The sequence below is a fragment of the Lygodium microphyllum genome, chromosome 22, assembly GCF_053477565.2.
Source record: "Lygodium microphyllum isolate KBCC chromosome 22, Lygodium_microphyllum_v1.1.10, whole genome shotgun sequence".
NCBI lineage: Eukaryota > Viridiplantae > Streptophyta > Polypodiopsida > Schizaeales > Lygodiaceae > Lygodium > Lygodium microphyllum.
The window spans coordinates 110,372,254-110,444,342 of record NC_141156.1 but is presented as its reverse complement, the minus strand read 5'-3'; the positions used below and the strand labels follow the sequence as shown (position 1 = coordinate 110,444,342).

Below are 72,089 nucleotides of genomic sequence, written 5' to 3'. Positions count from 1 at the left end.
TTTCCATGGGGGATACAAATACTTAAACTATATGCATCTTGAAGTCTTCCCAATCAATGAATTGATGATTCTCTCAAGTGATATACTACCACCATGTGTGGGAAAAACCTTACAAATGGAGAGAAGCAAAGATAAACTTTTAATCATCAATGCATGGAACTATGACTCCAATTTGCAAGTCTAATCTTCCAAGTTTGAGAGGAATGGTGATTTCCCATTATACTTGATTGGACTTGCAAATTGGAGTCATAGTTCCATGCATTGATGATTAAAAGATTATCAACGAGGTCATTTGGAACCTTGCTAAGAATGATCTTATCAACGAGGTCATTTGGAACCTTGCTACTCATGAAAAATTTGTTTCCCATGCATGCCATGTTGCTCATACATACCATATTGTCCATACATACCATGGTACACATTTACCCCATGTCACCCATTATAACCATGCTACCCACCATGAATGCCATCTTGTCTATTAATGCAATGCTAGCCATTAATGCCATGCTGAAAATTAATACAATGATGTCCATGAGTAGTGGGCTAAGCTAGATAAGTGCCATTAGGGCATCTAGGGAGGGTGGGGAAGCTTCTATCACAATGGTGGGTAGGGGTCTCACTGGAGGGATGGCTGCATGGATGATGGGGGAGTTCAAAAGATGCTCATCATTAATGTGGGAGGACTCATCAACCTCATAAGTGCTCGAGCGCTCGCAATTGAATTACTATGACAGTCCTAAAATCCCTACACCTAGTGCATTGCTTGTCTAGACCCATACTTGCATTGTTTGCATACCTCAAGGCTCTAAGAAGTACATACCATGCCATAATCATCATAAAATGCATACTCAATATAATGTAGAACCATATGAGGCCTACATCAATGAGTCAACTTTTGTGTGCAATCTTAGCAGTGTTTCCAAATGGCATACATCTCCATTTACTACATTCCCAAGACCCTAACATGCATGTCTTGCCAATACATTTGCCTTGTGCCAAGTGTTTTTCCTTCAAGATTTGGGCTCTTTGCTAAGTGGAGGCTAAGTGTAGCTGCACTTGCATACAAGTATCAAGCTCCAGATCATAGGGAGGGGAGAAAAGTTTCCCCAAGCCTGAGTAGGGCATCCCTTTAGGGTCTTAAGTGGTAAGGGAGGGTCACCTCTCTTTTGTCTTACCACCTTGCATGGCATCAACATTTTCCTCAACCCAAGTATACATGGCAAACATTTTTATGATGAAGCAACCAATACGAAATGCATTTGATGGGAATGAAATTTTGGCTTTTCATGAGATGCATGGAATCGACAAGTGAGTGGATGGAAGAGGGATTCTCACCATAAGTAAGACAATCCATGATTAGGAGATCATAATGATCTCATAATGACCTAGGGTAATCAAAGAGTACATGGTTGCATGGATTTTACAATGTAATCAGTCCCCTTTGATGCATCAATGTAATAAAATAATCCATACAATCCATAAGTAAGACAATCCATGATTAGGACGTTATAATGAGCTCATAATGGCCTAGGGTAATCAAAGAGTACATGGTTGCATGGATTTTACAATGTAATTAGTCCTCTTTGATGCATCAATCCAATAAAACAAGGGGTGGTTTGATCAATGCATCAATGCACTTGAAGGTCAGTGGGGCTTTGTTGAACAAGGGTCTTCAACTCTCTTGAGTGCCTATCCACCAAGATTAGTGCTCTTGACAAGAATCTTCAAGAATCATCCCCTTATTGCTTCTTGATGCTTGAATATTCATTTATGCATGCAATCTTGGCTCCTTCTTGGAGTGGAGCTATTGTGGAAGAGTGTTGGGGCCCGAAAATTGATGAATCTTGAAGTTAAAGAGAGCTTCAAGATATTGCGCTATGTTTTCCTACTATGATTTTGGATTTTGAGGTAGGATTTCTCCCAATGTTTGAAGAAGAGAGGCCAAGACCATGAGAAAGAGGCAAAGGATGACTAGTAGAAGCCTTGTGCAACACCATAGCTAATGGTTGAAGCAGGGAATAGGCCAAAAGGGACCACCCTAATCATCAAAATTTCCATCGCAAATTTAAAGCTAGTTCATGGAGCTCATTGATGCACAAAACCACTCAATTGGCTACTCTAGTTGAAGCTGAAGATGCAAGGAATCCATTGCTAAAGGCCTTTGATGTCATGGGAGGAGGAAGAGAGATCTTGGAGGTTCTTGGCCATGACATCCATGGCAGCTCTCAAGAAGCTTGAAGGGGGGAGAAGAAGAAGACTCACTTATGTAAAAGTGCCTCAAATGAAACCTTCACTAAGTCTTGAGAGTCCTTCTTGCTAATTTACCTCTCAAAATTTGACTATAACCTGAAAATGAGCTACCATGTTTACCCCTTTACCTCTTGATTTGTCCAAGTCTCTTGCCATAGCTTGTTTGGTCTTCAAGAAAGATGTCATCCCTACCTATAGTACTCTTGTATACTTGAGCTAACTAGGAATTTATTTATTTTTAAGGAAAGTAGATTTGAAAAATGATCAAAGCACAGGGATCTAATACCAACTATAATGAAGGAGACCTAGGTGAGAGGTGATAGAAGGAAGAAGGCTTCAAAGAAGAGAGAGAAATACTAGCAAAAGAGAGAAAAGACGTCAAGATAAAGAAAGAGAGAAGGGAAGCCATGGAAGCTAGAAGAAAGGTGGAGAATCAGTTCTTGATAATTTGTGAATACCCTAAACTGGGTCTCTTACACCTTTTATACCCTAGATAGTGTGATTGGGGTCAATTACATCTTTTGTACCTCGGTTAATGTGACTAGGTAAAATTTAGCCATGGGATCTCACTATTTATATTTAGAGGGTCCAAAATCAATTATTTACTTTAGAAAATTATAGAAACATCACAAAGTTCATTTATAACTCGTATACAGGGCTATCGGTACAATAATAACTAGTCTATCAAAAGAAATAGATTTGAGCGAAAATTTTGCATTTCAAAATGGCCACTTAGCAAATTTTGAATGTAGTTCAATCCAAATCTATCCTATTTGAATTATAACCACTAGTTATGGCCATGAACACCCGTTACCTCTCTCACAAATTGCATACTGGATGCACTACATATAGTGTATAATTACCTAAAATTGTCATTGTCTTAACTATGGATCAATTAACAATTTTCTTATCCAAGCATTTGTATACAAATCAAGCTGAGAAGGATAATTGAAATTTTCAAATGGGAAGAAGAAGCATATTAATTAAAATCATAAAGGGATATAGATTGTTGTTAGGAAGTTATGAAGAAAAGAAATAGTTAGGATCATTCAATAACCTAGGTTAATCCTTTTTCTTTTTATTAGAATATATGAACCTTGAAAGATGTTGGTATACACATGAAAATGAAAATGGTCATGAAACTAATAACCTTTTAGCTCAATTGGTTGTTGTTACAGTAAAGGTCAATGGCAAATAAAGGCACCACTGTATAAGTACATAGTGTACAATCATATATAAGTGGATAACAAAAAATAAGAGTATCATTTATTTTGTACTCATAGTCTCTTGTATTGTTTTATCTCTCTCAACCTTCTTACACTACATAGCTTCTATCTCGAATCCTACCATTCCTCCCCTCTAATTGGTATCAAAGAGGCATTTAGTGTTCGTGGGAGCTCATGCTTACAATGAAGAGTGTGAGGAGTGAAGCTTTGTCAAGATTGGAGGATTCGAGCTTCTTCTTTGACATTGGTGCTTGTAGTCTACATCTTAATAGAGGTACTATTGTCATGCCAAACACTACATCTAAGGCAAACAAGTGCTTTAGCTTGAGATGCCATTGAGACTTGATTCAAAGCTCCCATAGCATGATTTGATTGCATCTGTGTAGCCATTAGTTGTTGGAATTGATGTAAAACACCTTAGCTTTAATTGCTTAAATATAGATTTTGGATGCTAAGAGATATTGAACTGTATTAGCTTTCCAAGAGAAGAGGAAGCAACATTCTCTTCTATTTTCCGCCTCTCAAATGAAAGTGCAATAGAGGAAAAATTGAGAATATCTTTCAAGCCTTCACTTTGGGAGCCATTCTATTAATTTTGAGTGAATAGAGAGCATCATGTAGAAGTCATTGGATAGTTAGCAATTTGATAGCACTTCAATATTTTAGCCTTAACTTTTGCATCAAACATTGGATTGAAGTGTTCTACAACTCAAAATGAAGAGTATGATAGGAGCTATAGATCTTTGTAATCACAACTTTGATTTTGTGTAGTTTTTAGTTCTTTATTTTACAAAGAATAAACTTTTTCTTGTTTGGAGAATAGTTTTAAGCACAAGCTTGAAATATGCAGATGAATTGCCTAACCTTTTAAGGTAACTAAGGCCTTGTTTTGAAGTTTATTTAGCAAGGAATAAGTAGATAAGTTGTTGTTCTACATTCAATATCACTTTTGGTATATTGATGCTCTTTTAGTCATTATTTGACTTTGCAAAGGAATTCATATTACAATCAATTAGTCTCTTTTAAGCTTGGAATTGAGCATACCTTGGATATTTGGTATATAGGACATATTAATCTTATTATGGCTTCTTTTTTAACTCTAGAAAATACATTTTTCAATATTCAAAATCTTGATAGCAAAAAAAAAATTATTGAAAATATCAAATCTAAAATGTATTGGTCGAAAAAAAGCAAGTAATGCCTATTAAATTCAATGGAATTAAGCTTGAGGGCATGGATGTAGATGTATGGGAGGAATTGTATGAGTTGGCATACTTCACTATCATATTGATACTCTTAGAATTCTATGTATTTTAATGTGAAAAACACAAAATGTGCATATGGTGTATGGAAAAAGCTTGGTGACCTTTATGAAAAAGAAAGGTCAACCTCACCAATCTATTGGTTGGAAAAACTCATTGGTCTCCATATGAGGAGAAGACTAATCATCTCGATGATTTCAACACTAATTTTAGCTAATTGATATCTTAAAAGATTATCTTTCATGATTTAATTAATGACATGTTCTTATTAGTCACCTTTCTTGTGAGTTGAAACACTTTTAGGATAGCCATTAGTAACTATGCACCTATAGGTAGTCTTACAAGTCCTAATATTGAGAGCATACTAGAGGAGGTGAATAGAAAAGACAATGCAGTGTCAAAGAACTCTAGTGCACTTATACTGAGAGAAAGGTCAAATGCCAAGTGCAAGAGAGGTAAGTCGATGAGCAAGTCAAGTAGCAAAAAGGATGTAGAATGCTTCTTTTGTAAGTAGGAAGGGACACATCAAACAAGACTGCTACAAGTGAAAGAATGAGAAAAAAGGGCAAAAAGAAAAATGAGGATGATTCAAAAGGGAAGAGAAAAGTAAGACAAAGATAGAGGAGATATATGCATGCAACAGTGATGATGGTGATGTTTTGAGTGTATCCTCTTTGGGTGATAACTTCTTGGTTCACATGGAAAATGGAATGTCTTGGCGCTAGCTTTTGGATTCTATAGCATCATTTCATGTTACTTTGCATAGAGAGTAGTTACCGTCTATGATGCTAGAAACAGAGGATGTGTTTATCTTGGAAATAACTATACATGCAACATTGTTGGTATTATGGATATATGCTTGTCACTAACAAATGGATATTTTATTGTCTTGTAGAATATATAGCATATTTAGACTTGATTAAAAGTCTAATAAGTATACAAAACTTGATGATTGTGCTTATAGGGTGATCTTTGGTGAACATGTCTGGGAAGATTTGTAAGAAATCTCATAGCCAAAGAGTCCAAATCATCGGGCACTTTATACAAGGTGCATGTTACTAGTGTTAAAGACCATGATGGAGCTATTACTAAAAAACCATCTATTTCTTTATGGCATCACCATTTGGATTATATGTCAATCACTAGAATGAAATCTCTATGCCATTTTCATTATCTTCCATCCCTAAATTTTTCTAATCTTGACTTTTGTGAGAATTATCTCTTTGGAAAGAAAACTAAAATATCACATAAGAGAGATAATGGGAGCAGAAGATTAGAATGTCTTGGTTTGGTCCATAGTGATTTATGTGGGCTAGTGCCCACAGTTTCATTGTGAGAAGCATCATATTTTGTAATGCTAGGAAGGTTTGGCCTTACCCTCTTGGTAAGAAGAGTGATATACTAGATGAATTTCAAAATTTATTAGCATTTACAGAGAATGACTCAAGTAGGAAACTTAAGTTCTTGAGGATTGATAATGACAGAGAGTACACCTCAAATGTGTTTATGAAAATTTGTGCAAATTGTGGTCTCAAGAGAGCTCATAAGATTATTTCTTAAAATGGTGTGGCAAAGAAGATGAACATGATCATTCAAAAAAGGATTTGTAGTATGCTCTCTAATGATGATCTCATTAATGGATTTTGCACTAAAGCTATAATGACAAAAATGCATGTACCAATAGGTCTCCTAGTGAGCCATTGAATGGCAAGATACCAAAGGAGTTGTGGTCTGGCAAGTGATCTAGTTATTATCACTTGCACCTCTTTGGTTGTGAGGCATTTATGCATATACCTAGGGACAAGTTGAGTAAGCTTGATATTTTAGCCTACTTATGCTATGGTGAGAGTGCCACAAGATGGTGGACAGTCTGATGTCTTAGAGGATAGAGAGGTGGGATAGCCATGTATATATACTCCAACTCTAGAACATACCATGTTCATGGATTGTGGTGAGCCTTCTTGTTATACAAATGCTATGACTAGGAATGACAATCATAAGTTGCAAAGGGCTACACAATCAAAGATGGATCTCTTTGGAAAGGAATACTTCCTAACAATCCATTCCTTTGCCTAAGGGCAAACATTCACTGCCATGTAAGTGGATCTACAAGCTAAAGGTATCTCCATCTGATGCATTGCCTAAGTACATGAGGGCAAGATTGGTGGCCAAAGTATTTAAGAAAGAGAATGGAATTGACTTTGGTGAGATATTCTCATCAAATTGTCAAGATGACCACCCTTTATACGATTCTTGCTTTAGTTGCCAAAGAGGATATAGAGTTGGTGTAGATGGATGCAAAGATTGTTTTCTTGCATATGAGCTTACATGAGGATATCTACAAGCAAGAGCCTATGTGGTTTATTGTGAAAAGCAAGGAATAGTTGGTGTGTAAACTAAATAAGAATTTATATGGATTGAACAAACTCCTAGGGAATGGTATCATAAGTTTCATACCTTTATATAGTCTCAAGGATATACTAGAAGTAAGGCTAATTATTGCATATAACATACTAGGGCTAGTTCGAGCTCTCCAATGTGGTAAAAACAAATCCCCCTTGATGAAGTGTTTCGTACCTAGCCTTGGGGGAGGTCTAGCACAATTTCTTATATCCTACTATAAATTTGGCACATTAGGGTTCTAATTACTATAATCAAATCCCTAGTAATTGCAGCAAGAAAACTTGCATGTATCATTGCAATCACAAGCAATTCTTTTCAAACAATATTTCTACACAAATAGGAATGCAATCAAAGTAGGACTTAACCTAGCAACAATTATTTCCAACTTTGTTTGTCTCTCTCTTAGATTTTCTTAGATTCCTCTAAGCCCTTAAATAGTTATTTCCATTGGACCCCTCCTTGAGCATTATTAGTTTATCTAGCCCCTTGTTGAAGGTTGGTTGATTTGTCTTAGTCGAGCCTTAGTTGTTTTCCTAGATAGTATGGCTAAAGCCTATCTTAGCTTGTGAAAGCTAAGTTGATAACCTTAGAGTCCTCTCAAGTGAGCTTGTTTAGAAGCTATGTAGGCTAATAAGGCAAGTATTTCTCCTAAGAAAATTTAAGCTTCTAATTTTTTTCGAAAAGAGGATCACTTAGGCTTTTACATTTTGCTTCTTTAGCTAAGCTTCGCATTGTAGTCTTTTATGAGCTTTATTCTAATTATCCTTGGTTTCTAATTGCTAGGAATGAAATTTAATAATTTCATCTTAGTTAGCGAATAAGTACATATTTTAATAATTTCATCTTAGTTAATGGCTAAGTACCTAATTTAATACTTTTAACTTAACTAATAATGAGTGTGATTTACTCTATTTAAAAAAATTACCCTCCATTTAATTATTTTAAATTAATAACCAACTTAATAAACTTTATTTAACTATCTTAATCCTTTTTTCCTATGACTACATGGTTCATATGCTTAAAATATTTTTGATGCAGTTACGTGGTCTCTATTTATTGCTAAATAATTTGTCATAGATTTAACCCTTTTGAATTTAATATTAATCTATTCAATGCACTTTGTTAATATGCAACTATCCTTGAGTTTTTCTTCTTCTTCTTCTTTTAATGAATGTATATATTCGATGCATTGTCATACCATATAGTTATCTTTCCTTTCAAAATTAATATTTTCTACTCCATTCCAACATTCCATTCTTATCAAAATTTTAACTTCCTTATTTTCTAATTATAAAATTTCCATTTAAAATTTGGAAGAACTTTCGTTATGCCTATGAAAGGAACATGGGATTGTGTTGCGAGAGATGGTGCATTGTCCATGATCGTGGCTCCATTTGCAACTCCCGTGCTCCCCACTCTAGAGTATTATCCCTTCAGATCCATTACAAATAGGGAGTCCTCATGCACTAGCCTTTCAAGCTTCCTCAATCTTGAAACGTATGATTGGGAGCCATAATTCAAGGTGGAGATCTTGTAGAGATGTAGGAGACATTCGTAGATGCTATAATTGAGGCAAGCGTAGTTCTATCAAAGGTAGCGGTTCTTGAATTCATAATCTTGACCTCTCTTTACTTTGCAATTCTCCTCTTGTCTCTCTTTACTACTCCACTCTCTTTTTCTTCTCTCATTTGCTTCCTTCTTTCCCTATCTCTTCTTATATCTTCTTCTTCTCTCTTCCTACTTCTCCCACTCTCCCTCTATCCTTCTCTATATTTTTTAATCCTTATTTTTTTTTTCTTCTCCTCCTTATACTTCTTCTCTCATTTCTTCTATCCTCACTCTTCCTCCTCCTACTCTTCTCTTTCTTCTTCTATCCTCCTTCCTGTTCAGTGAGAGATAAGATGAGGGTGGACTTGCATAACTCATCAAGCTCATCCCATTCGTCATCAGTCATAATTTCAGGCTGCTCGCCATGCATCCTCAGTGGCTTTATCTACAATTTCTACACCAATACCTTCCAAACTTGGCTCTTCCAATAGGTATAATTCGTACCATCAAGCTTAGTGATATTGAAGATAGCACTGTCAGTGGAAGAAGAACCCATGATGCAGTCCAAAACAGTGCAGACAATTCAAAACTGCTTGCTATTTTTTGTTGTAAACAGCCAAAAGTACCACCAAAACCAAGGCAAAATGATCATGAACTGATAGCTAATGATGCTACCCACCAAGTACCATCAAAAGTACATAAAATCAGGATGATTCAGCATGAAAATTCCACATCAGTCCATACATAACTACTTGTAATAAATTACAGCTAGGTACAATGAGAGCAAACTATAGGCAATATCAATGCACCAAGTCAACCATTGAGTTGTCAAAGCATAACCAGCATCATTCAGGCATAAATAAGCATATGATAATCATATGGACGTCGAGCAAACATCCAAGCATGTCAAACAAATCCATCAGCAAGCCGGCACACCCTCTATGTAATAGGGCAAAGTGTACACAACACTTGCAAGACCTGACACAAAGAGGTGTATGCTCAGGGAGTGGAAAGCCCAAATCAACCTGAGCACATGTATGCAGACCACGGCATATCAACCATGCAACATCCAAGTGAAGAAGATCCGAGACTCGGAAGACTCAAAGCTCAATAGCATAAACCACATGCTGAATGTCTGTCAAACATCCAACGATGCTCCCACTGGCATAAAAGTCGTATGGATCAAGCCAAGAAGCTCAAGAAAGGCTATGAGAGCACCAATGATGAACGACCAGACATCGTAAGCATATAGGCTCTGTAGCCTCCAAATAGAGCATCCATAGACATCAGTTGTATTCCAAATACAACTTTGGCAAGCCAAGAAATATCCCAAGTAAGTTCTTGGAAGCCAGATGCAAGCCAAGACAAGGCACTAGTAACAATCAGCTCGAAACAATGTAACTAGCATGTAGTAGTGGCATAGGCCAAGCATGTCAAGACCGGTTAGACATAGATAACATACATGCCATATGTGCATCCAAGACAGATCATCAAATGCATTCCAAAGCTGAGCTCAAGCTCAAATGAAGATCCAGAACCAAAGACAAGCTCAATATCATACCCCAAAGGTCAATACTTCATTGCATATCCCAAAGACATAGCCTGAAACCAATAGGCACAACCAAACTGGAGGTAAAATAACATGTCAACCAAGGTAGTATAAATCCCACCCAACAATGAAGTGTCCACATCCAAATCAAGGCTCAATATCTCTCAAATAGCATATCCGAGCATAAACCATGATGACCAAGCATCAATACATCCAACAGGACACTTGAATGTCAACAAAGAGCATTATGCATAAGCTGTCCCTGATAAAACCTTGCTACCCAAACAATGTACAGCAATAAATCTGTGCATAAATCAAGATATGGAAGATCAAACCAAGTCCCAAAGCATCTCAAAACATTGGGCAAACATCCCCAAAGTATCTGGGCATCAAATACCAACCCTCAGGAGCATCACATAAGCTAAGAGCATGACATTTTCTTGCTGTAAATCAACTCAGATCTGTTGTAGAAAATGTTGTGATCAGAATTTGGCAGATCTAACATCGTCGTCTCGTCTAGAGCATGCCAAAACACCAACTTAGACTCTTACCCTGCCTAAGTCGGGTTCTAGATGCCCGAGATATGAGAAAAAATGGGATTTTTGAGCCAGATTTTGAAACAGGCGCAAAAAAACCATGAGCTGACTATGGGGCCTGCTGGTTATGCTGAGGATAAGGGGGCAAATGGGGGCATACAAGTTGTCCAATGAAGCCAAGGAACACCTACAAAAAGCCTATGAGGGCTGGGAAGAGGCAAGAGATGAAATCTTACCTCGGGGGGAAGAAGCCATGGCTAGCATTGAAGCTCCAAGCTCTAGGTCTTCAATCTAGGCTAAAGTAAAGCTGGGCCAAGCTCCATGATCAAGCTCTAATCCAAAGCTCTAATACCAGTTGAAAGGTGAGAAGGATCGAAGCTTGCTTGGAAGTAAGCTATGGCGGAGAGCAAGAGCAAGAAGAGAGAGACACACAAATGGGAACTCCAACAGTCACAATGTGTGACCGGGCCTTCCTTTATTCAAATTGTCACTAAAAGAATAAAGAATAAAGTGACGGTGACGAGCGCCTACCACCTACAGTGTGCAGTGGTAGGTACTGTCAGTGTAGTAATACACGGGCGACTAGGCAGAGGCGCCTTTACCCCCAACAATTGAGAGCAAGCTAATTGGCACACTTGGTTCAAAGAGTGAGAGATGAGGGGAATTGGGCTCAAACCCTCTGCCCATAAGGAAAAATCTCATTTATGACTCCCGTAAAATGATGCTTAGTCAAGATTTAAGACAACAATCCTAAGAAGTCTTTGATCAGCCTTCTTCCTATTTTCCATCAGTTTGGAAAGCACCCAACTGATCGAGTCCACAAAATTATTGACCAAGTGTTATGGTGGGACCAACTTGGAACATGAATTTGGGCCCAATGACAAGCTTTCCACACTCCCCCTCGAGGGCGAGCAAGGAGCCTTTTTGAGGGTAACTTGAACCTTTTTGGTGCTTACGCAAGGGCAAGGGAAGAAAACTCCAAACCATCTCACTAATCCCCTCACCCCAGAAAAAATATAATTCCCCCCTCACTTTTCACTCAATTCACTCACCTTTCCCACTCTATCTTTCAACGAGAGGCCCCAAGCCACTTAAAAGGGGCAAATGCTCACCCACTTTCCACTCATGCACCTAGTGTATTTTAATTTTCTAACTAGAGTATACTACACAAACATTGAGTGATAATTAAATTTGGCTTCATCAATTAAACCTTACACAAGGTTTGTTACACACTTTATTAGGTGTACATACGTGAAAATAGATAAGGAAATTCTTTTTCAAATTGTAGTTTGATAATATTTAGGATGGGTACAATCCCATTCTGGCCATAAGAGCCATAAGTATCAAAAGATACACCTTGATACCTTTTCCATAAACCTAGGCTCCCAACATCCACCTTATTAAACTTGTTCAGATTTCTACCCTATCTTATGATCCATTAGTTGGCATTATCAAAATCAACCAAAGCCCCCTAGTTCTCACTCTATCATAAGGGGGAACCTTATGTATGTGACCTCCTACACCTAGATAGATGCTCATAGGTACGTAAAAATTGGCTCAAGTGTAAGAGTCCCAATGAGGCCCTTGGAGAGGTGCAATGCTAATTAATTCCATTTGGTATCTAGTGCATATACTAGATTTAGAAAATTTCATGGTATAATCACAACCAAATATTTTCAAGCATGCATTTCCTTCCTAATAGTATTAGCAACCATTCTTTTCCAAGAATTTTGAGCGAGTGTACTACATCTTCTATTTATTTTACATCACAAGAGAATCACTGATATTTTCTCACTTTAAAAATTTGTATTTGGTCTAGCTTCAATTTTAACAAATTCCTATGGTTTTCTCTCTTTTTTTGTCTCATATCCCATGTAGTCACTAAATTGTTTAAATCCTAATTATGGTCATTAAGGAGCCCTATACAAATGGTTTCTAGTTATTTTATTTTATTAATATACATTTTTTCATATCTTGATCTTCGAGCTTGGTAATTCTGTTAGCATCTTTCTAAATAAGTTTATTGATCGTCGCATAGTTTCACTATTTCCTTTTTGCAAAAGGGCTACCAATATTTTTCCTAGCTAATACTAATAATTTCCAATAGCATAAAGTATTAGCAATGTTATCGACAATTTAGAAAATGCATCTCAATGTTTTCCTAAGTTTCTCTTACACAAATTTGGCTAGCATTTTCCCCAAGTATCAATATCATTTTACTAGAAACTTTTTGCAAATACGAAGTCTTTTACTCATTTTCATTATCACTTCACTAGCATTTTATAAAAATGTTGATGATTTTTTCCTTTCCCTTTGAGTCATGGTTTTTCCAATAAGCCCATTATGACTAGTTTCGATTCAATCTTTCTTCTAAACTAATAAATAATAATTTATATGAATTTTACTTTCTACATTATTTTTACTTGTGTTTAGATCATTGATTTCATTATATATTTTACGACTATTTTTATTTTTTATTATTAGATTTTATTTTGCAATCAATCTATTAAATAAATATTTTTAACTATGCATTTTTAAAGAGTCTTGCTCTTTTTAAATAATTTATCTACCTAAAAAATTATTTTAATTTTTAACCTATAGATCAATCATTTTTCCCATAATCTCCTTCTAGCTTTGTGACCTATATTAATTATTTTACTATTATTCTAATGACCTAGCACCATCTCATAATCTTAACTTTTTTTAAATAATATTTTTAACTAACTTGCTTATTATTTTATGCATTAAAACCATTTTATTTTCACAATTAAGTTCTTGCCTAAAAACTTGTACACTAAATATTTAAGATATTTATATACTACACTAATGCATTGGATGATGATGATGATCATGAGAGTCATGTGCAAAAAGAAAAGCAAGAATCACAAAGCCTTAGTGGACCAGAAACATCATTTACCACTAGATCTACAATTATCTCTAAGGATAGTTCCACATCTGCAAGTGTCTCTATTAGTGTTGTAGCAACAAGTAAAGACAAAGAGAAGAAGAAAGTGTTAGATGGTAATGGTGCATCTGCTAGTCATTTGGGGTTTGATGGAGATTCCAATATTTCAAAGAGTTTGGATGATGAGCTTGGTATTTCTTCAACCAAGACACCAGGTATACAAAGAGAACATGGTAATGTAAAGGTTCCAATGATTGATTGAATGGTATAGAGGTCTAGCAAGGTTAGATATCCTATTGAAGATTTGGTTAAAGGTTATGTAGCTCACCATTATGCTTACATGGTAAACATAGTTGAGAATGTTGGGCCCACTTTTTTTTAGGATGTTATTGGTCATGCTCATTGAGATGCAACAATGGATGAGAAGATGGTTTCATTAGAGGCCAACAAGACTTGGGATCTAGTACCATTGCCTAAGGACAAGAAAGTTATCAGTTGTAAGTCTATCTAAAAAATTAATCATAGTGCAAATGGTTATGTAAGTAGGTATAAGGCTAGGTTGGTTGTAAAAGGCTATGCTCAAACATATGGTATACATAGATTATGAAGAAACTTTCATTCCAATCACCAGGATGGAAATTGTTAGATGTGTGATTGCTTTGATAGAAGCCAAAGGTTGGGGTTTGTAGCAAATGGATGTAAAGAATGCCTTCTTGCATGGTGAATTGCAAGAAAAAATGTATATGGAGCAACCAGTAGGTTATGAGGATTTAAAGCATCCCCCATCAAATCACATAGCATCATAATTTCCATCCTTTATCTAGAATAAGATCTTCCAATGGCTCATACGTTGAGCTCACAGTAGTCTTCAACTCTGTTCCGGACTAGGCAAGGGGTGTCCATAGCTCCACCTGGCCCCAAGCAACCCAAGCGACCTAGGAGTGAGACACAACTTTCATGGTTGGCCTTTTCACCACTCGACCTTCGGCCCATGAATCGAGCAGTGCCCTCTTGGGTTGAAATGCAACGTGACCTTGGAGATGATTCACCTGCATAAAATATCCTTCCTTAATTAATCTAATTAAGAATCAAGCACAATCAAGGCAATCAGCCTATTATCATCTTCTAAGAAAACATTCCTTTATTTTCCCATGGCAACTTGTCATCACTTAACCCTGCCATGCATTTACCATCAAACACAAGCACTTGGAATAATCATCCAAATTACATCCCAACGATCAGTTTAATGCAAAAGCATTAAGGACATTAATTGATCAATCAACAAAGACAATAGTATCCTTTTCCAGACATTGCAGGAATAGTCATGATAACCTTTCCATCACATATTTACTCTCCCCCTTGGGATCAAAGAGGGATACTAAGCAAAATTTCCTTAATACTTCGGCTAAGACACATCCCAAGGTCTCATACAACTATGCAAGAATGTAAATTCTATTGAGCACTTACATTGATCAATAACCTAACCTTTTTCCCAATAAGTTTAGAAGTATTGGTATGTACTTGATCCCAGGGTTTCCTAATCCCTTGAGTTCTTTACTTGCCTTTGAGGCTTTGAGATGTTGTTTGTATCTAGCCCAACTCCGAATAGGATTAATAAACATAGTAGTTATCAGACGGGGATCTCAAGGCATCTTAACTTTTAATATGTATGATCATTGATTGTACAAGCTAAGCTCAACATCAAGATTCCCAATCTATGAAACATGAGCTATCAATTCGTATTGTTAGGAAGAGCTAGGGAAAAGCCTAGAGTTTTGAAAATGATTCTCCTTAGACTGGGTTGCTTACTATGCCATCTGTCAAGTGTGCAAGCCACAACATACCTTTAGTGGGGTGAAAAACATTACTACTAATTTGCAAGAAGGGAAAATCAACAATACCTTGGAACTTTATATGTTTTTTGTGCTATGCATGAATTTTATCACATAATATCTAGTCGCGGTTTTACTTCTCTGGATGCAAGTACTTTGCAAACTGCTTCTTTTGAATATTTGGGATGAACTTTATCCTTTCAGTTAAAACCATTCTTGTGCAGCATAGTACGGGTCTAATGCATCTCATGCAAAAATCAAAGCAAGCATCCATCAATTTGGAAATGTATTACTTACAACCGGTACCACAGTTGGATTGGCAGTGACATCCTCGCCCAATATTTCATTGTAGATTATGGGATTTTCCCCCACACTCGATATCCTTTGGTTTGGGGCCATTCCCAAACTTCCTCATTCCTAGGCACAACCTTTGCAATGTTTTCAGCAGTCTCTTACCCGAGAGGGGAAAACAATCGGCTTGCAGGGTAGGGAATAAACTAAGGAAAAGAAAAGTGCATGTGGCCACCCTCTAAGGAGGGGAAGGGAAGGAGAACCTTCTAGGGGGTTCTCTCTCTCTCTCTCTCCCTCTCTGTCACACACACTCTCTCTCTCCCTCTTCTTCTTCTTCTTCCCACCTCTCTTTCTTCCTCTTCTCCTTCTTCTTCTTCTTACCTCTCTTTCTTATTCTCCTTCTTCTCTCTCTCTCTCTTAATCTGGCAACAGGGGAAAGGAAGAAGTGGTTATCCCCTTTGCTTAAGGGGAGGGTTTAATAGGGGTGGAAGGTGGTTATTATTGGGGGGAATGAGTTTTGGGAGAGGGGGGGATTTGGGAGGGGGGAAGAGAAGTGGCACTCGTGTGCCCTCCTCCCCACCATTGATCTCATCACCACCTCATGGTGATCGTCGTCCTCATCTGCAGCTCTGTTGTCATCACCATCGACCTCCTTATCCATGTCATCACGTTCTTCCTCCCTTTCGTCAACTCATACCTCATCTCCCTCTCCCTCTGCCAGATGTCAACGTCGAGGGGGGGAAGAGAAGTGGCACTCGTGTGCCCTCCCCCCATCAATCTCATCATCACCGCCTCATGGTGATCGTCATCTTCCTATTCGCCGTCCTCGTCTGTAGCTCTGCCGCCAGCTGTCAACATTGATAGGGGGTGAAAAAAAAATTGCTTAACTTTAATAAAAGGGGGGGTTTCATATGGCCCACGGAATGTTACAAGTGCAGAGAAGCTTCAAAAGTTTCAAAGCTTTCTTAGAGTTGCAAAGATACAGTTGATCTTGAGGGGGAGTGTTGAGATGGCAAACTCAACACATGTGAACATTGATGATGGACTACTTGGTTAGATGGATCTGCACATCTGCACAGCACGTCGATGGTCATTATGACTTTTACATGGTCACTAACTCATCACTTAAAATATTTGTTTTGTTATAGCTAGCACAATTATAGCACCAATCGATTAGTAAGTCCATTATGCACTATTTAGTAGGCCACTTTCTTTTATATTGTATCTTATCTATACTTTGCGTACATTGAAAGTGTGTGGAAGAAAAAAAAACAAGAGGAAAATGTTTTGGCCTCCATCTCTCTTTGTGTATTGTTGAGTGAGCTTCTCCTTGTGTATATTGTGTGTGTTTGATGCAAAAGCTTGAGTAAGTCCCCCCACCATGCAATCTGTGATAGCCCAAAGAATTATTAAAGAAAAGTAGGCAAGATTTGGTAACCAAGATTTGTCAAATGTTATCCAAGCTCAGGAACGGATGACATAGAGGGTGGAATCCACTCTCCCTTAAAGATGTTTAAAATATATGCCCAAATTTGTTTATGTGAGACACACTGTTATGTATATTGGCCAGAACAAAAGAAAAAATGTCTCTAAAGGTCTTGGACCTCCAACACATAAGATTGGTTACAGTTTTCTAGCTATGTTTATTCAACAAGAAAGGAGCTTTCTATATAATCATCAAATAGTCATCTACATTGTGCAATGATACTTCATACATTATATTGTAAGGAGGTGTATAGATTGGAATGATAAGTCCACAAATGCAAGTGTAGAACAAGTGCAAATAGTTAACAAGATCTAAGCATGAAGTAGGAAAGCTTCACAACCACCAAGAAAGAAGCCTATTGTATTACTACTCAAAGAACATGAGCAAATACTAGGGATGGCAACATAAGGAGCAATATTGGCATCGCAAGGCTAAAATGTGGAGGAACTATTGGCATATAATGCTACACTACAACAAGAAAATGTTAAGTTCCAACAACTTAACAATACAAATAGCACAAATGTGAACTAGCACATCTACTTCTAATCCATCCAATTCAAGCCTAAGAAATGCCAATGGTAGATCATTAGATAGATTCACTCTATTAGATTTTGAAAACTTGTAAGTACGTGGCATTATTTTGACAAAATGATCATTTATGTGAGAATGCAACATTGTCACAAAAATATGTATCAAGGAATGAGCAACATTAATTATTATATAGTTGTGTTTTTAAAAAGGTATATTGATTATAAATTTTTGAATGTGTTCATCATATACAATATGCTATGCATATAATGTTAGAAAGTATGGTGCTAGAAGTAGTGCTAAAGGCACATGCTATGTATTACAAAGTATTGTATCCCATAAGCAAAGAGAGGGAAGTGTGTCCTAAGTTGAAAGCTATGAAAGAATATACTTGGTCTAGCTATCAATCAACTTTCTTTCATATCATCATGATTTTCTACTTGTTCTTCTTCTTTCCCCCATAGTCCATTCTCATCTTCTTATTCAAGCCATGTTTTACAACATGGTATCAAAGCCTCATCCTTGAGACTTGTGAGGTACACAAGCATCCATAGTGCACATGATGAGGCGAAGGAGATCTAGACAAGGAAGGAGGTGTTTCCCAATGAAATTTAAGGCTTGATTTGAAGACTTGCAACAACATCAACTGCCTTGGAGGCATGGAGGAGATTCTTCTCACATGAGGTATAAAGAAATATCATCTTTGATTGGTCATTATTAGATTTGAGGTTTCCTTAATAGCTATCATTGGAGACTACAATCGGTAGAAAGTTGCTCTCCAAGTATATTCATTTGGTGCTTTGTCATCACTATAATTAATTCAAGGGCCATCTTAAACCCCCAGCTTAAGGGTCGTGCTTAAGCCCCTAGCTTGAAGGAGTTGCAGGGGTCAACTTGTGCAAAGAAGCAAGGGCCTTGCTTGTTTCTATCAAAGATAGAGAAAGAGAGGAGGAAAGAGAAGATTACTTGATTTTAAGCCTTCAAGTCTCTTAGCCTATTTCTGTAGGGTGTGATGAAGCTAATCACTAATACATCCTTGTGTACTCAATAATTTGGGCCATTTTCAAGTCGTCGCCTTGTAGCTTGCATTCTTTTTTTTCTCTAATTCTTTTCAAAGTTTATTTTTAAACATTACCATTAAGTTTTAAACATAGCCCCATTTCACACTATCTTGCATAAAGTGGTTCATTTAAAACCCATTTCTAAAACTAGTTTGTTATAAACTAGTTCATAAATCTCTATTCAAACTACAACTTTTTAATCTAAAGCTAGTTTGTTTTGAACTAGTTAAATAATCTCTATTCACACTACAACTTAATCTAAACTAGAAATTTGTAAGCCATTCACATTGCCTATGGTTGAATCGGTTCAAATAATTTTTAGAAGGGTTGTACTCACAATTTTCTAAAAGACAAAACAATTATTATAAAAGGCGCAAATATCGTGTTCATGCATATCTAGTGTTTGAAAATCCGAGGAAAATCCTACTTTCTTTGTATAGAGATAGACATTGCCATATGACTCACTGATAAGACCTCTCCATTTCCAAAAGGTATCATATAAAACATTTCTTTGTACAGAGATATACATGGCCATATGGCTCACAATAATACCTCTCCATTTCCAAAATGTAGCATATATTGCATAAAGAACTTTGGGAAATATTTGAAGAACTCGTCGAGGCTCTAAATAACCTAATGTGGAAAAGAAAGAATAATAAAGTACTCATCATAATAGCATGGCGCTTGTCAAACAATGTTCTTCATTATATATCGAGGATTACATAAGTAAAAGAAGCATGGAATCAAGAAACAAAACCTTTGGCTACCAAGAAATTAAATTAGCTACAATTGTCTTCTATTAATAAAGGCATCAAAGAAGATGAGGCCATTGTTGTGTTATTAATAGTATGGACAAACCTAGCAAAGCATTTGAGCGTGTGGTAGCAAACTTGAGAAAACTACCAGATAGAAAGCTTAACTCAATGGAAGCTGCTTCATATGAGCAAGAAAACAAAATCAAAGAGAAGGCCCAAGAGACATCACAGAGCCCCATAATAGCTGCACTCTATAGCAAAGGGTCTTCAAAGATTGTCTATAGGACATGCATGAAAACTAGACATAAGGAACCTGACTGCGAGAACAAATGGAAACCCAAGTGCAAGAAGAACTGCAACAAATTCAAACACATTGAGAAGGATTGTTGGAATCAAAAATCCAACTATGTACAAGAATCATTATCTTCTGAATAATGTAAAGAAATTATTTTCTAAAATGTTCTATTGACTACATTCTTTCGACACTACAGTATTAAAAGTCCTTGTAGTCATTAAGGGGGGAACCTACATCCTTAGGTGCAATTATCTAGAGGGTAGACTAGCACCAAGGAAGGGTGTTAGAATGCAAAGTGCTAGACGTAATGCTAAAGAGGCACATGGAATGTATTACAAAGTGTTTTATCCCATAAGCAAAGAGAGGGAATTGTCCTAGCTGAATGCACAGTGCTAGACGTAATGCTAAAGAGGCACGTGGAATGTATTACAAAGTGTTGTATCCCATAAGCAAAAGGAGGGAATTGTCCTAGTTGAAAAGCTATAAAAGAATACTTGGTCCAACTACTATCAGTCATGTCTCTTTCATATCTTCATGATTCTCTAGTTGTTCTCTTCTTTACCCCATAGTCTATTCTCATCTTCATGTTCAAACCCTATTCTATAACATACAATGTTCTACATGTATTGAGTATAACTTGTGTATGTGTTATGTATTGATTACTACTTTTTCATTGTAATCATTATATAGCAATGTGAATCAATTATAAATTTTTTAGCATGTTTATTGTATTAATTGTCACAACCATTCTAAACTCCAATACAATAAAATAACCAAAAAATATAATGCTATAAATTGGTTAAATTTTAAATTTATTTTTTTATATCTATTTGGTTAAAAGTAATTTATATATTTATGAAAATAATTATATTTATTTTAAATATTCTTTCGAGTGTTAAAAAATCTTAGTATAATAAGATAATATTTAAAAATTGCAATTATCCTAAAGTGCGAGATAACCTCTAACAAAACAATATGATAATACTAAAAATCCAATCTCAATTTTCCCATTTCAATTTACCATGTGAGCTTAATTCTAGTTTAAGCTAGATTCCAAAACATAAGTGCTTTGCCACTTGGTATATCTTATGTAAGAAAACAAGATTTCCTAAGCATATAAGTAAAGTGTTTCAAGCAAAAAAAAAATGGATTGCGATCAAAGTGTAAGCACCATTTAGCCATATCTTGAAATAATGTTGTATCACCAAATTATACACTTGAACTTTGGTGACTAAAGTAAAACTCAGCCATTATTCACATTAAAAGTAATTTTCCAATAATGTAAAATGCAAACTAAGCTAGGATAAACAAGTATGAGATTGATGCCATAAAGAACAGGTTACAAGAGACCTTTGGGAGATGAAGGATTTGGGACATGCGAATAACATTCTTGATATGTGCAAAATCAAGGATAGAACAAAGAGATTGCCCTATCTGTCCCACAAGGACTATGTAAGCAAAGGGTTGCAATGTTTCAATACTGAAGGGGAGAAGGAAATAAGTAATCCATTGCCCCAACATGTAAAACTTGGTACTATCAATTATGCCAAATATGATGTGGAAAAGTCTAAAATGGATAAGGTTCCTCATGCATCATGTGTAGGCATCCTCATGTATGCCATGATTACTACTCTTGGACGTTGCATTTATTATGAGATTTGTGAGTAGAAATATATAATCCTAGCAACAAACATTGTGAAGCAGTAAAAGGCAACTCGAGGTAGAGTGGTACAAGGGATATGTGTATATCTTTGGGAAGAGAAATAGTGGTGTACATGGTTACACAGGTGTGAACTATGTAGGGAATGTTGACAATAGAACTGCGGGATATGTGTTTACCTTGTATGGTGGTGCAATCTCACGGATGTCTCATTTTGAAAAATATGTGGCATTATCTACCATTGAGACACAATATTACGACCATGGGGGCACCGAAAGAAGCTATATGGCTTACTCATTTAGTGGGAGATTTGGGCCTTAGAGAAGACATGTCATTGTTGCATATTGATGGGCAAAGTGCCATTATGCTAGCAAAGAATCTTGTGTTTCATGCAAAGACCAAGCACATTGAAGGGGAGTATCACTTCATTCATCAAGTTCTTCAGGAGTGCGTTGTGGTAGTCAAAAAGCATATAGATGAAAACCTTGTAGACTTTCTTGCTAATAATCTGACCTTTGAGAGGTTTGTATGTTGTTGGGGGAGTTAATGGGCCCTCACATATTCCTTTATTGTTTTGTACCCCTCAAAGGCACATTTCATTTAAGTGGGATTTTATTGTGGTAAAGGCCGATGTCACTAGTTACCCATCTCACTTAATAACCCTAGCTATATATTTTTTCCTTCTAGTGGGAGTTTATTGGGTAAAGGTTGATGTGGCTAGCCATCCATCTCACTCATTAATAACCCTAACTAGATATGTACACACTCATTATGTATGTGGTAAGGGATAAGGCAACAATATGTGGCTCACAAGAGAGCTATTGAGGCACCACATATGCAGCTCTCTCTCTCTCTCTCTCTCTCGTGTGTGTGTGTGTGTGTGTGTGTGTGTGTGTGTGTGTGTGTGTGTGTGTGTGTGTGTGTGTGTGTGTGTGTGTGTGTGTGTGTGTGTGTGTGTGTGTGTGTGTGTGTGTGTGTGTGTGTGTGTGTGTGTGTGTGTGTGTGTGTGTGTGTGTGTGTGTGTGTGTGTGTGTGTGTGTGTGTGTGTGTGTGTGTGTGTGTGTGTGTGTGTGTGTGTGTGTGTGTGTGTGTGTGTGTGTGTGTGTGTGTGTGTGTGTGGGTGTGGGTGTGTGTGTGTGTGTGTGTGTGTGTGTGTGTGTGTGTGTGTGTGTGTGTGTGTGTGTGTGTGTGTGTGTGTGTGTGTGTGTGTGTGTGTGTGTGTGTGTGTGTGTGTGTGTGCGCGCGCGCGCGCGCTTGCACATGTGCATTCTCCAAGCTTTGTGCAAGTCCATCAATATTGAAAGAGAATATTGATGCCATAAATACTATGGTAGCCACAAACACAAACTTCAGAATCATTGGCTTCCCCTTAAAAGTAAGAGGCATAGCATTCCACTTCTCAACCTTAGAATTCATCTTGGCCTTCAACCAAACAAAATTTTTAGTGGATGATGCCAATGATAAAAGGGAACATGAGGTATTTGAAACCATCACCTTGTGTTATTACCTTAAAGTCATTAGAACTTAGCCAATAATGAGTATCATATCCAAAAGACAAAACCTTGGTATTTGTTTTGCTTGAATCAATCCGATATGTCAATATCAGATTATGCATACACATCCCCTTTCTCTACTTGTAGTTTCATCCACAAAAATGTAAAATGTATTGCATGCATGAAGCCAAATCAATATCTTTGAGAATGCCTTCCTAAACTACCCAAACAATTCTCTTAAAGGATAAGTTTAGTAATCATAGCAAAGAGTAGAGAAGTAAGGGGGCATCCTTGCCAAATTGATCTAATTATTAAGAAGGATTCTAATATGACACCATTCACATAAATCCGGAGAACAACATTACTAAACAAGGCCACAACCATGCAATAAATATCCATCCACATCCAAGAGTTGGCAAGGTACATATAATGAGCTCCCAACTAAACTGGTCATAGGCCATATCAAAGTTTGTATTGACCAAGACAATGTCTATGTCACTACTTAAAAACAAATCCATAGCCATAACTTTTGATAAACACGGGATCTAGAGCATGACAGAAGCTATGGAGGATGGAAGATGAATGTACAACTCATGATGGCATAGACTTAAATAGACTAACTGTTACACAAGTGAATTAGGTTCCAATATAGATTAGCTTGGACTTATAAACACATTCTTATGTAAGATGGACAATGACACTGGCAATGACTCAAACTAATAGTTCCATTACCTTATTATGAGTGTCAACCAAGTACATGCCTTTATAGCTTTTTGGATAGTACCATTCTCCTCACTGTGCATATGGGATTTTGAACCTCTCTTCCTAGAGCTTCTAGAGCATACATCTTTTCTCATATCTTCCATACAAAGTCACTTATGGGCCAACCTCATTTGGGCATACATCCAGTCTCTATGGGCATACATTCAGCCTCTATGGGCATACATCATTTGATTTCTCAACACCCCCCTTCAAATGATGAGTCTCTACCCTTGCTGGCTTTTGCCCCCTCTGCATGTAAACATGGACCAAGAGACTAGCTCTTTGGTAACTTAGTCAAGTTAAGGCTTGAAACTTTACATATTGGTAAGGATTTTTACATCCACTACTAAGTGAAGGCAAGAACCATTATGGGAAATTCCTTGTTGTCAATAGCGAAAATTTCTTTATCTTTTTCATGCTTCTTTGGCATCATTTGCTTTTCTCGATCTTGTGGGTGTCTTTGATCTTCTTGGACTCCTTCTTGGTCTTCATGCTCTTCATTTTTTACTTGTTCTTCATTATCGTGTGCTCTAGTCTTCTTGGTGAGGTCCTTTTGGTCTTCTTTCTCAGTGAGTTTGAGATGGATACATTGCTGTGACTTGACATGACTCGTTGAACTATTATTTAAATCTTGGGATACATGGCTTTTGGGATTGACTCATGGCTTGACATTACATTGGATTTTCTTTTGAGATCATACAACATCTTGTCCTTCATTTTGCTTGCTTTGTCACTCTTTACTTTGCTTGCAGCTTCTTTGACCTTGACTTTGCTCTTCTTGTCCTTCGACTTGAGTCCCTTCCTTGCTGGTAAATCACTTGAATGCTTGCTGAAATGAGGTTGTGTTTGCTGAAGACTGAGAAATTCTTAGTAGCAAAGGCTTGAGTTTACCAAGATTGGGCCACAAGAAATGAAGCTTGAATGTTAATGGCTATGGTGTTGATGCTTGAGGTCCTCAAGACTTCAAGAACTTCCTCTCTTTGCTAATTAGATCTTGCTGGAGAATAAGTAGGCATGTGAATCAGAGTGGCAATAACTCTAGTGAGCTTGGAGAAGTGAGAGAATAAAGTGAAAAATGAAACTTTAAGAAGTTAGCTATGGCTGCCTGTAATTAGGGTTAGTAGGCATGACTGGTTTTTCTCCATTTCCAGTGTGCAAAGTGATTGTTCTGGTGAGTTGCTTGGTGAGTATGAAGATCTTTTAGTGGACTTTCATTGCCCTAATCTCACAAGAGCAATGGCGTGATGTGTGCATGGCAACAACCATACAACCAAGATAGATGCATTTTTAAACAGTGAGGATGAAATCACGCAATGCTGAACTTACGAGTGGCCAATGTCGTGATGCAACCTAATGAGAAGTTGTGGCCTGAGCTTAGAAAGAATTCCCTGGAAGAAAGTAAGTGAAGATATGCCCTAGTTTGAGAGAATCAAGGGCTCCAAGATGTGCTGGTCGTGTTCTGGCTATGGCAAACAAGTAGAGAGTGTGTGATTCAAGTGAGGAGATGAAGTTATATACTCAACCTGAGCTTGGACTAAGCTAGAGAGGGATTGAGAGTGAGAAGAGACCAGAGAAGAAATGCCATGCTCAGCTGAGCTTTGATATCATGTTGATAAACATAGGATCTAGAGCATGGCAGAAGCTATGGAGGATGGAAGATGAATGTACAACTCATGATGACATAGAATTAAATAGACTAACTATTACCACAAGATAGATTAGCTTGGACTCATAAACACATTTTTGTGTAAGATGGATAATGACACTGACAGTGACTCAAACTGATAGTTTCATTACCTTGTTATGAGTGTCAACCAAGTACATGCCTTTATAGCTTTTTGGATAGTACCATTCTCCTCACTATGCATATGGGATTCTGAACATCTCTTCCTAGAGCTTCTAAAGCATACATCTTTTCTCATATCTTCCATACAAAGCATCTTATGGGCCAGCCTATTTTGGGCATACATCCAGCCTCTATGGGCATGCATTCAACCTCTATGGACATACATCATTTGATTTCTCAACAATAACTAGGTTAAGTATGGCATATTATACCTTTCTTCAAATGTAAACCCAAATTGTTTAGGGTGAAGGATACTTGGGAGGAGAATATGCTTAACTTTTAATGCCATACACTTTTTCATAAGCTTGTAAGATAAATTAATCATTTTCAAGGGGCCCACTTCAAGACCATGGTCTAGCTCAATCATGCCCAATTTGGCATTTAGAGTCATAGATTCAGATGATTTGCAATGATCAAAAATTTATGATAGTCCCTTTTGTGTGAACATCTCAAATGGCCTTGAAGAACATGGATAGGAAAATACCAATGCTAAGGATTATCCTCCTTTAGTTGCATCAAGGAAAATTGTAGTTCCTCACATGGGCATAAGGCCTCTTCGAGCCCTCAAAGAAGGATTGAAATTTTCTCTTCATATGATAGAGGCCAAGTGTTTTTGGAGTACCTTTAAAATTCCATTATTATCTGGATGAATTCCCCATTCTCATCTTCAACACAAGATATAATCTATTTCCTCTACTTGATCTTCGAGGCACTAAACTATAAGGCAATGGGAGTATCCCCATCTAGCTCCCATTGAGCTTTGTAGTCTACCTTCACAATCAAATGACAAGCCCAACCACAATTATTTGTACACATTTTGTCACTATATAATTGTTATGACACATCTATGGTGAAAGAAAATAGAAAAATAGAGTACATGAAATTTGTAAGCATTTAACAAATAGATAATACGGAGAATCAAAACTTTGATTGTTGCATATGATTGCAATAAATAGACATGGTATTTAGCATGATAGCCCTTGGGGCTAAAGGGGATGGTAAAGCCATTCCCCCCTCTCGATGAGGCCCCCTACAAAGAAGGGCTTAGCCACTCTCTACACCTCTCCCCAAGAATTCTAGTGGGAAAAGCCAGACAAACAATAAGCCTTCTAAAGGATGACTTGACCATCCTTTGCACATCTTCGCAAGAAGCCTAATGAGAAAAGCCGCGCAACAATAAGCTTTCCAAATAAGGACCTAGTGTGACTCCACATGATCATGTAACCAAGTTGACAATGTGGGAACCCCCTCTAGGGTTTCCATCTAGCTATCTAGCCACACTTAGCTACCATTCAATTTTGAAACTATGACCTACTAGGTAAATGTGATGCTTATAAATGCCTTCTCCTCATATGGGGTTTCATTAAAATTAAGTTAATAATTATATGCAAACTTATCTAAGGATGGATCATTGATCTCCAAAAACCTCCCTTAGTGTTTACCTTAAAGATGAATTGTTGCTTTGTTCCAATACCAAGCTAATGATCGTGTCCCTCCAAGATACTTCTCCAAAGAGCTTTAGTGAAAATGTTTGAATAGTTTTCTTTTGTGTGATGACTCCTCCATCCATAATAAGATCTCACATGAAATCATATTGCTTTGTGTGGGAATGAAAGATAGGGTTTTGTTACAAATGCATTGCAAATTTGGTTGTTGCATAGCAATTTAGTAGGGTCCTTCTGTATTGCCATGACATCAGCCAAAAGCCTTCTTAAGCATAAGGTCTCATAACAAAACATGCTATTGTGTACTTAGATTCAATCAAATAAAGAGCAAGAACATGTTTCTTCTTACTAATCCATGATATGACTCCATATCCTAATGAGAAACACTAACATGTCACTATCTCTTATCATCTATGTCTATTAACCAATCTAAGTCACAATAGCCAATCAAAGTGCTCTCACCACCTTTGATGTAATGAGATGTTGTTATCCAAAGTACTTGCAATATATCTTAGAACACACCTTTGATGTAATGAGATGTTGTACTGCAAATTACTTGCAATATATCTTAGAACACACATTTAATGTAATGAGATGTTGTACTCCAAAGTACTTGCAATATAATCTTAGAACACTCTTGGTTTTGCCTCCAATGGCTCTCTTTTGGCTAATTACAAAATGTGCTTAAACCATACGTGGCTTCATTTATATCTAATCATGTATTGGTCAAGTAAAAAAGACATGCAATAGTTGTTTGAATAGCTCATTGTCAACTAATGTAATGCATCCTCTTTTAAAAGCTTCAAGTTAGCTTCAAAGTTAGTAACCCCTGACCCACACCAACCTTACTAAAAGCTTTAAAGTAGCTACTAGCATACTTTCTTTGAGATATGAAAATGTTATTGGCTCTTGCAAAACTCAATCCCCAAACAAAAGTTCATAAATCCAAGATCTATCATCTCAAACTCACTGCATAAAGCCACCTTTGTTTAAGAAAGCATCTCTTCTTTATGAACCCTAAAAAGAGTGAGATAATCCGCAACTACCACAATGAGCATATACCTACCATTCTCCTCAAATTACATACCATTCACCTCAAATACATATAAAGTAGCATGAGAAATACTTATTTTAGGACCAACACTTATCAAATGCCTACTAATCAACTCATTCCATGCATGTGGGGCTTGTGTTAGCCATATGCCCTTTGAAGTCTACAAACTTTATCTTCAACACCTAGAAGTTCCAAATAATGTAGTTGTTTTATATACATTTCCTCCTTCAGATATTCATTCACGGATATTGATTTGATATTCGTTTGCATCACCAATCACCCAATCATGAAACAAGGGCTAGGTGTCATGGATAGTAGTCAATCTAGTTGTAGGAGAAAATGTAACTTTGAAGTTAAAATCTTCTATTTAAGCAAATCCCTTTACTAAAAGTCATTCCTTGACTTATCCAATGATGCATCAATCTCATGCTTAACTTCATAGACCCACTTGGTGTGCCAATCACCAAGTGATTATTTGGATGTTGTACAAGGTCCCAAGTGTGATTATGCATGTGATGGAATCATATTCCATTTGCATAGCTTCCATCTTCTTTGAAGAGCTGCATAGCCTCTTCAAGGCTACCAAGTTCTTCTACTTTCTCAATTTCTACCATTAGTACATAGTTGACCAAATATTTGTGAGCCCTTCTTTGCTCCTCTAGCCTCTTAAACCAATGTGGCACAAGTTGATCTTCTTTAATCATTGCTAGATCTATGTCATCCAAAAATTGAGTTGCCCACTTAAGAAATAACTTCCATTTTTTTATCTCCTTAGATTCATTATCCTTGTCATGTTGAATTTTTTCATGCTTTATAAGCATTGTAGAAGTGGGTGATTTCTTATGTGTTTGAAGAAGGATCTTTCTCGTCCACTTGACATGGTTGCACAAGAAACACCATAGCTCATGCTTATGATGACCTTTCTTTCAATAGGGTTGTAGAGCCAATACCCTTTGACTCTTCACTACATCTAAGGAAAATACATATCTGGCTCTTTGTATCTTCAAGCATTTGGCACATGCACAAAACAATCATTCCAAAAACTTTGAAATGAGCAACTAAAGGTTTCTTGCCAATACATGCTTGTAGAGGAGTCGTTCCTTCCACAACTTTGGTGCTCTTGTGATTTTAGATGTTTAATAGATTTTATTGCTTCATCCCAACTTACCAATACAATACATGCTTGCAAAGGAGTCATTCCTCCACAACTTTGGTGCATCTATGATTTAAGATTTAGTCTATTGTTTTTATTGCTTCTTCCAAAAAAATAGTCAAAAGATTATTTCCTTTTAGTATGCTCCTTGCCATCTCCACACAATTCTTGCACTCTACAATATTGTTTTTTAAAAGGTGTATATGCCATAGTAAGTTGGCACTCAATCCCTTGATCTTGTTATATTCTATGAATGCATTTGAAGTAACTTCAAGCCCTCTAGCTAATCAGAGTTTTTTCGCTTTCTTGCTAGATTCCTTTTCTGCCAAATCATTTCATTGTTTGAATTTTGTAAAGGCTACACGTTTAGTCTTCAAGAAATATACCCATCTCCTCCTATTATCGTCATCAATCAGAATGCCATGAAATCAAAGGAATGGCCTATGGCTATCAATCTTAGTCTTTCCATAAAGATCTATATGTGCAAAAACTAGAGGAGCTTGTGCTCTACTTGTTTCTTTTCAAAAGGGCTACCATGATTTCTTGCTCATCATGCAAGAATCACATGTATCTAACAAATGTCTTGCTAGAGGTAAATATGCATCCAACCCAAACAAACATTTCTTTCAAAACATGAATATCTAGATGACTGAATCTCACATGCCAAAGTTTGTTTGTGTTTATTCCAACATTTATAGTGTAAGATATGAATTGATACAAGTTGTTACGATCACTCATTGCTACAACTAAAAGCAAGTTTCTCTCTATATGTGGCACAGAGAGAGAGAGAGAGAGAGAGAGAGAGAGAGAGAGAGAGAGAGAGAGAGAGAGAGAGAGAGAGAGGGCTATGTATACAAAGAAGCAGAGCTAAAGCTTGTAGAATGAGCCACAAACTATTACTCTATATAGAGCAATGCATGCATGCTTTTTTTAGCATGAAATCAAAAATGGACCACCAAATGTATATTCAATAATTTCATGAATCCCATATGGCTTTCACTGCAACAACATACCTTCTGGATAAAAACCCCTCCAAACCCCTCACTCTTAGGCCCCTTTGCACCTCCCTCCAAGAAGTCTAAATGGGAAAAGCTATACTACCAAAAGACCTCTAAATAAGGACCTTATGTAGTAATTACTATATACACACATGTAGCTAGGTTGGCAATGTGCCAAGCCCATCTAGGGTTTATCTCTAGCTACCTAAACACACTCGACCACCATCACTCAACCACCATCTAGTATTGAAATAAAGGCTTGCTAAAGTAATTGTGCTGCTTATAAAGGCATTTTTCTCATATGGAGGGTTCACAATAATAAAGTCAGCAATTTCCTCTCTGCACTTATGTGGGGGTGAAGCATTGATCTCCAATATTCGCCAACTTCTATTTCTTTGCAAGGCTAACATCCATGACTTCATTTTCTAACTATTGCATGCAAAACTTCCTTCCTTCAATCCAAACAAAATAACTTATCACAAGAAATGATTGTGACCTTTTTTGTCATGTGATTCATCTTAGTAATAGGTGTCCTTAGAAATTGTTTCATCCCCATCAATAGTTGCATAGGTGTAGTGTGGTGCCCATGGGTGCATTTTTCTTCTCTTTTTTTAAAAGGTTTTTTTAATCCTTATATAAAGAGCCATAAAATGAGGCTTTCAACCTTTCACAGAGTAAATGGATACATTGTTGATTCACCAAGGTTATTAAAATAGTAATCATAAGTCTAATATTTGTTTATGCATCACTAAAGCATGTACAATGAATATTGAGCCATATACCTAAGTAGGAGCTTTGATATTGAAGCAAATATTGTTTATTAAGATAATTACTAGTGAATATTTTTATTTCTAGTGGAGCAACTTGAATGTCCTTTGGAGAGAGTAGATGCTTCTCAAGGTAGGAGTCAAAGTACATCTTGTGTGAAGAAGTTAGGGCCTTGACAAAAGAAGTCTAGCCAATTTTTTACTATAGAGTTTGGCTTTCATCCTCACCTAGCTTTCTTTGAATTTGACTTACATCAAATTCTGGTTCATAAATTATGATTAACTACTATGGGTCCTAATGAATTAACACAACAAAAGTGTTAGTCTTTAGGCTCAAGATCTAGCACCTCGCCTTATGGTGCAAGGGTAGCACTAAGGGAGAGAGACCTTAGCTCTTGCCCTGACCTAGAGATGTACCTAAATACTTTCCCAATAGTCCTAGCATGGAATCCAATCTAAGACCCAAGCCCATGGAAGAAATACCTAAGCCAAAACAAGTTTGCAACTTGAAAGCAAAGAAAATGATTTTGGAGGACCCACTTACTAGAGTGCACATATGCTTGGCTAAACTAGAGGAAAACCTAGTTATAAATGTGAGTGCAACTAATAGGGAGAGTGAGAATGAAGTCACAAAAATGATAAGAGTACAATACAAGGTCTAAGATATACATTGTATGACTCAAACTATTTATTCAATAGTCAATGAACCTATATTGCAAAAGAACATTGAATCCCATGCACACCTAACAAGCCTTCTCAATGGGAAACATGAAGAAAGACAAAAGGAACTAGATGATGAAGACCACCAAGAATGTTTGGAGTCATATAGGCTAGATAGAAAACTAAGGCCATCCTTGGAAAAGCAAGGGTTTAGTTCTTGCACCCATGGCACAACACCAAGCAAGTGAATCATCAACCAACTTTGAAGTTTGAAGACATAAAAGATAAAGTTGAAGCACCACATTAATAAAAATGTCTCAAGGAAACCAAAATGTGGTTCACATACGAACTCACACCAACATGACTCAAACCAAAACCAACAAGTGAGATTACCAACATAAAGGCAACTAAAAAACGTGGTAAATGGACAATTTGTTGAGATGAAAAAACCATAATAGAAGTGTTTAAAAGCCTAAGAATTAAGCTATTTTAGGGTTATTGATTTATGTATGAACATTTGTAGCTTTCTTTTTTTTTCTTTTCTTTTCTACCAATCTTCCTCTCATTACATACTCCTCTCAAACTATCTCTTGTCACACACAGCTACCCCAATTTCTTTCTCCATCTTCCCCCAAAAATCCAATTAGTCTCTTTCTTAGTGCCCATCTTTGTATTTTCAACACCCCCTCCCCTTATATAAAGGTTTGTTTACATGCAAAAGCTATTTCTAATCTTTCTTATCACCTCCCACTATGGCACAAGGGAATACCTATGGGTGAGAATTAGCCTTGAGAACTTGCCCTAACAAGGAGATGACCCAAAATCTTTCTTAGTAATCACCATCTAGGCCAATCCAATGGCTGAGACCATGAAAGGGATATCTACATCAATGAGTTGGTAACTTGGAAGACATGAATATAATCTTGAAGAAATCCCCTACCAAAATTCTTACATACTTGGTGGAGCTAAATGAAAAACTTGTCATGGAAGTGAGTACAAATAATAAGATTGAAGGCGAAGTCAAGAAGAAGATAATCAATGTATAAGAGTTTGAAAACAAAATCAAAATAAGAAAGGATATTGATAAGCAAGGTGTAACATGCACTATAGTAGTTAATGAAGCTACATTGCAAAAAAGGTTGCATTCCATATGCAATTTGGAGGGCTCCTTTGACGAGTGGCATGAAGAAATAGAAGAGAAACTATATTATGAAGACCATCAAGCATGTATATTATGACGAGCGTCAAACATGTATAGAGTCATATAGTCTAGAGTCCAAATTAAGATAAATTTTGAAAGACCTCAACATTTCACGAAGAAATGGAAAAATCAAGCAACGTTGGGATTTTAGAAAATTAGAAGATAAAGTTATTATATTGAAGCAATTAAAAAAGTTTCAAGGAGACCAAAATGTGGATCACAAATGAGTTTACACCAATACAACTCAAAGCATGACCAAGTGAAATAACCAAGATGAAGTAAGGCTATTCCAGAAGACCTTTATTGACATGGACATCATTCTATTTACAGAGACACGTCAAAGTCTATGCATGCACTTGCTAGAGGTGAGAGGCTATAGATGGGAGATTGTACCGCCCAAGATCTCGATCACAAGGACAGACCAAAGGGTCTAGAGGAGTAGATGTGTTGTATAGGGAGGAGCTACAGCATATGGTACAAGTCGTGCAAAGACACGAAGAGGCTTACTTCATGTGGATTCAAATACATACAAATTGCCCCCTGTGATATATACATGTCAGTGTGCTACTTTGCTCCATCGCATTCTTGATATGCACATAGGGGGGGAGTCACCATATCTACCATTATATGAAGATATTATGTATTATTCTAGCATTGGAGATGTCATGTTAGCAAGGGACTTCAATGCTCACATAGCACAAAGACAAGTTCCCTAAGGAGTGAGGACCACATGTATAGAGAGAGAACACCATAGGAAATGGGGCTCCGTTGTCGAACACCACAAGACATGGTTGAGTGCACAGATTATGGTGACCACCTCCTAGCCCTAAGAGGCACACATGGATTAGCCATTGTTAATGGCTTGGATAGATAGCCTAGATCGAACGCTCTTACATGCTTTCCACATAAGCATGCATCTAGACATACAAGAGGAGCCCCCTCTAGAGGATCTATACAAAGATTAGGATCAAGCACAATGGACTATCTCTTAGGGACCTCGTCCCTAATGTACACTCCTTCATAGTGTCCTCTCATACACTAGTTGTGGCAACCGACCATGCCTACCTACAATTTACCATCACCTACAAACATGATGTGACCCCTCCAATGAGCAACCACCCAAGATTTCCCAAATACGACTTCACCAAATTGACAATGAATGCTTACTTTGATCATCTCTATTGGAGTGTGCAGAAGATGGATCCCCACATATACCCCTAAGGACTTTACAGCACAACTTGCCCAAGCACTCTACACCTCATCTTCCATGTATTTTCCCCACACACACACCCATACCACCCCCCAAGCAAGAATGTTCCACAAAATAGTTGGTATGACGAAGAGAGCAAGGAAACCTAGCTTCATCTCTAGCAAGGCAAATGAGGAGGGACCTACAGACATAGCAAACCTACTCGATCTTCTATCACCACTTAATGCAATGGAAAAAAAGGGCATTTCTACCCAAATTGGAGCACAAGTTTTACTAGCTATTCTTGGGAAAAGATACCAAGGAGGCATGGAAGGCATTCTAGGAGCCTCAACCCCATATACCCATCACCTCTCCAAACACATGGCATGCATATGCTACCTTATTATACCAAGTACATGGGCATCCCTTTTTGCCCCAACCACTAGAGAATAAACCATCATCATCTACCTTCTTCAACACAATGAGGATACCCAATGCCATTGATAAACTCCATAACGACCAAGCCCATGACCACGATGGAGTAGTAGCAAAGCACCTATCACATGCCAGAGATATCCTAGCACCCCTTCTAGCCTACCTATTTAATAAGGCCATGTATGAAGGCTTCCCTACTAGTTGGTCAACTAATAATATAGTACGAATCTTAAAAGCCGGAGACCCCATGATTCCTATGAACTATAGGAGGATAGTCATGGTTGGCCACGTGCTAGCCAAGCTTTATGGATAGATACTAGAATATGAGCTAAGCAAATGGGAAGAAAAAAACCAACATTTAGCATGTAGACAAGGAGAGTTTACGAGGGGCTGCTCCACTCTTGATCATATCCTCACACTCCGAGCCATCATCGAGGAGAGTAGCGCACAAGGGAAGCAAGTATACTATTGCTTTGTGGATTTTCGTAAGGCCTTTGATACACTACCACGTGCTAGGCTCATGCAGAGACTGCAAGAGCTAGAGGTCCCAATGGAGATGCGACGGGGGATATGAGCATTGCATGCATCTGTTATAGGACAAATACAAGCACCAAAAGGACTATCGAAGATTACCAGCACCATTGGGGTGAAATAGGGATGCCCACTCTCATCTACTCTATTCTCCCTTTATATAAATGAGATATTATACTACCTTGACAGACTTCCAGGGAAGGGAACTAGCCTTTTTTTTTTTAATCCATATTACTCTGTCGATTACATGGTTCTAATCTCCAATACACTGAAGGGATTGAAACGCCACCTAAATGCACTACATGCCTTTTGTCAAGATAAGGACCTCATAGTGGACCTTGGGAAAAACCAAGGTTATGGTGTTTAACACTTCCTCCCAATGGATTCAATGATCAATACCCCATTTCACATATGGAGAGGAGATAGTGGAGGTGGTCCACATATATGCTTACTTGGGCATTACGTCTTCAAGATCAAGATTCACTTTGAGAGCAATAGAGGATAGATTGGTACAAGGCTATATGGTCCTTGAATCAATGGAGAGCTACTGCACATGCATATACTTTCAAAAGCCTTGGATGAAGCTCTAGTTCTTCACCACTTTGCTCACCCCATCACTTCTATATGTGGTCTCTTATGGGGATTGAGCCTCCACCACTTGAGGAGAGCCACACATGATCAACCACTACACACAAGGAGGAGATATGTAAGGGGTGGGAGCAAATGGAGAGACCCCTAGTATTGATGATTTCGCTAATGATTCAAAGCAAGCCCTAGATATTGACATGAGATTGTCAAAGCAAAGATGGAAGCACCACCATAGTGGAGAGGGACTCTTTCAAACAATGACTTTCTTGCATAGGCTCTAAACCTTACCGAGACAAAGATGATCCGCACAAGAGTCATCTAGATAGACAGCATTATGGGGGGATATTGAGTGTTGTTATGCTCAAACAAAGGTATGGTTACAATTACATGGATTACACATGGATCACCTCCCTCCCACTATAGTACAACTTGGATTGCCCTCACCTGGGGCTCAACCGAGAAGAGGTGAACCGCATCATCAAGATGCACATTATTCAAATACACACAACTAGGACATGGGTGACACCTCCTAAGGATCTTGAAATGAAGATGACTTTATTGTCTATCTAAGATACATGGATGTACACGTCTCATGGTGTGCGATGCATCATTGGACATCTCCATACATCCTCACACCAGCTCTAGATCAAGACAAGTAGATACAATGCAACCTCCCTCGCCTCAAAGAACAATATTTGCCAACTCAATCAACTCGAGCCACAAACAAAGAAGCACTACTTATGCAAATGCCATGTGCACTATGAGATCCAAGGGTGTTTCCATCACTTATTCAAAGAGGGATTTGGGCCACTATCCACAATTATGGATTTCCCTAATTCAAAGATGTCTCAAGCTCTTCTTACTAGAGCTACATCACCACAAAGAGCACCTCTTACGAACCTAATGATAAAGAGACGAAACCACACAACAATGCGAACTCACAAAGTTCTACAAAGCGTTGACAACTCTCTCAACTCCAAAGGCCTCATCGAGCGCACCGACGACCCTACCATGGGAAACCATCCTAAACACAACTATAAAGATGTGGAGCTCATTGTCCACGCTCAATTCGTCCATGCCCTTAAAGCGGGCATCATCGACAAATAGAGGATACTACACCATCACCAAGGGACACTACCTAACTACTTCAACCTCTCTATGCTAGATAGACCCATGATAGAGATACTAGGACAAGAATACCTCCTAAGCAATTCCACATTGTAGCTTGCTTTAACATCATTTTATATTCATCAACTAGGTATTGTTCACTATTTATTATCCATTTTGTTAATCATAGCATTAGATGATTTCTATTATGGGATGTAGAAAACTCCCCAACTTTTCAAATGTGAGATTTTGGTCTCATAGGCCAATTTAACCTTTTTTTATTTTACTTTCACAGACCTACAATCATCAAATGAGGTTCATTCCAAACCCACATCTAACGAGGGCCATTTGTACCTTCAATTTTCAATAGGCCACCAAGATTGATGGCATGTAGATATGATGTTCTAACATGATTTAGGTCAATAACACCTAGCACACACTTTTGAATTTTTCTTGTTAGATAATGTGAAAAAATGCTAAAGTAACTCACTTACAAAAGTATGAGTAAGAGCACAAAATTTGTGAAACCTAAGCATATACAAACACAAGGTCATCACAAGCTTAATACTCTTAGAAAAACACTATTACCAATACGGTGCAAGTACTTTTGGATGATCTACTTTTCACGTGTTCATATTCACATATGATATGATACATAAAATGCAAATTTTATAGCAAATATATTTTTTTTTAATTGTGCCTTTGGATCGTGGTTTGCAAGGTTTGAACTCAACACCCCCATAACCCAATTCACATATGTTATGATACATGAAATGCAAATTTTGTAGCGAATAGATTTTTTTTTTTAATGCCTGTGGGGCGTAGTTCGCAAGGTTTGGACTCACACCCCCCATAACCCAACCCACACCCAAACCACTATGCCACAATTACCTAAAATGCTCCATACCCCACTCAAAATTTGAGGTTATTTAACTTCTAGAAAGCCCTTCATGTTTATGACCATTACACTTTCCGATCAAAAACAAGTTAGTGAAGTACAAGATCAACCCACCCCTCAAAACAAGGTCTATATTGATTGAGCAGTGAGCAATTAGTGTGAGTTGCATAAGATATTAGCAATATCTTGCAAAAAGATTAGCTATTGAGACTACCATTCAGCTTAGAAATTCACAAACACAACAGCACTTTAGTCTAATCTAGATGGACCCTTTCTACACAAACTAATCTATAAGAAAACTCTCCCTCTCCTAAGTTGGCCATATGCATGTTTATCTTTTAGATTGATAGGTAATCATGAGATTGATATGCAACTTGGACACCTTCAAGACTCCACATTGAACATCTTCACCCTTTACTACCAATTTTTCACACCACACTTGGACAATCATTAATTTCAATTCAAGCATGTGACTTTGTGCAATGACTATACCCTTAGCTCTCTTTACATCTCTATACACTCCATCCAAGCTATACAAATGAAATCTATATGAAGCTTGCAATGCGCAACTTACAGATAAAATAAATTATACAGACACTATATTATAGCAATGACCACCTCATTGAACACAATTGGGAGAGTTTATGAAATACATTTTCAAGAATGCATCCACTTGCATATGCAATTACTACTCTTGGCCAATTGGTAAAACCATATGCCCAAAAATTGTCTAAAGTACAACTCTTCATCAACATTAGATCAAGAAACAAGGCAACAACCACGAATCTCCATAGATAAGCAACTTGCCGGGCTGCTAGTTCAATGAGTACAATGGGATTGCTTGATAGGAATAAACCAACTTAAACTGATAATAAAAATCATAACATAGAATAAGCTGCACAAGCAAGAAAGACAATCGCTGTTACTAAACACTAAGTTACAAGAGGTCTGCCAGACTTATTTATCATATTCCCAATTGGATATCAAGTCAATGCTTCACAAGTACGTAAGAGCATAATAATGCTATGCCATCTTTCAAAACAGCGGTTAAACATACACGCAGAAGATCAGTGCACCCACTGCATCTTTATATAAAACAAACTACAAAAGCACAAATGTCTCCCAAAAGATGCCCCTAAAAATACCATCACTGAAGACGCTGTAAACCCCTATGTACAAAGCTTACATTTACCCACCACTTTCCCCCCATACTTCATCCAGGACCTGGTGCTTTGAGGAAAAGGACTACATGAGTCCACAGTCTGTTAAGTAAAGCAAAGGGCACACAGATAACATGTATATGACTGTTAGCCATTACTTCTTTCAGAATGTAGAGAACCTAAACTTTTGAAGGCAAGTACTTGAAAAAGATTATCTCAAATCAATTGCCATGTCCTACATTTCATATCTTTGCATGTGCAGCAACAAATTAAAAAGGTATTGTTAGGCAGCACATGAGAGGTATTGTTACACACCAGATGAGAACATAACTGTCACTATTAGGAAGATGGATCTTCATATAGAAATGGAGGTCAAATTATAGTTGTATAACCATAATGTCCTATACCGAGTGGACAAAAGGACCCGATGGCTGAATGTAAATATACTGCATATAGCATATCCGCCGCATGTAACATATCAATTGTTTGTGCAGGAGTACGATATCTAACATATCAACTGTCTTGTGCAGGAGTACAATATTAACTTCAGCTTCTAGACTCCACTAGAGCTTCAGCTAAATTTCCACCTTACCATTGAAGAAAATCTTGGCACATGTGCAACCAAACCACCAATTGCTTGGAGACCCAGAAAGATTAGTGCTATAATCAGAGGAAAGGCGCTACCAATTCACTTTTAGCTCAACAATCCATATACCAATAACCTCACTAAGTGAGCATATTACTTATTCTTATTTGGTCACGGACATTCACTTGGGTTGAGATTTCCTTTATAAAGGAAAAAGAGACCAGCCATTGAAATAAATAAGATTGTGTAGTCTGTTTTGCTGTTCCAGAGTCACAAGATGTGACATTCTATATCTAAGTAATGCCATAGATTCTTTCAGATTCACCTTGAGAAGGCATATTGGCAATCAATCTGTTTATAAATCACAAGATTATGTTGAAAAGGTAGCCTGTCTTCCAAGCATTGCTCTAGATTCCTTTGGATTTATTACCTTCAGGTGATGTCAATGACTTTTTCTTCTCAAACACACTTGTAGAAAATGAACATTGATTTGAAACCGAACAAGATCAAGAACAACACACATTCACAAAATAGACTAGCATACAATAACAGAGCAGGTATGAATTCATGCGTCATCTCCACTGGCTAACATTACCAACTAGCACTTTATATAGAAGAGTATCCATCATATGATTTACTCCTCTGCAAAGAAGAATCACCAAACGCCAAACTCGTGTAGCTACAAAAACACAGAGAATCCCACGGATACATTTTTGCAACCACCAACACCAAGCCACAGGCAGAGATCAAATACAACTTGAACCCCAAGTAATGCAGGCAAAGCTCAGACAAGTAAACGAAAAATACTGTTCCTGGATTGCAGATACTTACATAATGTAAACTATTTAGTGCAATTCAGTCCTTTACCTTGCTGCGATAAAATAGGTCCGAAGGAGTTCCTGTGGTATGCCTTAACTTGAGTTGCAAGTAATGAGCATTATATGAACAAGCAACACAGGCACAATACAGAGGAATAAATGAACAAATGCCAATAGTGAACCAGAGCTATGCATTTTTTCCTGGAAGCACACGTGAGTAGAGTCCATGCATTTTATACTAGAAGTAGACATGTAAAAAGAGTCCATGGAGAACTGCTCAAACTGTAACAGCCTTCAGCAATCGACCTAAAACAGATTCTCCCTATTTTTCAGGCATTCAATAACATTAACATAGTAATACCAACAAATGTCATCTAGTTATCATTACCGGTTTGAAGGTATTTGCCCACTTTTAAACAAGATTCCCAGTAGACCAATCTTATGACTATTTTGCACTTAATGACAATCAGCTTAACTAGAACTACCCCCATAGCAGTAGTAAAACACTGCTACAAGAACAATGGCTGAATGCTGCCCATTTGCAATAAGAAGCACCAGAGAAGTATACTTCAGAAACTGCTTTGTGCTCCACTGAGAGATCAAACTCACCTAGTATCTGCAGAACACCCTCGGAATAACCTCAAAAGCATGAGATCTGTATAGCAGAACACCATCACCACCACCTTTGATATATATGCCTTTCCCTGCACTTGAAGCTAATGAAACCATAGATCTGAGCCATTCCACAGCAATGATCCAGCAAGATGCAGCAACCCATGCCAGACTCCTCAGCGGCAGCAGCAAGTGTAGATAAACCAGACCATGGCCAATATTAAAACGGCAGAGAAAGTTCAGAGGAGAGCAGCTAGGAATGGAGGAGATACATTATAACAGTCTCCACAAGCAGCAGAGAGCTATGGAGTACAGAGCACCCTTGAAAGGAACCAACTGGGAGGAAAACTATAGTTGATGCCCCACCCATCACCCAAAACCCTCCCCCCCAAAAAGAAAAACAACTGGAGATAGGAAAAGAAAGATAGTTCAACTAAGCCCCCTCCCACCGTTTCAAAACAAATCAAAACTACTGCAACAATGAAGGATCGGCAGCCACAAGGGAGTTCCAACTGCAATCACATTTTCCCACCCCAAGCTTCTGCCATATTATACCTCATGGTGTAATCTGCTGGTTGGTTTGGATAGTTGTAAGTATTATTGTAATAAGTCCCATCACCATTTCTTGCTCCAACTTGGTATGGGCTCTGACCGTCACTCTGGGCATGGGGTAAGTTCATACTCTGTTTCGGATCCTGGTAATCTTGACTACTCCTTGGATAACCAGCAGTGTTGTGCAGCTGCTGCTGAGGTTGCTGCTGCAGCTGCTGCTGTGGCTCTTGAGGATAGGCAGATACCCCAGTATCACCCTCCCTTTTTATGTAACTTCCATCAGCAGAGTACCCACCTGACCAAGGTGCCATTTGGCTAACCTGCATGGGTGGTTGACTCGTTTGCATATAACCTTGTGTCAGATTACTAGGTGGTCTATAGGCAGGTGCAGCTCCCTCCCAGCTTTTCTCTTGATTCCAGTAGTTATAATTTGCTGAAGCTCCATTCATGCCTTCATTTGTTCCATAAGGATTAGTGTTAATCCCTGAAGTCCCATAAGAATTTAGTTGTGGTGCCACACCAGGTGCAGGAGCACCAACACTTGCAGTAGCTCCATAAGTAGCAGCATACGCAGGAGGGTTCATCATGTTTGGATCTCCATATGCTGCTGGTGCCGGCAAAGCAGAGTTTGCAAACTGATACTGCATGTCACCGGTTACAGAACCACCATTGGGATAAGTTGCACCATCCGATTTTTGAAGCTCTGCAAAGCCAATCAGTATCAAAATAGAACAGCAGATCAGTCATTTCAGTTATGCATAGCTTCGAGCTATTGTAAAAGCCATGCAGAAAGGACAAGTTTTGAGAATCATTGTACACAGTTTTTTTATTACCTATTTCAGCAAACAGCAACTGCAACTTAACAAGTCAATAGTTTAGGGCACATTTCATGGACAGCTTCTCTTATGCACTTTTACCCACATTTCTAACTAACCAATCAGCCTCGCCATTTAGAGAGTGCACATTTCAAGTGCATTGCTTTTTTTGGGCACTTTTATCCACACTTACAACTAACCAATCAGTCTAGACATTTAGAGAATGAGGATTTCAGAGCAATATTGTTCATAATATAGAATGATTGATGATGGTTGGACCATGGCTTAAGTTAATATTTATCTAAGTGATTACACCTCTGACCCTATTAATAGTAGTTACAAAACCTGTATGGTCTCACTACAGCAAGCTTAATGTGGAGAGGGTGACAGGAAAAAGAAGCAATAGCACCAACAAACAATGCACTCAATAGGGTGAAATGAGAGAGTACAAGAATGTCTACCTGAAGATACATCTGGGACACCATACGAGAATGTAAGTGGGAGGAGGGGCCAATGGATGGGTAATCAATCAACCAACCTAAACAGAAACCCTAGCCAAAGGCCACTCCAATGTCCCCCAAAGTCTAGTGAGCCCATAGGTAGATATGTTCGGGATGCTCCTAAAAAAACAACAGATACAGCCAAAGGTTGAAAAACTTCAGGAGGAATTGGTCCCAAAACAAGATTTGGCAACTAAAGAAAGGAAAGTTTGGGGTAGTGCAGTTCTGTTGTTTTTGTACATTACATGGGTTTTATGGGCTTGGATTTGAGTATTTGAGAGGTTTCAAACAACCAAGTCCTTAGTTCTGATGCATCTCTCTTGCTGCTGTGACTGTTATCTCAGATCTGCTACTACAGTTTGGTCCTGCTGCTAAAGGGCCTGTGACTATCTGCCTTTTTCATGAGAGCTAGGTGACTTCTTACATAGCTGGATGACCTATTTTTCAAACCCTGCATCCTCACCTGGGTACTTTGTGTTTCCACATATTGACTTTATCTCCAGCTGAATTCATTTGATCTCTTCTTGCTGTCACCTAACTAATTGACAGCCCATTGACTTTGCATTTGGTTTCCATGCAGTTCCCTAATTGATTATCATTTCAGTCAGCCTTGCGTTTTCAATGTTCATGGCTGGTGGTAAATCTGCTTTGATGCTCCCTTAAAAGAGGGTTCATGTGTGTTAGTTATGCTTGGCCACTGCATTCACTGAACTTTATGCTCCTTCCTCTTAAATGTTTGTATGCTTGTATGCTTGTGAACTTTGTTCTTGAACTGTTGAACCTTTGACTGTGGGTTTTTTGACCATAAGCCAGTTATTGGATTTTTCATTAAAAAGAAATATGGGCGGAATCGCCCGTGTCACGATCGCTGTTGACAGGCTGAAAACTGCACTTTGAACTGGAAGAAGAAGAAGTGATCTGGGAGTTGCCTAATCGAGTGTCCTGGAGTTTTACCCTCCTTCCAAAGCCAACGGGGCCATCAAATTTGGGTTCCGAGTAGCAGAGAAGGGGCTGTTATTTTGATCTACGTTTTTGGTCTACGAAGGAGCTCCAGGAGATCTTATGCCTGGAGAGTGCTTCTGAGTAGTGCCAGACAAAGGATTCCAGGTTCTGTCAATACATATTGATTTGATTCATTGTGCTTTGTCATTATTGTGTTTACCTCTTGTGTATTCTTTATTCTCTTCCATATCCTATCTCTACTTCCTTCTACCTCTAATCCCCGATGGATTCGACCTTTCGACAAACGGGGCCCCCCCGACAATGTACTGTACGTAATGTACAGTACATATTTGTACATTGTTCCGTACAGATAAAAATTTTGTGTATGTAAAAATACGTACTATTGTAAAAAATATCAATCTATATGACATTTCATATCAAATAAACATAAAAAGATCCAAATACATTTTAAATTGTGAGAGAGACCTACAAGACAATCTAATAAGGTCTTTGCTAATGCGCATTTGATTAGTAATCACAAAACCCCTGCCGCACGTTGTAAAACTTGTTACTTCAAAAATCAAGCATCAGATACCAAAACCAGCTTTCAATCAGAGATCAATCTTCAATCACCAATCACCACTCTTAGCTCTATATAAACTTATGAATCACTGTTTACACAACAAAAGTCTCGACTCTCATCCATGTTAAAAGGCTGCAAATGCATCAAAACAAACTGAATACAATGCACATACTACATAGCAAGCTGCAATACTACGTCATAGAAATGTCCTCAAAAGGCACATAAGGGCTAGTCCACAGTCTAGACTCCACAATGAAACGTGATCTAAGAGTCAAAACTCATCATCAGATGATGATGAGACGATGCACCAGAAGAGAGCAAGTCCCCATCTGTCAGGACATTGCCCTCATCGTCATACTCAGGCTCTGCCATCACAGATACATGTGATGATGTGAAAGATGTATCATGACCATGTGCTACATCATGATCTCTTGGCTCTCTCTGAGTATGAATGAGAGTGGCAGCCTCATTCACTCAAGTCCGCTGTGTACGAACAGCCAGCTTCCCCCAACGAATGCTCCTCTGTCTAGCACTCTTTGAATCTGCAATCTCCTCACACAAAGGTATCGCCAAAGCCCGTGGGTGTGACCTCATGACAAAGCAATCGATGCTCTCCAGCTCTCTATGAAGGAGTCATATAATATCTACTTGCTCGTCTCTGACATGCTGCTCCACATCGTCCTCACTAGAGGCTGGCACCATCTTCACACGAGTCGGATCTGCCTATAGAAAAGCAAAATCCAACAAGTCAGAACCACAAGAAATGACTTAATTATATTGAAATGTGTCAAAAGACATACGACATCAGACAGTTAAATATACCTGCTTGGGTGTCCCCAAAGCATGATAATCTCGCACGAGCTTCATGTTAGCTCGGCAATACACTAATCGCTCCAACTAAGCAGTACTAAGTCGATTGCAGATCTTCGTGTGAACCAAGGAGTAGGTGCTTCAATTGCGCTCACAAGCACCAGCAAAACAATCCTACGATCACGAATCACGATACGATTTTGGAGTCAAAACCCTTAATGAATTAAACTTTCAAGATGGATACAATTGTGAAAGAGTCAAGAGTATCTACGAGAGGATTCGGAGAGCAAGATGAGTCAGCTTTGGAAGACCTTGTCTTTCATAGCTCTGCCACCACATGAGAGAGAATTTGGTCGCCTCCTCTCTCAAAACCACCGCTCTAGCAAAGGATGGTCCTAGATTGTTCATAAAACTCGCCATCTCTCCATCAACCTCAAGTTGCTCATCCTCGTTGTACATTATGTTGATGTATTGGTCTTTCTGCGTGAGCAGAGTGCTCTCACTAAACAACTCTCGCTTCTTGTAGAAGGGATGAAGCAATGCAGCCATCCCATGAATGGGACGTCTCATAAATGTCCATCGCCACTCTATAATAGCCAAGATGTCACCCCGGCTACAAATTGACAAGCCAACATTCCAACAGTCATTATATAATATAGCTTTAAACATATTGTTGCAATGTGCATATTATTTAATATTAATATAATCAGCCAAGAACAATATCCAAGTTTACACTCATCGAGACTCCGTCAATGTCGTACAAGCGGCAATATGGCGCTTCATCTCCATGAAATGATAGACCAGTCCAAGAGTAGAGCCCTCTATATCTGTGACTCGGAGGAGGACATGGATAGGCTACAATGCCACTGTCAAGCTCTGTACCTCTGTCCAAAAGGCCTCATCAAGCACTTTCTGTTGAATGTATCTAGTGGCCTCTGTCTCCGCATGGTGCATAAATCTCCATTTCGGGTCCATCCCAATCTGTAGTATTGGGTCCCGCAATCTAAAAAGCCTCTGCAAGACCAGGAACATATAAGAAAACCTGGTCTTCGAGGGTCGCACCATATCAAGTGCACTATGGCTCCTGAAGATGGCCAAAGCCTAATGTTTTTTTCAAAAAAATGTAGTAATCTTCGTGGCATCTGCAACATGAGGTTGCACCCATGGCAACTTTCCAATATCCTCCATCAACAGGTCCAAGCAATGTGCAGCACAAGGAGTCCAAGCAATGCAAGGAAACTCTGCCTCGACCAATTCACCCATACGCTTGCAATTTGAAGCATTGTCTATCACCACTTGGACCACATTCTCTGGCCCAAGATCCAAAATTGCATGTTTGATGTGGTGATAAATAAACTCAACACTGATGGATTCTCCTGCCTTTCCTGCATCCACAGCCCACAAGAAATATGTACCAAGACATGAAGACACCAAAATATTGATAATGTGTCGTCTACATATCACTCCAACCATCAGATATGATGGTGCACCCAAAAGACTGCCATCCTGCCTTGACAAGTACCAATGCCTTGTCTATCAAGGCTTTCTGCTCTTCAAGCATCGTGGTACGCATTTTGTTATACTCCACCCCGGAACAAGAGTCTGTGTGGCCAACCTCTACTATGGCCCTCACCATTCTCTTCCATCGATCAATCCTCAGTACATTGAAGGAGATGTTGCACTCCACAAGAGTGCAAGCAATCTCCATCTCAACCACTTTTTGTCCCTCTTTCACCCACGAAAGAGATGACACACGTGAAGGCAAAGTACTCTGTCTCAGCACATGTGCATCATCATCCTCATCAACCTCCTGCATGACACAGGCCCTCTTTCTGCCCCCTGTAGGCTGGCTATATTGTGTGGAAGAATCACCCATCTCCCCCACAAGCGCATCATGAAGTGCATCTTGAGTGTGTTGGCTGCACCTTACCTTCTTTGAACCCTTTGTTGTTGATGAATTCTTAGCAATGAGCTTGTCTTTGATATCTTGATGCACCTGCTTGCACCCACCACAATTGCCGATGGTGCCAATATCTATCAAGTGTATCATGACATGAGAAATTGTGCTCGTAAGCTCAAAGTTTCAATACTTGTACCGCCATCTACGCGTGCCAAAACCAGCTTGGATCGGCGTATTAATAGCACAGTGACATTGGTGTGCTCCTACCAGTAGGGGTTGCATGGCTTCGGCATATTGGATCCTAGAAGCTATGTGACACAAAGAAAGAGAGAGACAGCTTAGAGCATACTCCAAAGAAAGAAAGAGAGAGAGAGAGAGAGAGAGGGGGGGGAGAGACTCGGGAGGGAGCAAGAAAGAGACGAGATTAATCAAGTAGTACATTGGCCGCTCACGCTTGAGAGAGAGAGAGAGAGAGTATAGTACGAGATAGAGATGCATCATGAGGAATCAAGGCCATGAGTGAGAGAGAGCGTGATAATTACCTGGTTGCAATGTGCACAATGTGCAGAGACAGAGCGAAACAAAGCGTTGTAGGCGAAATTCCAAAATAACCCCAAATTCGTACGTTGAAGGTCAAAAAGGGGTTTTCAAAAAAAATAAATCTATAGATCCGTACGGTACAGATCGATCCGTACATACGTACAGCTGCAACCTTGATCTCCATTGGGCATAGGACACTCCAAACTGATATCAGAGTGTTGGTCATTGCAAGCGCGCTTCTGGGAGTTTGCTCTAGCCGTGTCAGCTCATCCCTCGCAAAAGAGAGCAGCAAATCGCCTTCAAATCTGATCGGTTTGCAAGTCACACAGAACACACAGACGGGGCACACGTCTCAAGTGCAAGTTGCAAGTCACACAAGGTGCAGGTCGCACGCTGCAGTCAGTTGCGGATCAATGTAGGCCCATTGCAGTCAGGTGTAGATCACGGCGAAGGCGACACTTCGGCTGCAGTCCCCAAGCTGAGCTTTGGCAAACTTTGTGGGCTGTCACGTGTAGATATGCACAAATTGACAAATCTTAGTGATTGTGTACGCATTTACTGCCGGAATTTAAGGCTTCTAACGTATGCTTGAAGATTTTACTCCGTTGAGTAAAATTTGTGAAATTCGCACATTTAGGTCTCAAAATTTGGCACTTTTCAAGTAATTGTGGAAATTGCACAATGACAAGTAAATTTCCTGAAATTTTGACACACATGACCCTGGGGAAATTTGGGGCTTTTGTAAAATTTTCCAAATTTGTGTCAAATTTGGTCTTGATATGCACTTGTAGTACAATTTCTATGCAAATTAAGCACATTGGACCCCAAACAAATTTAGGGCTTTTGCCAAATTTGTGAAATTTTAGCAAAATTGGATTGTGGAATCTTCTCGGAAGTTATCAATTTGAGCTGTTTGAGCAGAGAAATTTTGAGGCTTTTGACCGTGTGAGTCAAATTTGTGCCCATTGATGCATTTGGAGCAAAAATCGCAGCTAAAATTTGGGGCTTTCTCATGCTATTGATAAATTAACCTGTGGCACATCTGCAATTACTTGTGTTTTACTCTAGCACACATTTTGTGACTCTGAAAATTGATTTGCAGATCTGAAATTTCTGCAATTACTTGGTTCTTCATTGCTAATTGGCACTTGTTTTGTATCTTGGTTATTTGTGCGACGGTCATTTATTGACTTTTGAGTCACTTTTGGGCTGTAAACCACGGCTGGGAACAATGATAGCAACAATATTTTGCACATTAAGATACTTGAGGATGCACACAGCTTTGCTATATGGCAAAACTAGTGCTACAATGTCTTAGTGCAAAAGAAACAAGTGATGCCCATAAAGACAAAAGAAGTAAAACCAACAGCCATGGATCAAGATGAGTGGGATAAGTTAGATGAGCTTGCACGCTCTACCATAGAGCTTTCACTGTCAAACGCTTTGCTATTTAACATAGAGAAATTGATATGTGGCAAAGACTTGAGAAGCTATTTTCTCAAAAAAGTGCGGCAAGTAAGGTTTATTGGTTGAAAATTTTCATGGACCTTCGTTTGAAGGAAGATATAGCCATGTCCATACATTTGAATGAGTTTAACTCTATTTTCAGCCAACTGATTGCTTTGGAGTTCAACATTGATGAGGAGTTCAAGGCAACGTTTTTGCTATGCACTTTGCCTAAAAATTTATACACTTTTAGGACAGCAACGTTTTTGCTATACACTTTGCCTAAAAATTTATACACTTTTAGGACAGCAACGTTTTTGCTATACACTTTGCCTAAAAATTTCATGAACCTTTGTATAAAGAAAGATACAGCCATGTCTATACATTTGAATGAGTTTTAACTCTATTTTCAGCCAATTGATTGCTTTGGAGTTTAACATTGATGAGTAGTTCAAGGCAACGTTTTTGCTACGCACTTTGCCCGAAATTTCATACACTTTTAGAACCACAATGAGTACCTCCAATGCCATGCTGTTATGTTCAAATGTGGAGAGCTTTTTACTCATGGAAGAGCTAAATAGACAAAATAATTCATTAAACAAGTCTTCCAATGCACTGCATACTAAAGGGAGATCCCAACAAAAGGGTAATTCAAAACAAAACACACAGCAAGTCTCGTGGGAAAAATGTGGAGTGCCATCATTGTGGCAAGAAAGAGCACTTCAAGCAGGATTCCTTTAAGTGGAAGAAAGAGATGAACAAGGGCAAAAGAACTGATGATAGAAAAGATGCGAAAAAGGACAACTAGCATGCAAAGAAGAGCAGTGTGAAGATAGAGGAAGTCAATGTAGTCAGTCATGAAAGTGATAGTGGCAGCGATGTACTTTTTGCTGCTTCTTTTAGTACACAATCATTGATTGCAAATTCTGATGATAACATGCACACTTGGATTCTTGATTCAAGTGCCTCATTCCATGTGACACCACACCATGAGTGGTTTTCTGATTACAATAGTGGTAGACATGATGTTATCCACTTGAGGAACAACCAACATGAAAAGAAGAGTAGTGTGAAGATAGAGAAAGTCAATGTAGCCAATCATGAAAGTGATAGTGACAGTGATGTACTTTTTGCTTCTTCTTTAGTACACAATCATTGATTGCAAATTTTGATGATAACATATGCACACTTGGATTCTTGATTCACATGTCTCATTCCATGTGACACCACACCATGAGTGGTTTTCTAATTACAGTAGTGGTAGATATGGTGTTATCTACTTGAGAAGCAACTATACATGTGGCATTGCAAGAATTGGCAGTGTGCAATTGGCATTTCAGCATGGTTTAGTGTGGGCACCAACACTAGCTCCTCTCCCCAAAAGAAGATCCACAAGTGATGATCAATGACTGACTGACTGAATGAGGAAGAGCCTGAATAAAAAGGATAAAAATATGTTCTCAAAATGATCAAGTCGGCCAGCAATAAATGCCCAATATGACCATAAAATAACACAAATAAAAATGCCTAAATATCCTAAATAATGTGCCCAGTCTCTGCACGCACAAACTCACACATGAGCTAACATATGTGCTAACACCTATACACGACTAGGCAGCTTGATTTCCAACTTCATGCGTTTATAGTCTTCAACTTGCACTATTGGTTTGGGACTCCTCTTAGCTACCTACACAAGCAATACCTCCTAAGATCATAGGATATGCAATACCTCTACTTCAATGAGAATTCTATTGCTACTTTTATGATTGTGTGTTCTTTGTTGTTACGGATTCCCACTACCAAAGGAAAGGTTGTAACTCAAGCTCAAGAAAGTAGCCATGCCCGTCCGAAGCGTGAAGTGTCAAAGCACAACAAATGCAGAAGCATATGGACAAGATTGAAAGAAAATGAACATAAGAGAAAGGGAGAGCGAAAAGAGACAGAAGAACACAGAAATCTGCAATCAATGAATGCTGAAATGAAGATGGTAGATATACAAGGACTGTTGATGTATCTCCTTGAGCCGTATCTCCCACCAACACCTAAAAAAGTAAAAGAGGAGGCCAGGCTGCCAACTAGGCCTAAATAGGAGGAAATATTACAATAAGATAATCCAAGCAGCCAGTTTTGCTGGCCAGCTTGATCCAAAAGCTGCCGACTACATTAAAAAAGAATAAAATAATCAGCCATTAACCTTCCAACTGCCACATGGTATCATTGCCTACCTATTAGGCTGCTCGTATGCTCTGCCTACTGAAAATTCCCACTAACTAACAGGAATAATGAATAATGCCCTCCGAGAGTATCTCCAAGAGAATTGACTGCACCAATGGTAACCTAAGAAATGTTAGTCCAAGGGATGACTAATTTCTAACACCCCCTCTCAAATCCTAGAGGCAGCATAAGACAGGGATCTAGAGTATTGTTGAAGAAGAAGTTGAGGAAGTGCCTTTGAAAACAAATCTGCAAGATTATCCTCCGTCTTGCAGTAAACCACATCAATGGTCTCATCCAAGATCTTCTCCCAATGAAATGGTACTCAATCTCAATGTGCTTCGACCTAGCATAAAACATTGGGTTCCGTGCCAAAGCAATGCAACTCTCATTGTCACAATGAAGTGTCATAGGACCCATTTGAGAACAACCAAGCTCTCCTAGTAACTACCGAAGCCATACCATCTCACGTGTGGTAAAAGACATTTGAGTCATCAAAGGTGGAGATATTGGAAAGCTTTGCTATAAACCCTAAATTACAACAAAAATTAGGATTTAACAACCACCTTAAGATGCATGCTTAAAATTGAGGGCCTAGGACTTGAATTTCAGCAGTTGAAATTAAAGAATTCAAGGAGTTTCAAGAGGCCAATCAGCCCGTATCAGATTGGGGCTTAATTTGTCTTTGAAGGAGCAAGGTAAAGACTAATCCCCAAGTAAACCAAGGGAAATTTTGATTTAAAGTCTTAGTGGTTAGTTTTGACAACAAAAGGCACTTGGATTAGCGGAGGAGATTAGAGAATCTCAGTGGTACCCTATCCATTTGCAATACAAGCTAAAGAAATACCGCAAGGGATGCCAATTTTAGGCATAGTTACTGGAAACGCCTCGAAATACCACATTTTTGCCGCTTCACTATTTTCATTTCTATTTCCATTCCCCTTTCCACTTTTGCCTTTCTCATCCCTTTCGTTATTGAAAACTCCTTGAAACTCCAAAATTTTGGCCATTTTCATTTCTGTTCCCGTCTCCATTTCTCTTTCTATTTTCCCATTTCCCATAACTACAGTTTAGGGGCCAACAAGCTGTCCGTTGTCCAAGATTAAAGTGGTAAAGTGTGCATTTCTAGTTTGTGTGAATTTTCTACATGCTATAATTGTTGATTAATCAAGTCATTACCATCCTTTACAAGAAGAAAGGCTAGTTTCAAGGTTCCATTGTCGGGATACCATCGAATTCCTTGACTAGGTGGAACCATGGCACTTGATTTCAGGTCAGAAGCTTTGCTCTAGTGCTGAAATTGTATTCATCTGAGTATTACAATAAGAATGCTTCAAATAGTGGGATGGGATGAAGTAGGGATGATGCCTCTCAATCTGAAAATTCACAAAGTGTTGGGGAAAATGCAATGCCTGATCTTGGACATGGCACACAGCATGGGCAGCAAACTAATAATGTTGGTTTAGACCAAAATGTGGGTCCTTCTATGTCTCTTGAAGCTAATAACCAGAAGAGAGAGGAATTTGATGACCGCAGCTGAGAACAGCAACTGAAATGCTTATGCGATTGGCAAATGATCCTCTGTTCATGCACTTTTGAACCCCTTAAAGGAGGGCAACAAAGGCAAGAAGAGGAAATCGTCTTCAAGAGCTTCAAGATAGCTAGATGCACCAAAGAAATAGTCAATACAGCAGCATGATATTCCAAATGTGAATAGTGAGCATAAGCAAATGATGCCAATGGGAAAATCGATGCATAGTCGTATTACGATGGTCCAAAGTGATACGCTGAGCAGAAATGAAAACGTGGAAACAGGTAAAACCCAACTCACTAAGAGTTGATTTCAAGATGAATAGTGGCACGAGACCCGTTTCTCCTCCCAGCCTTGCCTAGATAGTTGCTGGCAACTCTCTTCGTGATCTGACTGCCAGCCGTCAACCTTTAGTGAGTCCTACTATTCTTGGACTCTAGTTCATTCTAGGCTCCCCTATACCCCGTTCGGGCGCCCAAGGCCCCCGGACGGTCGTCCCTCGCGCCTCTTTCCCGTAATTTACCTTATTAATATAACATTTCCTTTCCCTTAAGAATCGGTTTCGTCCTCGAAAACGATACTCGGTAGGTCTAACTGTAAATTGGGAAACCTTTTTCTTAGGGTACTTACTCGCTCCCATGTTGAGCTTTCTTCTGAACAATCTTTCCACTTGACCAAACATTCTTGATAAATAGTATTCCTTGTTCATCTGTTACGAACATTTAATATTCTTTCTAGTTCATGTGGATTAGATTGGTCATCTAATAGCTCCTCAATGTTATCATTTAAGATTAAATTATCCAAATCACCCAGCTTCTTCCTTAGCTTACTTACATGAAAAATTGGATGTATTTTACTACTATCAGGTAGTTGGAGCTTGTAAGCCTATTCTCCCACCTTTTTAAGTATTGTGAAAGGACCACAATACCTGGGTGAAAGCTTTGGACATCGTCCCGTTTTCATGGTTTTAGTTTGTTCAGGCACTTTAAGATAGACCAATTCTCCTTCTTCAAAGGATATGTCTCTTCGGTGAGGATCTGCATAAGCTTTAGCTCGATTTTGACCTTTCTTAATATTTTCTTAAGCAAATTTTAACATACTATTCATATCCTCCAAAAAGTCCTTGGCTACCTAAACCTTTTCCTTATGCAATCCTATTGCATGAGGGGCTCTGGGCTGAAACACATACATTAACATAAATGGACTATATCCAGTGGAAGAGTGCTTGACACTATTATATGCAAACTCTGCTATCGGTAGATACTCTTCCCAATTAGTTTGCCTTTTACTTACATATGCCCTGAGCATATCTTCAAGAATTTGGTTAACCCTTTTAGTTTGCCCATCTGTTTGCACGTGATCCGCCATACTCATGCTAAGTTTAGTATCCAACTTTCTAAATACCACACGCCAAAATTGACTATCAAATTTTCTATCCCGATCAGAAACTATATTTGCCGGAAGGCCATATAATCAATATATGTTCTCTACGAACAATCTAGCCAATTCTGGTGTTTTAACATCAGTTGAAGTTGGAATAAACCTAGCCATTTTGGTTAACCTATCCACAATCACCCACACAGAGTCGTGCCCCCTCTGTGTTCTGGATAATGCAACAATAAAGTCCATGGAGATACTCTCCCATTTTCCTGAAGGAATCTCTAATGGATGGAGAAGTCCTCCCATTTTCAATCTTTCAGCTTTATTAACCTAGCATTTATTACATTTGACCACATAGTCAAGGACGTCCTTATTCATTCCAGGCCAATAGAACTACCTTTTAATAAGACTATAAGTCTTATTAACTCATGGATGTCCCGCGCTAGGGATATCATGACACTCAAAGAGTATCTGGTGCCTTATTTCTTCATCTTTCGGAACACATACCCTACCCTTGTAGAGTAAATAACCATTATCAATTGTAAAATTCTTCCATTTGAATCTAATTTGAGCAACCCCTGATGCTTCATTTCCTTGTTGAACATCCTCAGATATTCCTTCCTCAGTGGAGGCCCTTCCATTTGGATCCCCATTTTCTATCGCTTCCCATATGTTGGAATATGCTGGATCAACCTGGCATTTCCCTTTTAAGGATTCAAGCAAATCGGACGTGAACTGAGTAAAACTCAATTCATTTATGATGGGCATTCTGCTGAGTGCATCAACTACTATATTATACTTAATTTTTCTATACCTTATCTCATAGTCGAACTCTTGGAGGGTTTCGGCCCATCTGGCTTTACGCCCTTGTAGATCCGGTTGGTCATTAAGCCACTTAATGCTTTCATGATCCGACAGGATCAAAAGTTTGGCACCATACAAATAGTGCCTCAATTTCTTCATTGCATATACTATTGCATACAGCTCCCTCTCATAAACAGAATAATTATGTTTTGCAAGGTCTAATTTCTTGTTTTCAAAAGCAACTGGTCGACCTTCTTGTAATAAGACCGCGCCTATCGCCTTATCACTGGCATCAGCTTCAGCCACAAACAGTTTATTGGGATCCACAATTAATAGTACTGGAGCTGTAGCAATAGCCACCTTAAGTTTTTAAAAACTTTCATTTTGGTCTGTTCCCCAATTTGGAATAGCTATTTTGGCATAATCTCGAATGAATCTACGATAAAATCCAGATAAACCTAGGAAGATCTACAGCTCTTCCAGGTTCCTTGGAGATGGCCATTCAATAATTGCCCTTACTTTTTCTGAATTCGTCTTGATTCCCTCTTTCGAGATAATATGCCCCAAATATTTAATCTCTTGTGCGAAGAATTCACATTTAGTTTTCTTTGCATAAAGGGAATGTGTTCTCAACAATTGGAATACCAATCGTAAGTGTTCCAAATGTTCTTCTCTTGATTTACTAAAGATCAAGATATCATCCACGAAGACTACTACAAAATGTCCTAGATAGGGCCGTAACACACTATTCATCAGCTTCATAAAGGTAGCTAGTGCATTAGTGAGGCCAAAAGGCATCACCAAAAAATCATAATGCCCATATCTAGTACGAAATGTTGTCTTAGGAACATATTGTGCGTTAATTCTTACTTGGTGATAGCCTCATCTTAAGTCTATCTTTGTGAAGAATTTTGCCCCTTGTAATTGATCAAAAAGATCTTCCATTCTGGGCATAGGAAATTTATTCTTCACTGTGATCTTATTAAGTGCTCTATAATCAACACAAAGTCGCATAGAACCATCTTTGTTCTTTACCAATAAAATTAGCGAAGCCCAAGGTGAATTGCTGGGTTGTATAAACCCTTTATCAAGGTAATCCTTAATTTATCTTTCAACTTCTTGGTGATGTATTTCACTTAACTTATAAGGTGGTTTAGAAATAGGGTGTGTATCATTATTTATGTCAATTGGGTGATTTATATCACCCCTATCTGGTGGAAGGCCACTTGGTAAATCAAAAGGAAACACATCTTTAAATTCATCTAACAAACCACTTAATTCTTTACTTACATTCAACTCACAAACATAAGAAAATTGTTGCTTTATATTACAAAAAGTAAAAGTGTTTTATACAAGAAGAGACCATAACATATATACCTCACAAGCTTCCTTCTTTATCAGCTTCTGAACTTCAGTGGAACACAACAAAGAATTATCAGATACTTCATGTTCACCTTAAATCACAAAAGTCTTTACCATTTCTTTCAAATTCCAGTGTATTATGATGATAACTACGTTTTAAGGATGGTTCCAATCCCCACAGCCACTCCCTCCCTAAAGCAATATCGGCTCTTTCCATATTCATAATTTGAAAATCAAGTTTATCTTTATATCCTTGGATCTCAATTTCCAAATTGGATACCATTGTATCCCATATTTTATTATCCTGACCTGGCATCATACGAACAACATATTGATGCCCGCTCTTTCGTTGGGGAAGTTTCAATTTTTTGACAAGTGCATAATTTATGAAATTGTGGGTAGCGGAGTCATCAATCATGACTCTAACCCTCTTTCCAGCTATCAATCCATGCACTCTAACTAAATCATGTGGCCCAAAAGTAGGCTGCCACATAGAAGTTGACATACAACACCTGTGTCGTACATCCTTGTGCAAAACCTCTAAGGATTTATACTTTTCATGCCCCTTTAATTCTAGAGTCTGCACTACATGGATTTGTTTTTATTTTCCCTTGCCCTTGTCCTTATCCTTTCCTTTACCCTTTCCTCTTTTTCCTTTGAGGGCAATTCCAAGCAGCACACAGCTTTTCTTTTTTGGCCTTATCAAAGTCATCTGGACTTAACTTTGGCCTTACAAATTGTTTCTTTTCAAAAGGTTGTTTCTTGCCCTTAAAATTTTGCTTTTTTTTTTTAAATTTGCCTACAAATTTTGAGGTTTCCAATTCTTTAGTCTTGGGCTCCGTATCAACGAGACTAGTGAGTATACCTGGACGCGTACTATCTTCATTGATTAATGCAAATTTAATTGCCCCTTTAAGCATCTTAGGTGAACTCCTTTTCACTTTCTTTTTACAGGCCTTATCTAGTCCCCTAATGAATCCTCTTGTCTTTTGAAATTCATCTATTCCTTCCAATTTGAGGATTATCTCACGATATTCCTCCAAATATGTCAGCAAGGGTCTTCCCTTTTGTCTGGCATAATCCCAATCTTCCCAATTTCTTTCCATTTCATTTTCAGGAAGGAATTCTTTCAAAATGATCGATTCAAATTGAGCCCAAGTTTCAGGTATTTTATTTGCCTCCTTTAAAGTTTGCCACCATTTATACGCCTTTGGCCCCAAAGTTAAACTAGCCTCCAGCGCTTGGAGATGTGGTGGAGTATTTTTAAGATTGTGCAAATCTTTCCATTTTTGGAAGAAAATTAAAGATAGTGTCTTTATTTCTATCTTTTTCCTCCCCGTGAAACTGAGGGGGTTTCATATCTTTTAAAACGGGATTATCCCTCAACTTGTGGTGGGGTTCCTTAGGATCTCGCATAGTCATATCCAAATCTTTCGATGAAGATAGGATATCCAAGGTTTCTATCCTATTTTTATCCCTTTCTAGTAATAAAGTTAATTGAGATTTTATTTCGGTGAGTGTTTGAGTTAAAAATTCTATTTGAACCCCCTGTGCTTGCATATGAGCAGTTAGATCATCAAATTGTTCTCGTGTGGCAAAAAATTCTTCCCATTGTTCTTCTTGCATCTCCGTTTCATGGGGATCTACCATAGGGTGGTTCCCAGAATTAGAACCCCCAATTACTCCCTCTCTCCCTTTCCCTTCCATTAATACATTGGAACTGGAAAGCAAATATAAGAAATTTGCGTACAAAGTGAAGTACTTCCCTGGTTATAGTGATAGGGCAACTGTTGCTGGCTTTTAATAATAACCCCGATGAGTGAGGCTTATTGGCAGAAACACCTAGTAAGGAGGGGACTAAATACACCCCTTCCCAATGGTCACGTGAACCATCTGTACGCCTTCTACATGTGAGACTGGTCCGACTGGCTTTGTCTAGCTAGTGACAGGTTTGACTGCCGTCCAATAACTGCGCTTCGAAATCAATCGTGTATGACTCACTGCGGCCGTAACACGTGTGACGTATGGGGCACCCGCTTCACGTTGTATAACTCCCTACAGCCAATATGACGGATGACGGGTAACGTGTGACGACTATCTTCACGGCAGACCCGTGTAACGTATGGGGTACCGTCTAGTCGCCTGGCCCGTATGACACCGAAGAAAGCCTTCGTGAGAAACTGACAAAAGCAGGACCCGACGGCTGAAACAGGACCCGACGGCTCCGACGACTGAAGCAGAGCGCGATGGTGGCTCTTATACCAATGATACGCTGAGCAGAAATGAAAACGTGGAAACAAGTGAAACCCAACTCACTAAGAGTTGATTTCAAGATGAATAGTGGCACGAGACTTGTTTCTCCTCCCAACCTTGCCTAGATAGTTGCTGGCAACTCTCTTCGTAATCCAACTGACAGCCGTCAACCTTTAGTGAGTCCTACTATTCTTGGACTCTAGTTCATTCTAGGCTCCCCCTAAACCCCGTTCAAGCGCCCAAGGTCCCCGGACGGTCGTCTCTCGCGCATGTTTCCCGTAATTTACCTTATTAATATAACACAAAGTATGCAAACAAGAATGTTTTCTAATGCATTTGGGGCTCCTAGCATATCAAGGTAAGGTACAAGGGGCTAGTTGTCAAAAGTGGATGCAGCAACGAGAGCATATGCGTATGCTGAAATAGACTACTAAACACAAGACAAAGAGAAAAGAGAAGCATAATGAAAGAAGAGAACTCAAAAGAATGCTCAAGAAATGGAATCCATATACCAAGACATGAGACAATACAAAACCACTGTGAGTCACTAGCTGTGAAAGCACTGGCATCCGCTCCGCTGTTCGGTAAGAACCTATGAATGATAGATAAGTGATGGAGTGTGAATGAGCTTGAACTCAAGAAATGGAATCCATATACCAAGACATGAGACAATACAAAACCAATGTGAGTCACTACCTGTGAAGGCACTGGCAGCTCTCTGGTAAGAACCTGTGAATGATAGATAAGTGATGGAGTGTGAAGGAGCCTAAATGAAGAGGCTAAAAGAATGTCATAAATACCAATAGGCTGACCAACCTTTAATGCTAGTCAGCCAAAAATGCCAAAATAGCCATCATAAAATGCCTAAATAATCAAGAAAAGATCTTGATGCCCTAGCCCATTGAATCATAAGCACAAACTCAGCTATGATCTAACATATCTACTAACACCCTCTCTCAGATCATAGCTGATCTAATACAATACAATATACAATGATAATGTCCAATCATAGTATATACAACAATGGCCACCAAAGTAGAATAATGGATACCTAAGCCGTGGGTGCACAAACCGTCTATAAACATATGCGACCATGAATTCCTCGCATTTGGCCAAACCACCAATGAAACCAATCTTCCTAGTTGGAGAGACTGGTAATTTACTGATTAAGCACTTAATTAGAATAATCAACAAATAAACATAAATTGAAATGCACAATTTACCTTAATAATCTTGGACAATAGACACTCGGTTGGCCCCAAAATTGCCACCCCTTTCGATGTTTCTTTAACTTTAATTGCTAATGGATTGAGTATAAGTTGAAATACCACAATCTCCTTTGCTGATTCTAAAGCCCCTTAATGTACATACAATCAACAAGCAATTTGGGCCAATTTCCCCTTGATTTTCACCCAAGAATTGCACAAATGAAATCATCACCAACTGGCCAAATGTTGCCCAATTCACAATGGATGGCCTAGCATCTAAAATCCCTATCAATTCCATGAATTTCAAGTGTTGATTTCAGTGTATGATGCCTTCTGTTGGCACGGGTCCCAAGGTGGTGACTCCTTGTTGTCCCCTGCTTGGTAAGGCCCCCAAATGGCTATCTTCTACAGCAAATTGTTGTTCTTTATTCAAAAAATGGACCAACAGCTCTCTCTCTCTCTCTCTCTCTCGTTGTAAACTAACCGAATGGCACAAGCCTTCTAAACCCATTTTTTGGCATTATCCAACCATTTAATTAATTTTCAAAATTAAATAATCTTGAAAACTAATTTCAGCCCTTTTAACCCTGCCCACAATTAAATGTGCCCATCCATAATAAAATTGGCTAGGCCATTTGCAACCCGGAGTGGTCCATAACCTCTGTTGACTCTTAGACTGGTATTAATTAATTAATTAATACTAGTCCCTAGTGTCACCATCAACACTTATTGGCGAAATAACTATCCTGGGGTCAAAACTAACACCAACTGACCACCAAAGTCCAGTTGGCATAACTTATTACAACTTTTGCCTTTGATACCCACTACATCCTCGAGTTCGAAGACCTATTACCATGAAACAACTGCCATGTGCATCACATGTGCTAAACAACCTTGCACATTTAATTAATGACTTAATCAAATGTTATCAGTAAGATTAAAGCATCTCAAAATTTCACGTCCCCGTGACAGCCAAAGTGTACCCTCATGTGAGCTCAGACGAGGAGCCAATCCCGCTCTCTATCCATTACCAACCCATCATGAACTTGGATATCAATCTCGGCTCCGAGGTGTGAACATGTCAATCTTCAATCAATGCGTCGTGGATGTCCCTTTTGGAAACCTATGCACTGATATACATGTATAGATAAGATTCACCCACACCATCTCACAACCCTCACACTCTCTCTAGCATTAGAGAGTTGTGAGGGACAACCACATCACCTATACTAGAAAGCAAGAGGGATGGCCAAGCCCTTTCTTCAATCAATAAATAAGGATCCCTTCCGCATCTTAGCCTTCACCTTGGCCGAAGGATCTGAATTGAAGTCTAAGGAAGAGGATGACTCAACAAAAGAGTCCGGATCTTGCTTCTTCTTCTTCTTCTCTTTTTTCTTTCTTAAAGCCAATAGCTCTTGACAGTTCTTCTGCAAGTGTCCCTTCTTACCACAGTGATAACACTCGACCTTGGACGACTTCTTTCTATCACCCCTCTCTCAAGTTGCAAGAGCCTTGCCAAAACCTATATATTGAGACAAAAGACTGCCCTGTAGACACAAAGATGCCTTGTGCACAAGTAGCATGGAGGACATATGGTTAATGCTCAAAGGTGTCAAGAATGTCTGCGCCCTTAAAGCATTGGCCACTCCATTAAACTACAGGGGGAGCTTGTAGAGTATTGTCCCTACAAGATGCGACTCTGTAAGAACAGACTATATGTGTCGAAGCTAGTCTTGTACTTGTGTAACACAAAGCAAAAAAGATTGAATTGTGTCCTTAGGCTCGAACTCCATTTGTTGGAGCTATTGATAAGATATCACTGCTCGCATGGTGAAAGATGCCTCATACAACATTTAAAGCTTCGCCAATACTTCTGAGGACGTCCTATAGGAATAACTACCCGTAAAACTTCTTTAGAAATATATCAAATAATAGCAAAATAGGCACACATATCATCTGTATCCCATGTAAGCCCAGCTTCCTCATGGTTGTCCTCATCAAAATCTTTGGGGACTAAAAAGCACACTTAGGACGCGCAATAGCTCCACAAACAATGTACTACAATCACTTTTGTACAAAGTAGCCTTTCATAACGACACTCCCATGTTAGATAGTAAGGGCCATGTAACTTATCATCAGTAGAAGTGCACAGAGGAGCCATCTAGAGAGGATAGGAAGAGAATATAGAGGATAGAAGGTGAACAAAGAGAGAAATTTGTCAAACCAATAGCAAAGATTTCACAAAATGGCAGTTCACATGCAGTGAAACCAAAATCTGATTGGAAGGAAAGAGAAACCACTATAAGAAGTGAAAAATACATTCAAAAAATGCCAAAACAGCAAAAAACAACTTATACACACAATCGCCCACCCAATAGTCAAGGTCAAAAAACCAAAACACAAGCTGAATTAAGTAATAAATGCAGCAAACTAACAAAAACAGGGCTAAATGCTCACACAAACCAAAAACAAAGATTTCTGTGCAGAAAACGCAAGCTGCAGTAGACCACAAATAGACCGAAATCAATCAAGAGCAGGTCATCTAATCAGAAAGGGTAAAATAGACATATAAATAGTAGAAAAACATAAGCATAGCATAGATCCTGCAATCTCATACCATGTCAAAAGTGGATGCAACAATGGAAGCGCATATGTATGCTGAAATAGACCGCTGAACACAAGACACACAGAAAAGACGAACGCTACAAAAGAAGAGAACTCAGAAGAATGCTCAAGAAATGGAATCCATATAACAAGACATGAGACTATAGAACTAATATGAGTCACTAACTATAAGGCATCAACACCAACTTCTCTCTAGCAAGGATTGTGAATGACAAATAATAGATGAAGTGCGGAGGAGGAGTCCAGATAAATAGGCCAAAATAATGCTATACATGGCAGCAAGTTGGCCAGCATTTAATACTGATTGGCCAACATAAAATGCCAAAATAGCCATCATAAAAAGTCAAATAAAATACCAAAATAATCATGAAAAGATCTTGATGCCCAAGCCCACCCAATCACATGCACAGACCCAGCTATGAACCAACATATCTACTTACACTAATCAATTGAATGCAACGTTGCATACTAGTTAAGCTGGAATTGCAATAATGTGTGAGTATAAAGCATCACAATGCTTAAGAGATAAAAGGGTCTAAAACCTAGTGGAGGATTTGAGGCAAGCAAAGTTAGAGGTTAAGTTTCCATGTGCTTCTAAATGAAACTTCAACATTGTTTCACCTATGAAAAAATGCAACTAGATGGAGGGTGGTGGCCTAGCAAATCATCCCCAATGATACACTTTACTTTATGTGTTTCAATTAGAGCTGATTTTGGATCAAACTCGTTCACGTTCAACATAGCATAGAACGTCCAGAGTATTGTCTAATGCTCAAGGTTGCACCTCCAATCCCCTCGTGAGGAACAACTCGCTCATGTAGTGAATCTCAAATGTACTTGGTTTGTATCCAATATACTATATAATGACAATATTTCTACCATTGGAATCACTATTCAATGTACCAATCACTGTGAATTGGTATACATATGATATGGTTTGCAACTAGGCTTTGAAACTATATATTTGAAAGGTTGACATGTATGGAATATATGCAATGTACATTTCAATGTGATATACATTTGCAACATTATTGATATGTATAAAATGTATAGAATATACATTTCGATATGATGTACATCTACAAGGCATGTATAGAACACATGGATGGCATACCATGTACAATTGTAGGTCATGTAAAAGAAACATAATTGCATAAGTTACATGTGGTTTGCAATTGATCTATACTATCATATTGTGCATCATTGCTATAAGGTGTTGTTTACGCTCAGTTTATGCATTGCAATGCCTTAGTGGTTAGAACAATATTACAGAACAATGTTAGGTTTTGGCATGTCGAGACATTCTTTATGGTTTTAACAATGGCTATGATTTAAGTGTATGGAATTTAATTGGTTTAAGTGACCAAAATTTCACATGCGAAAAGCATGAGCATGATTAAGCAATAGGTGCACATGTTGTTTGACAACAATGCGGGCATATATTTCTAGTAGTAGCAACGGATGCTTTGGGACATTGCAATGCAATCGAGAACAATTACAAGGATTTCAAGGAGATGGTCTGTCACAAGGATGTGAAATTATATTGCTTTGCTTAGCATTTGATTAAAAGCCGATCAAATATGCAAATATGACATACACATATGAGGTGCAAGTTGATTATTTCACAATGTGAAACCCAAGACTTCAAGATATCAATTAATGTCAAAGGTAAAAATTATAACGAGTTAAGCTTGACAAATACTAGATGGTACTCAATGTCATATTTTGGCCTAGACTAATTTATTAGCCACTAATATATGTGGTAACATTATAGATTAGACATTAAATTAATTAATTAATGCCGATCTAAGAGCTAATAACTACTCAATGATACTTGAAAGACAAATTGGCCCAACTAGATTAAATATTTGATAGTGGAATTATTTTTTAAGAAATAGAATAATTTTAGAATTAATGTTTTGAAAATTAATTTAATAAGCTAAATAATACTAAAAAATGGAATTAGAAGACTGTCACTTGACCAAACTTACCCATACAAGTGGAGAAAAGGTTTTTTTGGAACTAGTGGAAGCATATATCAACCATTGTGAGAAAGAAGAAGGCTATTAGAGAACAAGGAGATGCTCCTGATGTGATTTGCAAATACCAAGGATCAATCCTACAGCAAGTGACAACAATCTGGAGCCCTCAAGGTGCAAGTAATAGCATACAAGAGGAAGCAACAACCTTATTGGTCATCCTAACCTATAGATGACAGCTTTCAAGGCTGTTTCAAAAGGGCAACATCAATTTTTCAGCCTTTCTCACAATGAAACTTTGAAATTTCTCTCTATAACCTTCTCTCTCATCCTACAACTGTCTCTCAAGCTATTTGAGTAAAATCTAGCCATTTGAGTCATCAAAGGTGGAGATATTAGAAAATCCCTGTTGTAAACCCTAATTTACGGTAAACATTAGGGTTTGACAACCACCCTACGATACACGCTCAAAAAAGAGAGCCTAGGACTTGAATTTCACTAGGTGAATTTAAAAATTTTCAAGAAGATTCAAAACGCCAACCAACTGATATTAGATTTGGGACTTAATTTGTCTTTCAAGAAGCAAGGTGAAGGCAAATCTCCCAGCAAAACAAGAGGCAAATTGGTTTGGAGCCTTGGTGGTCAGTTTTGACAGCAATAGACGCTTGGATTAGTTGAGAAGATCGAAGAATCTCAATTATACTCTATCCATTTGCAACACAAGCTAAAGAAATACCACAAGGGACACCAATGTCGAGGCCAACAAGCTGTCCACTATCCAAGATTAAAGTGGTAAATGATGCATTTCCAATTAAATGAATTTCACAATTGCTATAATTATTTATTAATCAAGTCATTACAACCCTATCCGAGAACGAAGACTATCGCGAGTCCTTGCTCTCAATGCAAGTTGGCAATCAAACGAAAGCATCGCTTATCTATAGAATACGTACGACGCTTCGGCAATCAGAGATCATTGATCAAGCGACCTCAGACTTTGAGCAAACGGTAAGAAAAGTGTGTATCAAATCATGCATTATATTTACAAACTAATTGAATATCATATACAACATTGAATGTTATCGTAAAATTTATACAAGGAGATGATATCTCATCCCAAGGAGGAGTGCACATATTGCAGCTAGTTAGAAGAGTTTGTGGGCATGCAATGGATGGAGTGCGTGAGCCAATCCACCACTTGGAAGGCACTATCTAGGTCTATATTGTCAATACTAGAGGAGACACGTAGCCTTTCAAACTTTCCTATAATCTTAGAGTCTGAGATGGAGACAATGATTAAGGAAAAATCAATACTACAATTGTATGAACATGAACGTCTATATTCTTATAGTTTTATGTGATATAAAACTTACTCGGCCTTTTATATACTAACGATTCTAGTTTTTAGAATGCTTGATCCATGAGCATTGAAAGCAAGTCATAGCTTGATATATATTTAATTTTTATATCATGGGATCCACATGAAACCATTGCTCAACGTATACAATAGGGATACTCAAGCTTTATAACTGCTCATTGAATATGCTTGAAGTTAAAAACTAAGGTGTCTCTAGAACTCATAATCAATGAAGACAGCAATGTCATACACTAGTTTCTACCCAATAGCTCACTACTTAAGGCAATTTTGCATGGCACATTTCTCGAATATGCCATTTAGTAAAAACAACAATATCATGCATAAACATCAATTTCTTCCAAGTAAAACCCACCCATTTTGCCATAGATTATTCCTCCACCAATCCAATTATGGACTTAGACAACTAGAAAATTTCTTTGAATATATGTAAATCGTTTCAATATCAATGAAAAGGATTCTTCGAAATATTAAGAAAACCTCCATTAATAAGACATCCTATATTTGGTTACAAACTTGCCATTACCAAACAAACTTTAAATAGATACACTCCAATACAAGGCTTCAAAAATAAAAAATAATGTGATAGTAAAATTTACTTTAAAAATATTTTTTAATTCGATAAAACAATACATATGATTATACACATTATACAAGAGGCACGTACGATCACTAATATATGAGAATATTCCAAAGCAAATCCATTTCAATGGTGGAGTGAACTATTCAATCGATTTACATGTGGAAATATAGATCAAGATAACAAAAAGATGTATCCAAAAGCAAGCAACAAAGTTTCTTTTGATTATCTAGATGAATATTGATAGAGACTACACCCAACCCAAGATTTATTGTCAAATGTTGTGTTCACACTTAAAACCATTTCAATGAATACAAACTAACCATGGTTCTCACATTTCTCATGATTTTCCACTACACATTGCAATTCTTCTCAAACTTACTCGCCTATGCTTTTTCATCCCTTGCAAATTCTTGAGTTCATCTTTTGGGCCAATTTACTATCACGACTAACTTGCAAGGCATTCACCATACGTTCCTATGCTTTGAATAGTTTTGTTAGATAAAAGGGCTCTCATTCTATTACTTCTAAGGACTCTATCTATTGTGCAAAGGAATCAATGTCAGCTGTTCTTGAGTAAAAGAACAAAGCTTCCAAGAAGCAACTGAACCCGTAGGAGATGTACATCTCTCAAAGAAGGAAAGTCTCAATTTTTTAATCCTTGATAAAAGTCAAGTTCACATGAACAATTCATTCCTTCTTCATGTGATCCATGCAATTAACAAGCATGCAAGAGCAAGCCTAATCAAAATGCAACCGTGACACATATCAACCTGAGAAAAAACCCAACATCATTAACTCATCCTAACTCATGGCTTCATTACAGACAGAAGAACAGCTTAAAGCAATGGGAATATGACTACCTGCAGGCCCGTGGGCAAAATGGCACCTATCTCCATACTCGCAAGCTTCCCCCTTCTCCCACCTGGTGCAAAGTCGGGTTTTATAATTAGGCCGAGAGGCAGTTGTAGCTCGTGCACCCATTCCCATTGCACCAGTATTCCCTGCACCTCCAAAATCCATGCCTGGAGTTTTCTGCGGCACATCCTCGTTACCATGGGAAAAGTTACACTGGTCACCATATGTACAACGCCCTTCTGCATAATACCTGCAGAGCCTAGTCTTTTTAGGCTGCCCTGAGTTAGCAGAAAAAGATCCCCCAGGCACACCCCCTGTGCTGCCTCCTGGACCAGGCATCATAGAATCCAAACCAACGGGTGGTGGCCTTCGGAGCTCTTCTGTGCCATGTGCAAAGTGGCAGCGCTCGTTGAAAGTGCAAGCCCCGATCTTGAACTTTGTACAGAGCTTTGTTTTATAGAAAAGAGCACCGTTAGCTTTTGCTGAGCCAGGGGCAAAACCCGAGGAAGTCTGGCTTTGTGATCCGCCACCATAGCTCTGAAAGCTCGCTGTCTGTGCTGGCACATAACCACCTGTCCCGCCATAGCTAGCAGCACCGTAGCTAGGCGCAGGAGCTCCCGAAGCTGGATAAGGGAGGCCGGGAGGGCCTTCTGTGTAGGGAGGGTTTGATGCATCGGGGTCTATCGGGGGGTCGTTTCTGACCTTCTTGAATGGGGGTTCTAGGGCAGAGGAGCCATGGCCTCTGGTATCAGGCGCACCAGGGGGTGGCGCATCGCTCCATCTGGAAGCCCTAGACTGGCCTTGGGGGGCAAGGCTTCCCTGCCATTCACCCGTAGCTGCCGCGGCAGCAGAATCCATGGCTGCAGGCGCTCGACAGCAAAACCTTGCGGGAAAACCTAACCTTGACGATGGAACTGTCTCCTACTCAGGGATAAAGGAAATCCATCTAACGCACCAAATGACCCTTTGGATAGGAGAAGAGAGGATGCAAGGAGAGGAGGAGAAAATATTACGGTTGTGATGCAAGAAGAGAAAATAGTTTAGGTGTGATGAGAAATTTGAAAGAATTGCTCTTAGAACCTCTGAACATTGTCATGCCCTCTGCCAAGGTAGTCAAACACTAAAATCATGGCCAAAGGGCAAGTTGGTAACACGACTAAATGCATGTGTGAAAGACTTGGTTCGATCCCCACAATAAGCCATCTTAATTTGTCTAATTCATATGGGGGGCCTTGGCAACTATCTCAAAATCATGGCAAAGTGAGAGTAAGGCCACGATAGGTGGCTTTAAATTGGAGGGCCTTGTGTCAATGTTTGTGCTCCATCTAGAAGGCTAAACTTAATGTAACGTATTAGCCAATTTCAAAGTAGTTGAACTTGGCATTCCAAGCCTCTCACGACACATGTAATCCTCCGTATGAAGAATTGAGACTTCAAAGTTTTGCTCTTTCCGCCTTCATCCTATGAGTGAAGATTTGAGTTATGTTAAAGTTTTTTGGTATACTTATGGATCCAATAAGATCAACCATTGGACACACACATGCACGCATGCACATGCATACACACACACACACACACACACACTCTCTCTCTCTCTCTCTCTCTCTCTCTCTCTCTCTCTCTCTCTCTCTCTCTCTCTCTCTCTCTCTCTCTCTCTCTCTCTCTCTCTCTCTCTCTCTCTCTCTCTCTCTCTCTCTCTCTCTCTCTCTCTCTCTCTCTCTCTCTGTGTGTGTGTGTGTGTGTGTGCGCACACGTGCGCGCGCGCGTGTGCGTGTGCGTGCACATGCACACATGTGCATGCATGCAGGCACATTTACTTGGCAAGTTCTTTATATGAGTGGTAGCTATATATAAGAATCAACAAAAGTATAACCCATTAGTTAGTATGTTTGCAATATTAGTACCAAGGTTTTGTATCCTTAAGCTAGGTAAAGAAATTACATGTTTCATACATCAAAAAACTATACAACTACACTCTACTTATAATACTCTTCCTTGTCGTTGGATAATGGGAAAGATGCCCTCTATGAACCCTCATAAAAAGACTCTAAAGCCTTCTAAATTATGTGTTATGTGCAAAAACCTTACTTAGATTTAATTCCCAACATGAGTTCATGCACATCTTTCAAAGGCATTGCTCCATGGTACAATCAAAGGGCCATTGTTATTCCATGCACAATCACATCTAATAGAGATTATTTAGAAGGCAATATGCACTTATCATCCAAATTTCTCCCAAATTTAAATACTTGCAATATGAACTTGTCCCTTGTAATTGTTGAAGTGTTAAATAAGATTTCCAAGAAGTCTTGCCCACATTTGCAGTAAACCAACCTTTTATGTAATTTAGAATATCTTGCTCTCGTTTCATATTCACCTTGTCCAAAGTCATGGTCATCTTACGAGTTGGAAAGTGACTTCCTAAAAGCAAAACCAAATTGAAGCACATGAGTGCCATGAAGCTCCTCATTATACACTCCCCTTTTGCTTATTTAAATTGGTATAAGAGAACTTCTATGCATAAGGTGTCTACATAAAGGATTTCAACTAGTGCAAATAGGGTATAGAAATGTAATCTTCAAGAAATGAAATGGAAGTTATGTATCTAACGCAATTGTCACCGTAGATTGCCAATGTTGCATGATAAGAAGTCTAGACTACTCAATTATAACTAAAGAATAAGAGAAAGCTAGCTTGAAAACCTCATATAATAAGAGGTGTATAACTAACAAATGATACAATATGTGTGTGTGACCAACCAACAACACATGTTATCAGTATTTATGATGTAGCTCCATATTAGTGTTAATACCATAAGAGAAATGAAAATATTTTATTTTGTACCAAATGAGCACCATGGGGAGGGACCAACTAAAGGCCTAAAAATTCAACTCCAAAGTGAAGTTTTTAAAGTGTTATTGCGCAAGAAGTATATGATAGTGCTTTCTTTTAGATACAATGTGATATAGGTGATCATGTTTTATCATAGATTGTACGCATGTTGATTATGGCTCGACATTAGAGAAAAGGATCATGTAGATAACAAGTATCTTGACACATTATAGAGTTACAGCCATCAACCTTTCTGAGAAGGGAAGGTCATTGAAACAAGTGACGCACCATTAGAAACAAGGGTGAGTGTACAATCTTCCATCTTCCAAAGCTTATCCCTCATTCTCTATCATAAACCCTCTCCCTTTTGTTTGCCATCTTATTCTTGTCTTTCTAAAATCATGTCTCTTGCTATCCCACTCGAAACCTTCTCCACTTCCATCTTACTCCTATTCCTCTTGCACTTGAAACCAGATCACATATCACAATGCTTACCTCCCACATCCCCCTTTACTTTAGCCTACTCAAATGATTAGGGTGGCTAACCCAAGGGCAAATCAAATTCCCTATCATAAAAAGACAATGGACAATGAGTTGTGTAATAATGCACTTTAGTCATTGAATATCAATGGAAAGAACATCAATCTCTATATTTAAATTGTTGTAACATTCATCGAGATAAGGAGGATCCATGAAAGATATTGAAAAGCCATGACCTAATGAATCAAATTTGTCTACCACATGCATGCATGAATATCACTCTCAATACACAATGCATTACAAACAAGATCATGTTTGCACGACATCAATATATGTAAACAATTGCTTAAACCATCTATCATATATATATTGATGTTATTGATATTAATTATCAAGTGTTTAGGACTATTTTAAGTTTACAATTTATTTAATATTAATGTCAAAATATGTGAGGTGTGCATTTGAAGCGTATAAAGTCTTCTCACAACAATGAAAAAACATATAAGTAAAAGAAAGAAGGCTATGTAGTATGAATGAAAACAATATAAGTAACAAAAAGATCATGAATGCATGGAAACAATATAGGTACAACATGTTAAAAATATAGAGCAAAAAGATAGACTTGCCAAGGTTCTAAAGACCATTGGGCAATCAGGTTACCACTGAAGGATAGGATTTTCAATTGGGGAGTTATTATGGGTGTTTTCGTCATTGTTAATAAGTTGCAAGCCGGGGGTATTTTAGATGGCTTGTGTGATTGCGGTGTTCGAGAAACAATGGATCATCTATTCTTAGATAGGTGTATTGCCAACCAAGCATGGCTACAAATTTTGTCCCACTTGCACCAGGGAGATTTAAATGTCGTGTGTTTGGGGAGGGGCTCAAGGGTGATAGGTTAGCAATGCTTGTGCAATATACCATTCACATTGTCACTTTGCAAGATATTTGGAGGTCTAGATTTATTGTGCTTTTTCAAGGCAAAAGGATAGAAGTAAATTGGCCTAAAATTAGGAATAAAGCATGGTAGATTTGGCATAGTACTAAAGTTTTGGGTTGTATTAGTCAAACGGATTTGGCCAAAATGAGTGCAATGTTAACTAGCTGGCTCACTCTTGTAATTTTGGAAATTTCTTTTTTAAAAAATATTATTACGTTATTGCATCCAATATAAAACAAAAAGTGTCTACTCTTAGAGTGCATTTGGAGGATTAGAGACAAAGAGGTAGAAACATTAGGTGAAAGAGGGGGGTGGGGACGCTATATACTATAGAGATGGATATATATTGTGTTGGAGCAAGATGGTTGGGGAAGAGAACAAAGTATGGTGTCTAGCTTTAGAGTTCAATGATAACTTTGTGTCCAGTGGGGACACGTACTTATTGAAATCGGATCGGAGGGGTATCTATGATGTGATTCCCCAAAAAGGTATGAAGAGTTCCATTAAGCTCCCTTTTTGCCCATCTCCTTTATAGTTTCTATAAGTATTACTTGTCAAAGCAAATGCTAAGTGAATTTCAACTCTAAGACTCCACTCGATTTCTTATTCTTTAAGCAAGTGCTTGATATTTTTTCACACCACTGACTTACCCAGTAGCCTCACAACCTTTATGAAAGAAGTGTGAGAATGCAT

At 38.4% G+C, this 72,089-nt stretch overlaps 1 protein-coding gene and 1 pseudogene across 1 annotated transcript; both read right to left on the bottom strand.

Annotated features, from left to right (window-relative positions):
- Window positions 1–38,885: 38,885 nt before the first annotated feature.
- On the bottom strand, window positions 38,886–68,179 carry LOC148017507 (uncharacterized). Its single transcript, XM_087663525.1, has 2 exons — window positions 67,153–68,179; window positions 38,886–42,145 (listed from the first exon to the last, which is right to left on the bottom strand). The coding sequence occupies exons 1-2, from the start codon at window positions 68,003–68,005 to the stop codon at window positions 41,409–41,411; spliced, it is 1,590 nt and encodes a 529-aa protein (XP_087519651.1). The 5' UTR covers window positions 68,006–68,179; the 3' UTR covers window positions 38,886–41,408.
- On the bottom strand, window positions 44,263–46,992 carry LOC148017508 (uncharacterized; annotated as a pseudogene).
- Window positions 68,180–72,089: the final 3,910 nt, after the last annotated feature.

What these genes read in the sequence shown, in the direction of transcription:
- LOC148017507 (XM_087663525.1), bottom strand. Translation starts at nt 68,005, where the DNA reads ATGGATTCTGCTGCCGCGGCAGCTACGGGTGAATGGCAGGGAAGCCTT. An exon ending in TTTTGCCCACGGGCCTGCAG is followed by an intron (nt 42,146 to 67,152) that starts GTAGTCATATTC and finishes TTGGCTTTGCAG; the next exon opens with AGCTTCAAAAATCGGATGGT.